This window comes from Trifolium pratense, linkage group LG1 (genome assembly GCF_020283565.1).
Source record: "Trifolium pratense cultivar HEN17-A07 linkage group LG1, ARS_RC_1.1, whole genome shotgun sequence".
NCBI lineage: Eukaryota > Viridiplantae > Streptophyta > Magnoliopsida > Fabales > Fabaceae > Trifolium > Trifolium pratense.
The window spans coordinates 32613680-32685768 of record NC_060059.1 but is presented as its reverse complement, the minus strand read 5'-3'; the positions used below and the strand labels follow the sequence as shown (position 1 = coordinate 32685768).

Genomic DNA, 72089 nt, shown 5'->3' with positions numbered 1-72089 from the left:
TTTAAGTAGTACCGTGAAACGTCTTAAAGAGAGCGTATTCACCCGCGACTCAGCCGATAATATTTTACAGCAGTAGCCTTTTTTCGAAATTTTTAAAATCAAAAACAACATTGGGTTTGAGCGGTGCGACTCCATTGAATTTGATTGGTGGCATCAAAGAGGTTTGCTTTGTGTATGTTTGGCTTACGTACAACGTTGAAATTGGTATGTGTTTGTGACGTTTCAATTTGGGCTTCAAATTAAAGGTGATTTTAAATTCTACCGAGAATTAGATTTGGCTTCCTTTTGTTATTGAAATTAGTATGTTGATTGTTTCACTCAAGTTGAATTATTTGAATGCTATAACTCTGCACTTGTGGCCGCATAAGATTCCGTGTTGGCATATGGATTAGTGGAGAAAGTATTTCAAGTTCAATTTGTTTTTTGGAAAAGCTGTAAGATCCACCGATTATTGATTCTTCCTAGTAATTTCTATCAATAGAGCTGATCAATATTTTTGGTTATATCAATCTCAATTTAAGACCCATTGTGCTTTCAAATCCATATCTGGCAAAAAACAATAACTTAGGAAATAGAAAAGCTATGGTTTTCTAATCGAGTAGATGCAAAAATGAAAATTGGAAACCGTTACAAAGGGGTTGGATTGTTAGATGCATGGTGACTGATTTTCTTTATTATTATTGTTAGGGTCTTGCTAACCAGTGCTCCCGGGGCACTAGTTAAGAAACCAACAGAATAAATAAAATAAAAGTTGTGCATGGAAAATATCAAAATATAGACTTTTGTTGTATTGACTACACAATTTCCAAGTAAAACTTTCTAAATTTGAATCCTTAACAAGTGCCCCTGGGGCACTATTTAGCATTTGTCTTATTGTTATAGTGATCGATAACATTTTTTGCCAATAAATCTTTGAAGTTAATGGTTTCCATATTATGAGGGGAGGCGAGAAACAAGAGTGGAAGAGAAGGAGACTCATAGCTACTAAAAGAATATACGAGAGTAATTAAATCTTAACCATATATTTTAATCCAATGGATATTAATTATTCCTCTTATCTCTCATTAAGAATACAAATATAGAAATATTTTCTCGAAACATGTGTATTATATCTTTTAAGCATTAAATTCGTTTATAATATTAAATACAAATTTCTAATTATAGAAACCTTAACATATGCCCTATATGCACATGTTAACAGCACCCATATATATATATATATATAGGGGTTTTCTAACTTAGACCCTAGTTAGGTCTAAGTTAGCAAGGTGCACCTTTTGAGTTGGACAAAAATACCCATTTTTTTTTTTTGAAACAATAGAGCAACTGGGACATGTATGTAATTTGCATCATAAAAATACCTTTTTTTTTTTTTTTGAAACAATAGAACAACTATTACATTTTTTAAATTTCTTCCAAATTTCGACCTCATTTTACGTGCGAATCGAACGCCGATTTCAAAAACTAATACCGGAAACCTTTGTAAAATTGAAAAACGATCAAAATCCTTATAAGGAACGTCGAGTTTCGTTGAGTATTGAGGGAGATCGAACCGGGTCAAAAACCGGGTCGCACGACCCGTTTCTGCATAAAACGGGTGGGAGGGACGATGAACAGTGCGCGTCGCCCACGCCCACTCTCACCGGCGGCGCGTGGGGGCGCGTGCGGCCTCAGGGAGGCTCTAGTTTTTTTTTATTTTTTCATAATAAAATAGTAGATAATATTCTGGAAATTTTGGTATATTGTATGAAATTTTTGGAGACCCGAAACTATTTTTATTTAATTAAATGAGTAAAAAGGTAATTAAAAATATTATAATTCCATAAAAAATTTCCAAAATTTTATGTAAAGTACTATGAATTATTTAGAACCCTCTTGTGTACCTCACTCTCCCTAGTTCAAGTCATGAAATTATTTTCACAAATTCCGCTGATTTTTTAAAACCATTTAACAAATAATAATAATAATTTCATAGATTTGTACTCTGAAACCAATTGTTTTTTTATTTGTTTCTAATAAAATATTAGATAATATTCTGGAACTTTTGGTATATTTTATGAAATTTTTTGAGACCTGAAACTATTTTTCGTTAATTAAATGAGATAAAACGGTAATTAAAAACTATTGTTTGCTTCTGAAACCATTTAGCTGGAAGAATGGTTTCAGAGAGTTATACTGTGAAACCATTCTAGCAGTAAAATGGTTTCAGAAGCAAACAATTAAAAATCAACTCCCCTGAAACCATTCTATCAGTGAAATGGTTTCAAAGTACAACGCTCTGAAACCATTGTACCAGCTAAATGGTTTCAGAATGGTTTCAGAAGCAAACAATTAAGAAATTACTCACTGAAATCATTCTACCAGTAAAATGGTTTCAGAGAGTTATACTGTGAAACCATTCTACCAGCTAAATGGTTTCACAGTATTATATAAAGATAATTAAAGGTAGTGAAAAATTGAGTTTTTTTTTTGTGTCCAAATCAAACGAACCAAGTCTCTATTTGTAGACAAAAAAAATTATGAATTTTGGTATAAAAATAAAAAAATAAAAAATTAATTTACAACGAAATAATTGAGTTTAAAGTATTAAATGAAAAAAAAAACACGCCAACCACCCAGCAGTTGACACGTGTCCTGCTTTTTTAAAATGAAAAGGGTATTTTTATGATGCAAATTACATACATGCCCCAGTTGCTCTATTGTTTCAAAAAAAAAAAAATGGTATTTTTGTCCAACTCAAAAGGTGCACCTTGCTAACTTAGACCTAACTAGGGTCTAAGTTAGAAAACCCCATATATATATATATATATATATATATATATATATATATATATATATATATATATATATATATATATATATATATATATATATAAAGGTTTGTCCTTCATTTTTTCAGTTTCCATCAACTTAGTATTTGGAAAGGTTTGGTGTTGGGTCCATGGTATTTAATCAAGTATTTGATACGTCAGGATTTTATTTCAAATTTAATTTATGAGGAGCAGAAATCTCTTCTTTTGATCACAACAAATACAAATCAAGTTTTAGTGTAACTGATTTCTTGTCAATTTTAAATTTTGGTCGCTTAAACATATAAATCATATTAGAAGTTTTCGGTTACCTAAGTCGGTTCAACATTATGTTTTTTCCTTGTTTTTTCTCCCTTACAATATTAATAACAAACAATAAAAAAATAAAAGAAAAAAACAAAGAAAACACATAATATTTATTTACCCAATTTTCCCAATTCGATATAAAGATAATCTACGTCTAGAGGAATCTCTCTATTCCACACATTGATATATATTAGGATTTTAATTTAAATTTAACGGATGAAATGCACAAATCTATCTTCCTTTTTGATAAAAATACAAATCGTTCGTAGGTGTAAACGGTTGTGTAAACTTTACACTAATGAGATTACATGGTGAGATTCTGCGTCAAATTTCCATTCCTTTTTAGTGTCGGTTGACTAGGATTTAACGTTCCTATTTAACTGTTGTTTTGGTATTTTAATACATTTTGTCAATTACTCTTATCTTTTTCAATGAAACTAATTAGTGTTATATATATATATATATATATATATATATATATATATATATATATATATATATATATATATATATATATATATATATATATATATATATATATATATATATATGGAAAAGACAGCAAAAAATGGCAAAAATGTAATAAAGCAGCGCATCCATCGTACCCACAATGAATCCTGGCGTGGCGCGATGAGAAGACGGTTAAATTGAAGAAAATCTGCAACAAATATTTTCCATCGCACCACGATGATGACTTCAAAAGCACGCAGAAAATCCCTAAGAAATCTTCCATCGTACCACGATAAGGCAAAAATACACGAAATCGTGACCACGATGGGTGCGATGGACGCGCAGAAAAAGCACAACCTAGCTGAAAAACTATAAATATAGTACTCTTCCTCCACTATTATTCATTCAAAAATCCCTCAACAACAGTGATATTCACTTTAGAGTTCGGAGAACTCTAAGGAGGAGGCAAGGAGGCCAAGGAACTTCAAGGCCAACAAGGTTCTTTTCTTTTTGTCTTTGTAATTTATTTTTCCTAGGTTAGGTGGAGTCGAGGAACTCCCTTACGAATGCTTGATTTTGTATTTTGTACAATTTGGGTATATATTCAATTGTGCTCTTATTGCAAACTCTTTTATTGTCCGGTTTTATATTTATTTTAATACTTATCACATTAGAATAAAATCTAAGGATCTAGTGGAAATCGCATAGGAAACGAAGCTAGTAATCCCGAACGAAGGACGATATGCTATGACCATTAAATTCAGTATATGATTAGAAAGAACGATGATTTCTACCTGAGGCAGAGTTAGGACTAGTTAGAGGCACACATAACGGCTTATGACACATGGAGCTACTAAGGTAATGATACCAACGTTTTTAACAAAAAAAGTGGAACCTGGGGCGATGATACTTAAATAGAGTAAGGGTAACCACTAACTAGGCTCTGAACAGTTTGTAATAGAAATAGGGAACGATATTGCTTCTGAACCTATTTTCAATAGTCTAATTCCTGATAGAGGGAAACAAGGGAATAACCACCAAGCAGGAGTAAGGAAGGGATCCGACCACACTTAACCACCCCGTGTGGTCTCACACACACCATTTATTTTTCTATCATTTAATTTCTGTCTTTAATTTCCTATCATTTACTATTACCCGCAAAGATACCTTTCAAACACCAAAGCGAACGCAAATCATTCCTAAGCGAAACTAGTAACTTTGGCACAATCGCTGTGGAGAATGATAAACTTATCACTTTATTACTTGGTACCGATTTTGTGCACTTGCAGAACCACAGTCAGTTACCAGAGACATTATTGAAATAGTCGGGGTTCGAACTCCGAATTTCATATTTCTCCATATTTAAATGTGTGAGTCTTGCCATTATTAATTTACTTAACCAAAAATAAATCAAGGTATAATAGGATTTAATTGAATTTTGTCTAAAAGTACCAGTAGATAATAATATAAGTTGGGTAGTATTTATTTATGGGTTAAATATATTTTTGGTCCCTATAGTTTCACAGAATTTTCGTTTTAGTCCCTGAAATTTGTTTTCACACTTTTTAGTCCTGAAGTTTCATTAGTCAATGGTTTTAGTCCCTGCTGTCCACATGGATTTTATGGAGGATGATGTGATCAGCGACGTGTATTTTTTATTTTTTTCTTCAATTTTTTTTTTATTTTTCAGTTTTCTATAAATGAAAGAATTTAGAAAAATAAATTTAGTTAATTAATAATTTAATTAAATTAAACCGAACGCGTTTTCGGTTTTGATTTCTGGGATTGAGAAGATTGGGAGGTTTATGGTACCATGAATTCTAGGTTCTGTTCTGCGTTAATCGCTTTTTGTTTTCTACTGGTTCTATTATGCGTTTATGGTCTTTTAACAATTTGTTTAATCTAATTTTTCTTTTTCTCAATTTAATTATTAATTAACTAAATTTTTTTTATTTATTTTTCTAAATTCTTTCCTTCATAGAAATTTGGTTATAACAAAACCAACTAATTAGAGAAGAAATTGCAAATAATTAGGAATTTTTTCCTTTTAATTGGGATTGGGGATGCCAAAAAAAACTGAAATTTTTTTAAAAAAAAATTTGAATTTTTTTTTTTAAAAAAAATTGATTGGTGACTTGGCAAAAAAAATAAAAAATACACGTCGTAGTGCCACGTCATCCTCCATTAAACCCATGTGGACAGCAAAGACTAAAACCATTGACTAATGAAACTTCAGGAACTAAAAAGTGTGACAACAAACTTTAGGGACTAAAACGAAAATTTTGTGAAACTATAGGGACAAAAAATATATTTAACCCTTTATTTATTTATTTTCACTATTTTTTTTTTACAAAATTTATTTTCACTACTTAACTATTACACTAATTATAATTGATAAAGTTATTTTAATAAGTAATTATCATTTTATATAGGCTTAAATGCAATTTTGATCCTCTATTTTCAATTTTTAGAAGTTTTAATCCCCTATTTTAAAAACCAATATTTTGATCCTCTATTTCAATTTTTCTTGAGTTTTGGTCCCCCACTCAATTTTAGAGTCAATTTTAATGATGTGTCAATGTTATTAATGATGTGGCACTACACATATGGCCAAACTATGATTGACGTGATTAAACTTTTCTTCTATTTCAATAACATATATTTTTTTAAAAAAATATTAAAAAAATATTTCAATAATATTTATTTTAATTTAATATACTATTATTTAAATAAGTAAAATATTTTTTATGAAAAGTATTATTGAAATAGCATAAAAGTTTAATGACATTTATATTGTTGGTGGTTATAACTTTATAAGCTACCTCCTTCCTCTCTTTTTCTCTCATCTTCTAACCCTAGCCGTCACCACTTCAAAATTATTTTTATTTCTCGTTATATTAAATAAATTAAATAAATGTGATTTTCACATATTTGTTTGTTTTTGTGTATTTTGTTGTTCCGTCTTTGTGCGGTGTTGTCCCGTCGTTGTGCGGTATATTTTGTCATATCGTCTTTGTGCGGTGTTCATTTGTTTCAGGTTGAAGGATTAGTTTCGATCAATTGCAAATCCATATTTCAATGTCGACTTTTGTGTTATCAACGCTACAGATCTGGAGACATGGGCATTCCAGACACTTCAATATAGTCATATTCGTAGGCTTATGTAATTCGCCGTTTTATGTTATTAACATGGATGATGTGAGTTTATTTGCATATTCAGCCCTTTTGTTTTTAGCGAATTTTAATTTGTATTGCATCGATATACTCTTTAAATTTGAATGGATGAATATCGTTTATTTTTAGTAAAAAAAAAAGTATATTGTTTTATCCAAGTGTGCAATGTCATGTTATTAATGTCTTTTATACATTATTAAAATCAACATTATTTTTTTGATAAATTAAGAACAATTAGACATTAAAGTTGGGACAGACATCCCAATTTTGTTGGCATCCCTATCCTTCCCCGTCCTCCACCTATACCTCATATTATTATTAAAATCAACATTATCAAATGTACCCAAAAAAAATAAATCAACATGATCAATCAGTTTTGAAAGAAAGACGCATAACGATATTTTTTATGAGACGGAGTTTAGACATTACTAATTGCATCCAGAACACTATACATCATAATTTTTCAGTTCAACGCCAACAACGTTGACGTCTCTAACTCAATAAATAAATTTCTCCCTGCTTCACTATTCAAGGAACATCAGCATTTACATTATCATTAATGTGGGTGCCCAAGTAGCAGTGTTCTTTTTGTTTAGTATGTTATTTTTATGTGGTTGGAGTTTGAATTGGTTTAGTTCTCTTTGAGAGCTTTCTTTGGGGTGGGTGTGGATAGGAGAGATAGGTCACAGTGGTTGTTAGAATGTTGGAAATTGTTATGTGGTCTATTTAGAACTCTCGTAATGACATTATTTTTTTTGCACGGGAAAATCTCATATGTTGAATCTTTGGTTAATAGGGTGAAACAAGTGGATGTTAGAGAAAGTGTGACACTTGATTGGTTTATATTTTATTAGTTTATGATATTTGCATATTTTCGATTGTTAAATGGGTATGATTCTATTTTCCTTAAACGTTAGTTTATGGTATTTGCAAGCTAGTTTCTTCACTAATGTGGATTTGTACAAAATTATAGTTATTGTTAGGAGCCCCAATGATGTTAGTTTTACAGTTTAATTGTGTGTATATGTGTGGCTTAGATTGTTGCTTGGGCCTTAAGTTAGACTGGCCTGCGCGCGCGTGCCTGGCTTGATGGCTTGCGAGCCTGTCTGCTGGCCTGCGTGCCTAGCTTGTGTCTAAGCCTGTTTGTATGTTGTGACATTGCCTATATAAGGCTTGTATTGTTGTTAGTGATCAATGAGAAGTACGAATTTATTTCAACAATTGGTATCAGTATACCTTTTGAAACGATCTAAACCCATCTTTGTATAATAACCGAAGTTAGTTACACAAAGAACCAAAGTTAGTTACACGCAAAAACCATAATCTGTTTCAAGAAACTTCTGATTCAAGCTTACATGGCTGAATCAAGCAACTATATGCAACCTTCTATACCAAGATTCGATGGCTTCTATGATCATTGGGCCATGCTTATGGAAAATTTGCTGCGTTCTAAAGAGTATTGGGATTTGATCGAGAATGGCGTGATTGTAGCACCTGCAAACGCAACACAGGAGCAATTGAAGTCTGCAGAAGAGAGTAGATTGAAAGATCTGAAAGCAAAGAACTATCTTTTTCAAGCAATTGATTGAACAATTCTTGAAACCATTCTTTCTAGGGATACAACCAAAGAAATTTGGGATTCTATGCGATTGAAGTATCAAGGATCGACCAAAGTTAAAAGAGCACAGTTGCAGGCACTGAGGAAAGAATATAAATCTCTGAATATGAAGATTGGAGAGTCAATTGATGATTACTTTTCACGCACTCTCACCATTGTTAACAAGATGAAGATGCATGGTGAAGCTATGACTCAAGGTACAGTAGAGAAATCTCACAATAGTGTTCAAGAATGACACTTGTAAAGTGTACCATGAAGAAAATGGATTGATTATGTTCACTCATATGTCAATGAATAGAATGTACATAATCAAAGCACCAGTATTGATTCCAAATTGCTTCAAAGCAGCATAAAGTAATGATGCTCAACTCTGGCATCAAAGATATGGACACTTGAGCTTCAAAGGGATCAACATCTTGGCTCAGAAGAAGATGGTACAAGGTCTGCCATATGTGAAGGAACCTGAACAAAAGTGTGTCAGCTGCATGAAGGGAAAGCAACAGAGATACTCAATGCCAAAGAAAAGTCTCTGGAGAGCTAGTGAAAAATTGCAGTTAGTACAATCTAACATCTGTGACCCTATCAATCCTGAATCTAATGGCAAGAAAAGATACTTTATCACCTTCATTGATGATCTAAGCAGAAAAACATGGATATACTTCTTGAGTGAAAAATTTGAAGCATTCATTGCCTTCCAGAAGTTCAAGGCTATGGTGGAAAATGAAACTAAGCTCAAGATACAGTGTTTAAGAACTGACAGAGGAGGTGAATATACATCTACTGCATTCAATGAATATTGTGATGTTCAAGGAATCAAAAGACAACTTATAGCTGCTTACACACCTCAATAGAATGGGGTCTTTAAGAGGAAGAATAGAACCATTATGAATATGGTAAGGAGCATGTTGAAAGATAAGAATGTGCCAAAGAGTTTTTGGCCTGAAGCAGTCAACTGGACAGTGCATATACTCAATAGATGTCCTACTTTTGTAGTAAAGGATGCCACACCAGAAGAGGCCTGGAGTGGAATTAAACCATCAGTAAGCCATTTCAAAGTTTTTGGATCTATTGCTTATGTTCATGTGCCTGATAATCTAAGAAAGAAACTTGATGACAAAAGCATAGTATGCATCTACTTGGGAATAAGTGATGAATCCAAGGCTTATAAGCTATATGATCCTATGAAAAGGAAGATAGTGGTGAGCAAAGATGTAAAATTTGATGAAACAAAACAATGGAATTGGGAAAGTAATGAAATTGAAACAGTCAAGGGAAGAGAAGTGATCCCTGACACAGATGCTTGCTCAACAAGTAAACATAGTGAAGAAGCAAATGAGGGTTATGATGATCACAGTGAGTCAATGAATGTAAATGAAGCACATGATGATGTGGCTGATCAAATAGTCCTTGATTCAGAAGACAGTGATGAAGAAGATAACCCTCCATTAGATAAAAGAGTTTCAAAAAGACTAGGATACCTTGATGATTTTGTCACGGATGAAGCTGAGATGCACAACCTTGCTATCTTCACACCAAGCACTGATCCCACCACTTATAAAGAGGCATGTAAACATGATACTTGGAGAAAGGCCATGGATGCTGAAATTGAAGCTATTGAAAGCAATAATACTTGGGAACTGACTACATTACCAGCTGGTGCAAAGAAAATTGGGGTAAAATGGATATACAAAACCAAGTACAATGAACAGGGCAAAATTGAAAAATACAAAGCAAGATTGGTGGCAAAAGGCTACTCTCAGCAACAGGGCATAGACTACAATGAAGTGTTTGCACCTGTTGCAAGGTGGGACACTATCAAAACAATTCTGGCTATAGCTGCCTTGAAAGACTGGTATGTGTTTCAACTTGATGTAAAAAGTGCATTTCTACATGGAGAACTCAATGAGGAAGTATATGTAGACCAGCCTCTAGGGTATCAAAAGAAAAACAAAGAATTGGTGTACAAGTTAAAGAAGTCATTGTATGGTTTGAGACAGGCACCAAGAGCTTGGTACAACAAGATAGAAGCTTACTTTAATCATGAAGGATTTGAAAAATGTCCTCATGAGCATACCCTATTTGTCAAAAGTGAAACAGATGGAAGAATCATAGTAGTAAGTCTCTATGTTGGTGACTTGATCTTCACAGGCAATGATCAAAAATTGTTTGCTGATTTCAAGAGCTCTATGGAAAGAAATTTTGCAATGACTGATTTGGGTAAAATGAGATACTTCCTTGGCGTGGAAGTAAAGCAAGATGGTAATGGAATATTTTTGTATCAACAAAAATATGCAGTTGAAATCTTCAGAGATTTGGAATGTATGATTGTAACAGTGTAAGCAACCCTATTGTGCCTGGAAGTAAATTGCAGAAAGATGAAACAGGACAAGCCAGCAATGCAACAATCTATAAGCAAATGGTAGGTTGTCTGATGTATTTGCTTGCCACCAGGCTTGATCTTGCATTTTCTGTGTGCTTAGTAGCAAGATATATGGAAAGACCTACTGAGATTCATATGGCTGCTGTGAAAAGAATACTCAGATATTTGAAAGGAACTGCTAACTATGGTCTATGGTATGAAAGAGGCAAAGGAGAAGAGTTGGTTGGTTGGTCTGACTCTGATTATGCTGGTGATGATGATGACAGAAGAAGCACATCTGGCTATGTGTTTATGATTAGTACCAAGGCAGTTTCATGGTCATCTAAGAAGCAACCATTTGTAACATTGTCCACCACTGAAGCTGAATTCATTGCTGCAGCTAGTAGTGCCTGTCAAGGAATTTGGTTGTCTAGAATTCCGACTCAAATTGCAAAATGCCTATAAATAATATGATAAATTTAAAGTTACCGAAATGTCAATGTTTTCGGATCTGCAACACTGATACTCAAATCATTGATTGAATTTGCAATTGATTGAAGACGACAAACACAAACGCCGCAATCGGACGGCGAAATCACAAATACAAAAGAAAACAACTAAAAGACAATGTGAAAATCACTTATTTAAATTAAAAACAAGAGAAAAAAATATGCAAAGGAGTGATTTTAGGCCAAAAATGACTAAAAACCACCCTAACCGATAGAGGAAGAAGAGAACTCAAAGAAAAATAAAATTCGACAAAAGTGTGTTGAGAGAGAGGAGTGTTTGATTATATGCACTTTATAGGAGATTGTGACTAAAGACGGATTTTATTTTATTTTTTTACCGGCAAAATATAATATTATATGTTTGTGACCAAGAAAAAATATAGAGTACATATAAATACTACCAAAAGTACACATAACTAGAAGAAAAATGTTATTTCAACATAAATTTTCCAACAAAATTACTAACAAAAACACAAACAGTTGAAAAAAAAAAAAAAAAACACACCTAAAATACACCAGGAACAATTCATAGAAATTTAATTCTTGAATCAAATGAATCTTTTGCTAACTGTGACCTTAAATCCATGTTTCATGCGAAAGAACTATAGAAACTGTTGGAGTAATAGATTGACCTTCCACAACACTGTAGTTGCAACCATTTTCATTTGAAGAAAGTTTATATCTTTACCAATACAACTTCTAGGACCTGCATTGAATGCAATGAACTTATAAGATGGTACTTTTATAATTTGTCCTCTATTTGATATCCATCTTTCAGGCTTAAATTTCAAACAATCTGCGCCCCATATTTTTTCCATCCTTCCCATTGCATACAAAGAATATATTCAGGGGCGTCTCCGAGTTTTAGGAGGCTCTGTGCAAAATATAAAAGTGGCCCCTTAATAAAAAAAAATTAAAAAAATTATCGATTTAAATTGCATATAATATAAAAAAAATATTCTTGTAAACATATAAATTATCAATATTAAATCTTACATTAAATTAAATGAAACAAGAAATACAAAATAATTATCTTTGAATATAACGTCAAAAAGGAACATCATAATCTAAGATTAAATTTTATGCAAAGATTAAAATGACTAGAACTATATTTACGAGTATAGATAACTAATACTCCCTCCGGTCCTTATTATAAGGAACAATTTGGAAAAAACACACATACCAAGAAACCTTATCTTTCTTAATAAAAATTCTAAAATTTTACAATCTATTCCAAAACTAACCTTGGTGTATTAATTTATCCTTAGGGAATATATCACTCTAATTAATGCATAACTTTGGAATGGATACAATTTAATAAGGGTAAAAATGGAATTGTAAGAATAAATTTAATGATTGTTTCTTATAAAAATGACCAAATTTTTTTTCCAAATTGTTCCTTATAAAAAGGACCGGAGGGAGTATATTGATACTCATGATATTTATGAACATTAACAATATATAACTATTATTTTAGGGCCTAAAAATTAATCTATTAATATATATCTGATATTTTATAGGTATAAATAATATATAAGTAATATTATAGGACCTCAAAATTTTGAGTTGAGGCCCTCAAAATTTTGAGGCCCTATGCCGTCGCACACCTCGCACATGCATGCGAGCCTCCTCTGAATATATTAACTTTGTATTTGGACTTACATGATCTCCACTAGGTAGTATATCCTCTTTGATTGCACATTTGTGTTGAAATGCTAAAGGAGGATAAAGCCTTAAGGCTTCACTTATAGCTCCATAAAGGTAAACTAGCTTTTCATGCACTTCCACACTTAAATTCGTGACAAAATTCTCGTCTTGTGTTAAACAATTATCTTTGATCTCTTGAATAATTTTACCTTCTACAATAGGATGTGTTGAAACAAGCCAAAAGACCAGAACTCGTTGTTCCATTTCCGGCAGTCAAGAGATTTGGTGTTGTGTCTCTTGTTTTTTATTTTGAAAATTTTTCGAAAAAGCTACTACTTAAAATATATGGGTAAAATTAATGTTTTTGAGCACTTATCACGAAATGTGTTTTTTCATAATATATTTATTTATGGGGGACATGAAGGGTGCAGACGTTGGGGTTGAGTAAAAAAAACATTGTCACCAACTTCATAAAGTGCGAACGGAATTTGCTACCTAAATAACGAGAGGTATTTTAGTCATTTTAGTCATCTCGACCTAATATAGATCCCAGTTGATATTTTTTTTTTTTTTGGGAACAGGCCAAAATAATTTTCTTAAGTAGGCATAAGTCATTTGTCAACACACAGCAAATCAACTCCAAAACAATAACCATCTCTACACATGGTTACAGACAAAAACAGCAAAACAGTTTTATCACTTTTATCACTATGACCCAGTTGATATTAATTATATCTAATACATTAATTGATGCACGCATTTGTATTTATTTTATTACAATTGATCGAGTATTTATACGCATGCATACTCTTCATCATGATATCATACAACACAGACCAAATTTGAATTACATCCACTTTTTTTCTAACTACAATAACCATGTTTGAGTATATTACATTATTTGTAGCCATTTTTTTCATGATATTCTACAATATTTGGAAACGCGACAAAAATAATGTAATTATAACAAATTGGCCAATAATTGGCATGCTACCATCAGTATTGCATAATCAATCCAATATTCATGATTATGCAACCTTTATTTTGAAACATTATGGTGGCACTTTTGTGTTCAAAGGACCTTGGTTCACAAACATTGCCAACTTTATCCTCACTAGTGATCCCATGAATGTGCACCACATCACTAGCAAGAATTTCACCAACTATGGGAAAGGGTCTGATTTCCATGAGATTTTTGAAGTTTTTGGTCTTGGTATTTTCAATTTGGATACCAATGAGTGGAAACAAGAGAGGACACTACTTCAATCATTGCTCAAAAGGAATAGTTTCAAGATATTCCTTGAACAAAACATTCAAAAGAAGCTAGAGAATTGCCTATTACCATTTCTTGATTATGCATCCAAAGGTGAACAAATACTTGATCTACAAGATATTCTTGAGAGGTTCACTTTCGATATTGCATTCACTTCTTTATTTGGATTTGATTCTAATATCCTTCCTAACAATCTCAATGAGCTCGAAGATATTGCTTATGTAAAAGCTATTTCTGTGCTTGAGGATATGATATTGTTGAGGCATCTCATTCCAAATTGTATTTGGAAGTTACAAAAATGGCTAAAAATTGGTCAAGAGAAGAAAGGAATGGTAGCTCAAGAAAAGCTTTATGAATTCTTGAACAACCGTATAGCTTATTATAAAGGCGATGAAGAGAAAAGAAGATTGAGAAGCAGTGAAGATGTGGATGAATCAAATTCTTGCTTGCTAAAAGAACTAATGAATGAAGGAATATTGGAAAAAGGGGAAATGGTTGAGACATACATTAGAGACACTGCAATCAATCTTTTGCTCGCAGGAAACGGATCAGTTAGTTCAAGTCTCAATTGGTTCTTTTGGCTTGTTTTGACTCATCCTATTGAAGAAGCTAAAATTATTCAAGAGATCAAAGATAATTGTTTAACACAAGAGGAGAAATTGATCGCAAATTTAAGTGTAGAAGAGCTTGATAAGCTAGTTTACCTTCATGGAGCTATTTGTGAAGCCTTAAGGCTTTATCCTCCTATAGCATTTGAACACAAGTGTGCAATTAAATATGATATACTACCTAGCGGAAATCATGTTAGTCCAAATACAAAGTTAATATATTCTTTGTATGCAATGGGAAGGATGGAACAAATATGGGGTGACGATTGTTTGGAATTTAAGCCAGAAAGATGGATATCAGACAGAGAACAAATTAAGCATGTACCATCTTACAAGTTCATAGCATTTAATGCAGGTCCTAGAAAGTGTATAGGGAAAGATATGAGCTTTGTTCAAATGAAAATGGTTGCAGTTGCATTGTTATTGAAGTTCAAGATACAAGTGGTGGAAGGTCACTCTATAACTCCAAGGGATTCTATTGTTATTCGTATGAAACATGGATTTAAGGTCAAAGTCAGTAAAAGATGCGTTTGATTAAAGAATTAATGTCTCTGTTTGTTCTAGTTAAATAACGTTCTGGTCAGATTATACTATTTTTCTAGTTGTGTTTGTTATTATCAAATGGATGTATATCCCTGAATGCATGTTAGGAATTGTGACTTTGTGAGATGTGAAATAAATACGCAATTGTGACTTCGTAAGTAGATTGTTTCATGTGTTAACTATTTTCTGGGGTAAATTACAACAACCTCCCCTTCCCCTAAGTTTGATCTAAATGCAACTAACCTCCCCTCTATTTTCACAAGCATTGTAAACCTCCCCTCTAGTTATACTCCAGTCAAATTGCCGTTAAAAAAGAGAAACTTTTTGTTTTCTCTTTCATAATACACTCTAAAAACTGAAACCCTTCCATTCTCTCAAGAAATTATCTTCCTACTGTTGTACTTGCTCGTTCTCGTCCGTTTTTGCACCACCGTTCTTGTTGTTCTCATCGAGGTTTACGTTGTTGTTGTTGTTCTTGTCATTCGTTTCAACCAGATTAATTGCTCCAGCCCAACCTCATCTCATCCCTTTAATTCTCACGAAGCTCCAATTAAAGCATGTACTACTTAATGGAAAAGTTGCAACCTGTACTAAATTATGAAACAAATTGTGATTGTCAGCAAAAGAAAACCATTTGATTGAGTATTTCTGACATTCTTATTGATTCATTTGCAATTTTATTATCACAATAACAATTGCTTCCTAAAGGCAACAAAAGTCTCGTGTTTCCAAATCTTAGTGTAGTTATATTATTAGAGGTGCAACGTACATTGATTTGCAGCTGCTGGTTGAGATTGAAATTCTGTGTTTTTTTCTTCGGCTTTTGTTATATAACGGAGAATCTAACGGTGTTAACCAAAAAGGGAGTTGTGTGTCTATTTAATAAAAACTAAAGGAAGGTTAGTGTATGTTTTAAAATTAGAGGAAGTGTTTGTGTTATTTAAAGTAACCTCTCGGGAGAGGTTAGTGTAATTTCCCCTATTTTCTAACTCACCCTTTGTCTTTCACGATATTTGTCGTATTTGATTGAGTTTTTGTTTATGAATTGATGGTGATAGGTTGTGTTATTCACTTAAACTTTGAGAGATTCTTGCCCTCAATGGTTTATAACTATATAATTGGGATTTGAGTATGGGCATGCAGTCAGCAAATTTGGCCTTAAAATTTACTTATGAAATCTGGTCTTAAAATTTGGATTGTCTGATCTATGATCAGACGATCTATATGTGGCCGACTGCACATCGAACCCCAATCCATATAATTGTCATCCATTAGACCGTTAACATATAGTGGAAACCAAAATCCTAGACACGAAAACAGCCATAAGGATAGTTCAGCCGCTCATCTTTGCTTTCTCTTTAGTTGTCTCTATAGATTTCTAAAAGTTACACTTCATGATCTATTTTAATATTAGACGTATATACTATAATGTGTATATGTATACATACTATAATAGACTTTCTAAAAGGCTTTTTTTTTTTTTTAACATGGCCGACCCCTTTCTTAAGGGATCATGGCACTGCCATGTCACACTCATCTTTACTCCTCTTTCTAGTAGAGTTTTTGTCTTTCGTGAAAATCAAACCACCACGTACCTTGGAGTTCAAGTACGTGTTCAATGTATTCCCATTACCAATTGGTTTTGATGGATAATTTTCGCAAGTGAACGAAATACCACGTAGTAATAAAATATCGATCCACAGGGATTGTGTGATTAAACTAGTCTAATAGAGTTTATAAACATTATGCAAGAAATACACATAAATTTGGGGGTATGTTGAGTGATGAATTGTTAGAAAACGTGCTTTGTAATAAGTGGAAAAGCGAGGTAGAATCATCGGAATCACCTAGTCTATAGCTAAATCACATGCAATCTACCTTATCATACGAATTTACTCAAGTGTTCACAACTGGATCAACAAATTAGTGAATCGCAATCTCTTGTCAAAATCCACTCTATTCGTTGTCGATACTCCCCCGATCTCTCGGGCGGAAGCTACCTACGACGAATGATATGAAAGCGCGTCGATCGTTCGCTACACTCTATGTTTCAATCTCTCGACCGGAAACACTCGAGTGCTCAATGCAATTCAGTTCAGACATTAAATCAATATTCTCATACGTGACTTAACTCAAAATCATTACAACACTAATGAAGGATCATAAAGCATTAAGAGAAGAATTGCATTAAGTAAACACTGTTAACAGAGTAAATCCTTACAATTAAGCAGATTACATGAGATTCAACTACATCCTAAGCTATCCTAGATCCTACCTCCACAAGGAATTTAGCTCCTCATGTTGCTTCGATCGCGTCCTAGCTTCAACGTCATGGCTTGAGATCCCATGCTATTGAGGAGCTTGAAGCTATCCTATGAAGGTCTGGATCTAACTGTGTAAGCTCCAAAACCAGATAGTAGATGAAATGTAGCAGATTTTCCAACCTCTTTTACAGAAAATGCAGAATCCTTATATAATAATCGCAACCACGCCGCGCGCCAGATCTATCACGCCGCGCGTGGTTGCAAATCCTTCAACTACGCCGCGCGTGTAACGGTATCACGCGGCGCGTGATCAAATCTGAGGTCTCTGATCTTCAACTCTGCAATCTTCACGCCACGCGTGATAGCTCCACGCCCCCGACGCAGTTGTCTTTCCTTTCATCACGCCGCGCGTGGTCAGTGCTACGCCGCGCGTGATCAAGTCAGAGAGCAATCCAATTCTGATCAAAGCTTCACGCCGCGCGTGGTCAGGCATCACGCCGCGCGTGATCATGGTGAAAAACTTGGCTCCCTGTGATCTCCATCACGCAGCGCGTGATGGGCTACGCCTCCAGCGTAGTGAAAATCAGCAATTTCCTGCAATTTTTCCTGTTTTCTTGCAAAACAAGTAATCATGCTTATGAATAGATTTCTCTTACATTTATTGCTTAAAACCTACTAAAATGCATTTAATGTTGCTAAAATAGGCATGGATTAGAGAGTGTGACGATCCGTCATCACAACCCCAAACTTAAACCTTTCCTTGTCCTCAAGGAAACAACTTTTACCTCAAGCTTTTGTGTCAAGACTTTGGCAATTTCCTTAGATTCATTCGAATCATACATACGTGAGAATCACCTGATGATTAATGATCCACCTGCAAACAATGCTCAATTGCACAATCGTTCCCGCAAGGCATTTTCAAGTAATTCACACTTTTCAACCAAGGCTCTATGATTCCATCACACTACTCACATACACTCTTCAATTTTGGTAATTCACTCAAATCAACACATCAATGCAAGTCAACAATAATTTTGCAAGTAGTCTAAGAATTCATTCGGTTCACTTTGTGCACACACTTTAGAGGTCTTTTACGGTTATAACGTGGCTTGGCTAGGGTGGATGGTGACATTTTGGGATAAGTAGTAGAAAAACTTGGAGTTAGATCCCCCTAAGGTCAAAGATTTTCATACACCAAACCCCTTCTTCTTTTGAACTATAGTGGACTAGAGAACTTTTTCAATTCATCAAATAAAGTTTTGTAATTCTTTTGAAATCAAGGCTATCACTTCTTTTCAATATTTCTTTTCTCTTTTCCATTTTCATGTCTTTTTTTCATTTTTCTCTTTTTCATACTTTTCTTCTAACTTTCTCTTGACTAAAACCTTGCAAATTTTTTGAAATTTTTCAATCAAAACTTTGTATAAGTTCTCTAGTACCCTCACCCCAAACTTTTTTTGTTGCTAATTCCAAAGAGCAACCCCAAACTTAGTGGTGAGCACTGCGCATCAACCACTAATTAGGTGCCTAACCTCCAAGAAAGTCATTCCTTTTTTACATCAAAAATTTCTTAAGGTTGTGCAAAATAACATTTTCTTTTTCAGCTCAAATTGGTTAAGCAAAGGATAATTCTATGTAAGGTTGGATAGAAAAGCTCAAAGGTACCAAGGAACATGCCTTGTGTGTGCAACAAAAGTACCAATCAAATAAAAAGACGACAAGCAAAATCGAGAGACAATACATGAGTGGATATCACACATAGAAGAATGAGAAGTGTTTGGCTCAATACCTCACGGTTGGGTCGAATCAAAGAGCCGGTCAAAAAGTGTGCATTCCCTTCCTTTGCCTCTTGATCACATGAGTGCAACAAGCTATTGCACTGCAAGTTTCACACATCACACACGGAGAAAATCATGCAATTGATACTCGAGTAAATAGAAAGAACATGCCAAGATATCGAAACAAATTCCAAAGGTAAAAGAAATTCCACAATCAAACATAAAAAGATTCAAATTCAGAGTTTAAAGTACATTCATCCAGCCAATTCAAAGGAACATCAAACAATTATTCATAAAGTAGCATAGGAGTGAAAGGGAAGAAAGGACCGTAAACTCATGGGTTGCCTCCCATGAAGCGCTTCTTTCTCGTCATTAGCTTGACGCTTCATCATCACAAGTTAGGGAGGATACTTCAACTTTGATTCAACCCGGCTCCTCTTGTTCTCTTCATTCAAAGGAGCAATATTAATATCAATAAGTAATGATTTCACACTTCCCGAATCACTCTTGAGATCTTCCCCTTTGGTCTTCAAATTGGTTCTTTCATTCTTACTAGACCGTGATGGAGATTCCTTAGAGTCTTTCTTCACCGAAGCTTTCAATGTTGAAGTGGAAGACTTTTGAGGATTAACAACCGGATTGGGCTCTTCTTCTTTGGCCACCTTGTACAAACAATAGATAGGAACCACACCATCCAAGTCCCATCCTAGGTCGTCATTCACTTTCTCCGCTTCTTTTAACAAGTCATTCTCTTCTAGTGGAGTGAGCAAATCACTTATGATCATGGGTTTCCTAGAGTCGCCACCCAAAAACACATACTTCCATTTAGGAGGAAGTTCTTTCAATTCCGGTGGCTTTTTTATCGCCTTTGGCTCTTTCTCCTCTTCTAGGGGGTTATCCAAGTTTTGAAGAAAAATTTCAATCTCATGATCCCACTCTTCTTCTTTCCCATCTTTTACCACTTCCTCTAGCACTTCCACTTTGAAACATTCGGATACCAATCCACAAAATTCAAGGTCTTGGTTCTTGACCCTCTTCATCCTAGGATAAGGCACTCTAGCATATGGTGAAGGAATTTGAAACTTATGGTCTTTCACAAGAGGTTTCTTGCCTTTCTTGGCACTAGACTCATTCTCCACTCTCTTTTCAACTTCACCCTCATAAGCTTTTTCTTCCTTATTTTTTTCTTCTTTCTTATTTTCTCTTCTATTTTCAACTACACCATCCATCATCTTTTCAACTACACCATTTTTACTCTCATCCTTCTTAGGATTCTCCACTACTTTTTGTGATGAAACTTCTCTACTCCTCAAATTAATGGAATTACAACTTTCATTACGAGGATTCGTGGTGCTTCCACAAAAACCACTTTGAGTTTGTAGAGAAGAGACTTGCCTTGCTAATTGACTCATTTGGTTTTCAAGATTTTTGATGGAGGCTTTATGACGTTCGCTTGACACTTCTTGGTTTGCCTTCATCACCTCAAAATTGTCTTGAGTCATCTTCATGGCTAAGATAAGAGTATCTTCAAAAGATTCAAGGTGGTCTTCAAAATGTTGATCTTGAGGAAATGCTTGATTCGGATTAGCTCCATAAGAATTATTTTGAAAGGTTGCTTGCACCATATATTTGGCTTCTAGTTGTTTGGTAATGATTTGTAGAAACACATTATTGAACTTGCAACTAGTTAAAAGTGCCTCTTGATTGTATGATTCAAACATGTCTTCCTTCCGCTTTACGATTTGCTCGTGCTGCTTTCTCAATTGCAGGATCGAAATCCAGCTCAATTGGACCTGTTCTCCGCATGCACAAGGAAACACACAAGTAGAACGCTCTCGACAGAAAAATGTAAAAACAGAAAAATCAAAGAAAACACAGAAAATATAAACACTATTGCCTTGTCGAATCAATCACAATCCCCGGCAACGGCGCCAAAAACTTGATGGATAATTTTCGCAAGTGAACGAAATACCACGTAGTAATAAAATATCGATCCACAGGGATTGTGTGATTAAACTAGTCTAATAGTGTTTATAAACATTATGCAAGAAATACACATAAATTTGGGGGTATGTTGAGTGATGAATTGTTAGAAAACGTGCTTTGTAATAAGTGGAAAAGCGAGGTAGAATCATCGGAATCACCTAGTCTATAGCTAAATCACATGCAATCTACCTTATCATACGAATTTACTCAAGTGTTCACAACTAGATCAACAAATTAGTGAATCGCAATCTCTTGTCAAAATCCACTCTATTCGTTGTCGATACTCCCCCGATCTCTCGGGCGGAAGCTACCTACGACGAATGATATGAAAGCGCGTCGATCGTTCGCTACACTCTATGTTTCAATCTCTCGACCGGAAACACTCTAGTGCTCAATGCAATTCAGTTCAGACATTAAATCAATATTCTCATACGTGACTTAACTCAAAATCATTACAACACTAATGAAGGATCATAAAGCATTAAGAGAAGAATTGCATTAAGTAAACACTGTTAATAGAGTAAATCCTTACAATTAAGCAGATTACATGAGATTCAACTACATCCTAAGCTATCCTAGATCCTACCTCCACAAGGAATTTAGCTCCTCATGTTGCTTCGATCGCGTCCTAGCTTCAACGTCATGGCTTGAGATCCCATGCTATTGAGGAGCTTGAAGCTATCCTATGAAGGTCTGGATCTAACTGTGTAAGCTCCAAAACCAGATAGTAGATGAAATGTAGCAGATTTTCCAACCTCTTTTACAGAAAATGCAGAATCCTTATATAATAATCGCAACCACGCCGCGCGCCAGATCTATCACGCCGCGCGTGGTTGCAAATCCTTCAAATACGCCGCGCGTGTAACGGTATCACGCGGCGCGTGATCAAATCTGAGGTCTCTGATCTTCAACTCTGCAATCTTCACGCTGCGCGTGATAGCTCCACGCCCCCGGCGCAGTTGTCTTTCCTTTCATCACGCCGCGCGTGGTCAGTGCTACGCCGCGCGTGATCAAGTCAGAGAGCAATCCAATTCTGATCAAAGCTTCACGCCGCGCGTGGTCAGGCATCACGCCGCGCGTAATCATGGTGAAAAACTTGGCTCCCTGTGATCTCCATCACGCAGCGCGTGATGGCCTACGCCCCCAGCGTAGTGAAAATCAGCAATTTCCTGCAATTTTTCCTGTTTTCTTGCAAAACACGTAATCATGCTTATGAATAGATTTCTCTTACATTTATTGCTTAAAACCTACTAAAATGCATTTAATGTTGCTAAAATAGGCATGGATTAGAGAGTGTGACGATCCGTCATCAGGTTTAGTAATTGGTAGTGAGAATGCATTGAACACGTACTTGAACCCAAGGGTACGTGATTTGATTCCCACAGAAGGCAAAAACTCTACAATAGGGGAATAGAGAAGATCGCGAGGTTGTAGTGCTTCATGGATCGCGCCCAAGAAGGACCATCGAATGCATGAACATAGTAAACATCACCAGGATTTTATGGACGATCACCGTAAACAATGGTGGTGGCATTGCTACCGGCGGTGCTGGAACCATCTCAAGCCATAACAGAAAGAGAAGCGATGCGCATCAGAACTCAGAAGAGCTATGATACCATCATGAACTTCCGCAACATGATGGTGGAGAAGCATAAAAACTGTGAAGGAAGCACAAAATATTACTAGTCGTTTCAAACTGTCGCAGCCTTTTTTTTTTTTTTTAAACAAAATATTTCAAACTACGGCAACCTTTTTTTAAAAGGTGGTTCAATTTGAAACCATATCAGATGGTTCAATTTAAAATATGGTTCAATGTAATTTAATTCACAATTTAGTTCAGTTAATTGTATTTTTTAACACCCATATATTGTTATTTATGAATTGACCGATCAAAATGGCATTATATGATATACAGGAAAGGAGACTGATAGAGTACCAAAATTATTCAATTCAAAACTGGTAAATTCTAATATGGAACACTTCATCAAGTGGTCCATGGTAGACCAATCATGAATAACATTATAACGAAAACAAATTTTATAAAATCCATGGTTGGATTGAAAATTTATATCATATAGATCATTCGTAGAAAAATTTAGAAAAATTGAAAATCATTTGATATGTTATTGAGACACATCAAGATTAACGGTTTATTAAATAACGTAAATTTTTATGAGTCTCAATAACATATCAAATGATTTTCAAAAAAATTTATGGATGATCTATACGAAATAAACTTTCAATCCAACAGTGAATTTCGTAAAATTCATATTCGGTAGATCACTTGTTCATGGTGGACCACTTATGAAGGTGGTCCACCATAACATTAGCCCATATTTCTATAATTATTCAATCCAAAACTGACATATTTCTCCTCAGTCACAAATTGAGTCCTACCTACTTCAACAACTTATTTAAATGCAACCCATCCAAAATCAAAAGCTTGGATAGTATGGTTAAAAGGGTGGTTGATGTTGCTGAACTCATCATAAATATACACGTTTAAATTTGAATATATATTAGTGTACTAGTACAGTTATACCCTTCTTCATGTATGATATCATTCACAAAGACATAACTTGAATCACATATCCACTTTAGCCTTAAAGCAATGACTTTGTTTCAGTATATTACATTATTTGTAGCCACTCTCTTCATCATATTCTACTATATGTGGCGAAACCATAGAGATGTACTAATATCAAATATTCCAATACTTGGCATACTACCATCAGTTTTACATAATCAATCCAATATTCATGATTATGTAACCTTAGGATTTAAACATTATGGAAGCACTTATCGTATTAAAGGACCTTGGTTCATAAATATTGCTAACTTTATCCTCACTAGTGATCCTATGAATGTGAACCACATCACTAGCAAGAATTTTAGCAACTATGGGAAAGGATCTGATTTTCAACAAATATTTGAAGCTCTCGGTGTTGGTATTTTCAATTTAGATTTCAATGAATGGAAACAAGAGAGGACAATGCTCCATACATTACTGAAAATCAAAAGCTTTGAGATAATCTTTCAACAAATTATTCAAAAGAAGCTGGAGAATTGCCTCATTCCATTTCTTGATCATCATGCTTCTAAAGGTGTACCAGTACTTGATTTACAAGATATTCTTGAGAGGCTCACCTTTGATATTACATGCACTTCGTTATTTGGATTTGATCCTAATTGTCTTCCTTACAAGTTTGACGAGTTCTCATCAGAGATAGATTATCTAAAAGCCATTTCCGTGATTGAGGATACGCAATTTAAAAGGTACTATATTCCAAAATATATTTGGAAGATACAAAAATGGCTACAAATTGGTCAAGAGAAGACGATATTTAAAAGGCGATGAAGAGAAAACAAGATTGAGAAGCAGCGAAGATGTGTATGAAAATCATTCTTGCTTGCTCAAGGCGCTAATAAAAACGGAAGGTTTAGTCGAGAATGAGAAGTATATTAGAGACACTGCGGTCAATCTCCTGGGTGCAGGAAATGGAACAATTAGTTCAGCTCTCAGTTGGTTCTTTTGGCTTGTTTCAACTCATCCTATTGTGGAAGCCAAAATCATTCAAGAGATCAAAGATAATTGTCTAACACAAGAGAATTTGATAAATGATTTAAGCATAGAAAAACTTGATAAGCTAGTGTACCTTCATGGAGCCATATGTGAAACCTTGAGGCTTTATCCTCCTGTACCATTTCAACACAAGTGTGCAATCAAATCTGATATATTACCTAGTGGAGAACATGTTAGTCCAAATACAAAGTTGGTATTCTCGTTGTACGCAATGGGAAGGTTGAAACGAATATGGGGTAAGGATTCGTTGGAATTTAAGCCGGAGAGATGGATATCAGAGAGAGGACAAATTAAACATGAACCATCTTACAAGTTCATAGCATTCAATGCAGGTCCTAGAAGTTGTCTTGGGAAAGATATTAGCTTTGTTCAAATGAAAATGGTTGCTGCTGCTATGTTATGGAACTTTTGCCTACAAGTTGTGGACGGTCATTCTGTAACTCCAAGGATTTCTATTCTTCTTCGCATGAAACATGGCTTGAATGTCAAAGTTAGTAAAAGAATCATTTGATATGAGCATCATAAGTTATGTGAAATATATTAAGATTGGTGTATTTTTTCCTTCAACCTTTTTGCAAGTGTTTAACTGTCCTAGTTAAATAATGTTATGGTGTGAGATTATGTTATTTTCTAGTGGTGCTTGTTATATTAGCAAATGGATGGATGTCTTTGATGTTTGTGTTAGTTTATTTTACCTTGTATCAGATAATTCATCAATGAAATTTAGTAGTTTTTATTTATAAATTAAGGCTTAACTACACATTTGGTCCCTTACGTTTATTTTATAGGTTTCAATTTGGCCTCTTACGTTTAAAAAGTATCAATTTGGTCCCTTATGTTTCAATTAGGTTTCAATTTAGTCTTTTCCGTTAATTTTGTCACTAACACCATTTGAACTATACACGTGTCAGTGTGTCCAAGTGTCCACGTGTCAGTCCACATATGCAAACTAGTTGCCACATGTGACAAAACTGACAGAAAGGACTAACTTACACAATTACAAACGGTAAAAACGTAAGGGACCAAATTGAAACCTAAAATAAACGTAAAGGAATAGACCAAGACTAAAGGTGTAAGAAACACTCTTATTAAAAACCTTATTAAGGAAAATTCAATGGTTTAAAACGTTGATGAAGGAAAAAAGTGTGGAGATTAAGTATGGATTTAAACATAGACCACTATAAAAAAATGCGCTATTTAGAGGGGGTTTTAAAGCCATTTTACGGGGGGTTTTAACCTCCCCGAAATATTTTGCGACAGTAAAATCTAGCTGGGGTTTTAACTGCCACTTAAATCTGATTCTTCTAATCTCACTGATTACAAACATTTTACTACAAAATCAAATCAATCAAAATTTCATAACCAAACGCGCAACATCGAAATATTTCAAGTAATTACCTCAACTCATGTGTTAGTCGAAGTTCAAGCTTCAATAGAGGCGATCCCAACATTCATTGTCCACGTCTCAATCTGAACCATTCGACCAAATAGATCTAATATAATAAGTAACAGTAAATCAAAAACCCTAAAAATTTGTTCCGATGCAAATTGTATTGGTTAGTGAGAGAGAGTAGCAGGTTACCTTTGAAAGTGTGAATAACTAGCGGCTTCTACTTCTCAGAAGTAAAAAACCCTAAAAATTTGTTCCGAGCAAGAATCTCAGATCTACCAACGAAAGAGAAGGATTTGAGATTACTGTTTATTAATTACATAATCATACCTTAGAAGTTCCATCGGGATTTCATGGCTGCAGGTTCACGTTCACACAATTCAATTCTCGTTGGTGACGGTTTGGTGAGGTTGAGACGGAATTGGGAGTTGCGACGATTACACTATAACCCTAAAGAGAAGTTTTTCTCCCTGCCGTATACTCACATATCCTTCTGAATTGGAGAGGTTGAGACTTCATACATGAGGTAATACAAAATGAATAAAAGTAACAACTTCAAAACAAAATAACCACAGCTTTAACTACATTAAAACTGTTTACCTTTAACTAAATAACAAAATAAACTATACTAATCTACTCAGACATGTGCGCATTTGTTTCAAAGTCACCAACCATATGGTTTGTAGCCAATTCCACATACACATCATCAATGCAATTAAAATCCAAGACTTATCAATATTCATGATAGCTGAACAAGTTTGCAATGATAATTCATAAAATTAGACTTCATACATTCTGATACAAAAGTCTATAACAGATCTAAAACTGTTAAAACGTTGAAACTAAGCCTAACACTATAAAGTACAAAATTCGGAACAGAACAAGGCAATTAGTGAGAACACTAATTGACAATTTAGGGACTGAGTTTTCTAGATATAGAAATAAGACTAAATTGAAACACTAATAGAGACTCTAACTCTTATCATGAGTTTGACTCACAAAGAATCTATTATGTTACTGTTATCATTTTAAAACACAATATGCAGGATATCAAAATCAATAAGATATCAAAGTGAAGGAATACAAAAATAAACATTAACAAACCGACAAATATACATATATACTGAGGTACATATATTTTAAGTAAACATCATTCACATGATCAAACTCAAGAAATGTTACTTTCATATTATGCTTCACTTTTATTGTATTAGCTTCTAATTATTGTATGCACTTACCAATTATATGCACTTACTAATTATTGTATGCCCTTACCAATTGACATCATAATAGTTCAATGCGCTTAGGATTAAAAAGGTCTTGGAAGAAATAATGTTTTACAAAGTCTTGTCAAAAAACGCAATTTATATAGTATGTGCTAAGTCATATACATATGATTGGTCACTACAACAACAGTGGACAACCTTAGAGTCACAAATTAACATAAGAGAGTAAAAGCATGAACGATGGAGCTAAATTATTAAATCATATATTCAAAATGTAACTAAAAACAAATCATATATTCAGAATGTCGACTTGTCAGAAATAAATTAACGACCCTATCATATGATCATGTCCAAATGTTTATCCACTTTGTGTACTACTTTATCATAAAACTTCTCCTTCAATCAAATTCTATATTCATATTTCTATGTCACAAAACTCAATGTCTCTAGATTCTTTGTTAAAAATCTGAAAAACTCTTGTATCTCTAGATTAATAAGGAAAACCAACCGTAGAGAACTTTTATCAAACAGTTTAAGTGCACTCAATAAAACTCAAAAATAAGTGAGAAAGCTTACCTCAAATGATTTTTGCTTCTTGTTACTCCTATCTTCTAACAATCAACCAGCACTACATGCACTTAATCATCTAACCAGTCCTACAAAAAGCACAGAAAATGAACGCCGAATGCTACATTTCAAAATATTTTCACTGACAAATCAGGTCACTCATAAGAGAAGGAAACCTAACCAGAGAAATTGATTGAAACCCTAAGTTGAAATTGAAATGGAAAATGGAGTTCGAAATTTATTGAAACTGAATAGAAATCAGAAACTGAATAGAAAGTCTGAATAGGCCCCTTAAAACATCTTCGTTAATCAGTTTGGTCCTTTCCGTTCATTTTTTCGAGGACCAAACTGATTATCGGAGATGTGTTTAAGGGACCAAACTTATTAATGAAGATGTTTTTAAGGGACCTATTCGGACTTTTTTTCTTTAAGGGACCTATTTGGTCTTTTTTCTTTAAGGGACCAATGTGAAACCAAAAATATCTTTAAGGACCATTTTACTAATTAAGCCTTTAAATTTTTATTTTTTATTTAAAACGATAAAATAAACGTGGGAAATTGAAAATATATAAAATGAAAATATAAAGGCACGACTGCGATCGGGAAGGCCTGCATTAAACTGACCCCGAACAAAATTAAACTCGGGTGGAAAAAAAAAATATATATATATATATATAAAGGCGCGAGAGGGAAAAGTAGAGCGGGCTGCGAAAATCTTACATCAGGTTGCTGGAGTTTATAAATTACAACCTCTTATGGAGAAAATTTCCTAAAGCCTTATTAAGCGGGTGTGATATTTTAATATAGTGGGGGTTTCTAAAACACCCCACCTATATTTGATTTGATGAAGCACCCATCACTGAAGCAATTTTTTTTTGTAGTGAGCTTTCGAACTTGCTGTTCCGAGTTGCTTATCTCTGTTTGTGTGGTTAGTTATGGAGTTGGAGCAGTTATTCATTCTTAATAACCGCCGCCTATGATAATCCGGGTGCTCCATTTGAGGGAGAGTATCAATATTGGGTAGAGCTGTCAAACTTGGCTAGCCCGAATGGGCCGGACCGTCCCGTTTTGACAGCTCTAGTATCGGGTACGTACTCGTACTGGTACTGAGTACATACATGTACCTTGATTTATATTCATACACGTACATTAGTTTTTCTAAAAATATTATATCCTAGGTACCGGTACCGTACCCGCACCTAAGCAATGTAGACCGCCGCTAAATGGTGAATTTTTTAAACAAAATCAACAAAACTATATAAAGGTAAACTTAGTATATTTGATCATTCCAAATAGAGTTAAGCAAACTATTCTACTATTCTACCAAGTGAAGCTATTTGTAGTAAACCAATGTTCGTCACTATATCAGTCACTATATCAGGACAACAATTTCCTTCTATGAAAATATAAGTGACTTTAAAATGCATTTGAGCAAGAACTTGCTTGCAATTCCTCCATTTGTTATGAAGAGTTCCAGGAATAATGTGAGGTTGCTTTAAAGCAAAAGTAAAAAGTTGAGAGTTGGTTTTTAGCCAAAGATGATGTCAACCTTTATCAAAAACAATTCCATTGGTCAAAATAGCTCCCGTCAATTAATTAGAATGGAGAGCAAAAGAAACACAATATTGAAAGTATAACAACCTAAAAAATTAGATTGATACTCAATGAACACACCACCCATTGATACTCAATGAACACACCACCCCATTTTGCATTTTCAGGTCTACCATGAGCATCTCTCCATCTGAATTCATGATATTAAAGGAAAATGTCACTGGTTAGACCAAGACTTGTCCCAAGAAGTGAGGATACACCGCATAGATCCAGTGTCAATATGAATACCAATGATATGCTACAACCAATTCCAAATTTAATTGCAAAAGTACATAGGCAAAAGAGATGCAAAGAGGATTCTAGGCTAGCACAACAAAGATCACATTTGAAAACAATAACACATCCTCTAGAACACATGTTTTCATTGAGGACAAAGCTACAATCATTAGAAAGAGCCATTGATCATTGAGAAGAAATCTCTCACCTTAACATTGAGGACAAAGCTACAATCATTAGAAAGAGCAAATCCTGGCCAATTATCAAACCAAAAGTACCAAAAGTTAATAGAGCTTCCATCACCAACAAGCGGGGGGCGGGCCTGTGTAAGGCTTGCTGTGGCTATAGCCACACCAGCCCAGCCAAGCCCAAATATATATATATATATATATATATATGGGGTTTTCTAACTTAGACCCTAGTTAGGTCTAAGTTAGCAAGGTGCACCTTTTCAATTGGACCAAAATACACATTCTTTTAATTTTTGAAAGAATAGAGCAACATGGGCATTTCTGTAATTTTCCCCAACAATACACGCGCCCCCACCTTCTTTTCCCAAAATACCCATTAATAGACGCGGATCCAGTGTCGCGCGCGTACCGAAGGACCATGGTTACAGACCGTTGATTTCCATCAGACAGCCAAGATCTGATCTCATCAAGACTGTCTGATCAATCAGACAGCCCAGATCATCCTGATCCATCAGATTCCAGCGCCTGCGCCACACTGGATTACAACCTGGAGAGAGAAAAATTTGCTTTTTAAAAGTAGGACACGTGTCACACAATGGTTGGCTGGGCGTGATTTTTGTTCATTTAATACTTTGAACTCAATTATTTCGTTGTAAATTAATTTTTTATTTTTTTATTTTTATTCCAAAATTCATAATTTTTTTTTGTCTACAAATAGAGACTTGGTTTGTTTGATTTGGACACCGAAAAAAAAACGCAATTTTTCACTACCTTAATCTCATTTTTTGTCTACTAAATACGTTACTTGTGTGTTGTAATTTAACACGCACCACTCAACCAACTCACTGAAACCATTATACCAGGAAAATAGTAGATAATATTCTGGAACTTTTGGTATATTTTATGAAATTTTTGGAGATCTGAAACTATTTTTAGTTAATTAAATGAGATAAAACGGTAATTAAAAACTAATGTTTGCTTCTGAAACCATTTTACTGGTAGAATGGTTGCACATAGTTGTATTCTGAAACCATTTTACTGGTAGAATGGTTTCAATGAGTAATTTATTAATTGTGTTTGCTTCTGAAACCATTTATCTGGTACAATGGTTTCAGAGAGTTGTAATCTGAAACCATTTTGCTGGTAGAATGGTTTCAGTAAGTTGATTATTAGTTATTTGCTTCTGAAACCATTTAGCTTATAGAATGGTTGCACATAGTTGTATTCTGAAACCATTTTACTGGTAGAATGGTTTCAGTGAATAATTTATTAATTGTGTTTGCTTCTAAAACCATTTATCTGGTACAATGGTTTCAGAGAGTTGTAATCTGAAACCATTTTGCTGGTAGAATGGTTTCAGTAAGTTGATTATTAGTTATTTGCTTCTGAAACCATTTAGCTTGTAGAATGGTTTCAGAGATTTGTACTCTGAAACCATTTTCCTGGTAGAATGGTTTCAGTGAGTTGATGTAAGGTAGTGAAAAATGAGATTAAGGTAGTGAAAAATTGGGTTTTTTTTTCTGTGTCCAAATCAAACGAACCAAGTCTCTATTTGTAGAGAAAAAAAAAATTATGAATTTTGGTATAAAAAATAAAAAATAAAAAATTAATTTACGACGAAATAATCAAGTTTAAAGTATTAAATGGAAAAAAATTAACGCAGCCAATAATAGCGTGACACATGGCCTGCCTTTTCAAAAAGTTTTCTCTCTCCGCGTCATCCTTCCACCCACGCGCGCCTGTCGGCGCGTGTGATGCACGCGCGCGGATTTTGTGCAATCACACGCTGCCACGCATCCTGGGGGGGGGGGGAAAGAAGTTGGGGGCGCGTGTATTGTTGGGTAAAATTACAGAAATGCCCCTGTTGCTCTATTCTTTCAAAAATTAAAAAAATGGGTATTTTTGTCCAACTGAAAAGGTGCACCTTGCTAACTTAGACCCAACTGGGTCTAAGTTAGCAGCCCCCTATATATATATATATATATATATATATATATATATATATATATATATATATATATATATATATATATATATATATATATATATATATATATATATATATATATATATATTTAAAAATAAATATGTTTTTTAAAAAATATATATAATATTGTTAAATTATAAGTGGAATTATTATGTTAATTATGTCCTGTAAACTTATTTATTCAATTTTTTATGTTTTAGTAACAAATAATGGTCCTGTATATATTTTTAATCAAAAGTTAGAAATTTTATTACGAATATTTACGGTAATTTAGTAAGTTTTATATTAATTGACTTATATTATATATATATATATATATATATATATATATACTATATATAATGAGAATTCATGAGTTTTGGTGTGGACTTTTCATAATACCAACAATACCCTTGATTTTTTTGGTAGCAACAAAAATCTTTTATTAACAAACTCACCATAACATAAGACATATAATATTTTTTTTGGACATAAGTTAGACAAAGACAGACGCGGGTCTGGCCCGCTAGTTAATTATTGTTTTTTTCCATATTTTTATGTATAGATTGTTATGTTTTGTTTTTATCTATTTTGTTCCTATTTTTAAGCATACTATCTTTCTATATATTTTGTTAATATTTATTTTAGTGAAATTACAATGAAAGATATAAAACTTGCAACGTGGTTATAAGTAACAAGGATAAATTAGGAAATTTGCTGGTAATCGATTTTAATATATTAATAATAGACTAGAGAAGAATCCACCTTGTGTGCCCCACAGGTTCCTCGACGAATATTATAATATATATTTAGGTATCCCAAATAAAATTCTTTATTAAACACTAATAGAAAAGACAAAAAATTATTACTTTGATATAATTTTTTTTTTTTTTTGACGATGATATAAATTGTTTCCGTCTCTATTGTGATCACACTGAAAATTTTATCAACTATAAAAATTGTCAAAATAAAATTCATTTGTGGTAAAGTAAAAAGTTCATTTTTTTATAGATAAAAGTTTCATTTCTTTTGATCAGTTATATGACATGCATACTTAAAATACACAATTCCAAACATTGAGGATATTCATCCATGTATAGGAGTAGGACATACAAAGCACACAAATAGATTTAAAGGAGACACACACATACTCTTTCGTCTCAAAATATAAGGAAAAATTAGTCAAAGAAAATTGATGTATTTGGTTAAAAATTTGTACTAGATACATCAATTTTGTTTGGCCAATTTTCCCTTATATTTTGGGACAGAGGGAGTACAACATTACACTTATCAATATATATGAACTTTTAATTAATGCTTATATATATATATATATATATATATATATATATATATATCAAATGCTCCTTTTATTGACTTTGACTTTAAGGCCAAGTTTCATGCTAAGACCCACAGCAACTCTTGGAGTAACAGAGTGACCTTCCACTACCTGTATTTGAAACTTCCATAACATAGCAATTGCAATCATTTTGATTTGAACTAAGCTGATATCTTTCCCTACACACTTTCTAGGACCTGCATTAAATGCTATGAACTTGTAAGACGGTACATGTATAATCTGTCCTCTATCTGATATCCATCTCTCCGGCTTAAATTCCAAACAATCTTCTCCCCATATTTGTTCCATCCTTCCCATTGCATACAAAGAGTATATTAACTTTGTATTTGGCTTAACATGGTCTCCACTAGGTAGTATATCTGATTTAATTGCACACTTGTGTTCATATGGTAGAGGAGGATAAAGCCTTAAGGCTTCACATATAGCTCCATGAAGGTAAACTAGCTTATCAAGCTTTTCTACATTTAAATTATTGATCAAGTTCTCCTCTTGTGTTGGAAAATTATCTTTAATCTCTTGAATAATTTTAGCTTCCACGATAGGATGAGTTGAAACAAGCCAAAAGAACCAATTGAGACCTGAAGTAACTGCTCCATTTCCTGCAAACATGATGTTGACTACAGTGTCTCTAGTGTATCTCTCAACCATTTTCCCCTTTCTCAATCCTTCCTTCATTACTTCTTTTAGTAAGGAAGAATCAGAATCGACCACATCGTCAGCGCCTTTGTAATAAGTTGCTGTACAATATTTGTACAAGAATTGGTAAAGATTCTCTTGAGCTACCTTGCCCTTCTTCTCTAAACCAATATTTAGCCATTTTTGTAGCTTCCAAATACATTTTGGAATATAGTGTCGCGAAAATAGCATATCCTCGATCTCAGAAATAGCTTTTACATAAGAAATTTCAGGTAACTCGTTGAAGTTGTAAGGAAGGCAATTTGAATCAAATCCAAATATAGAATTGAAAGCAATATCAAAAGTGAACCTCCCAAGAATATCTTGTAAATCAATTATCAGTACATCTTTGGATGCATGATCAAGAAATGGTAATAGGCAATTCTCAAGTTTCTTTTGAATGTTTTGTTGAAGGAATATCTTAAAGCCTTTTCTTTTGAGCATTGAATGAAACATTTCTCTCTCTTGTTTCCATTCATTGGATTCCAAATTGAAAATACCATCACCAAAAACTTCGAAAATCTCACGGAAATCAGATCCCTTACCATAGTTGCTGAAATTCTTGCTCGTGATGTGATGCACATTCATCGGATCACTGGTGATGATAAAGCTGGCAATGTTTGTGAACCAAGGTCCTTTAAAATCAAAAGTGCCTCCATAACGTTTTAATCGTAAGGTTAGAAGATCATGAATATTGGATTGGTTGAGCAAAACTGATGGTAGCATGCCAATTATTGGCCAATTTTGTAGTACATTTTTGTTGTGTCTCCATATATTGTAGAATATCACAAAGAGAATGGCTACTAAGGATAATGTAATATACTCAAACAAGCTCATTGTTATGTGCTTCAAATAATGTAATATTAACAAACAAGGCTATATTGTATAAATACTATCTAGTATTGTTAAGGGCTTGATCCCTATATATTTCTGTAATTTCGTTTTTAGTCCTTGAAGATTTTTCTGTTAGAGTTTTTTTTCGCACTTTTTAACAAGAGATGAATTAAATATGAATTTTTTTTGTTTTTTGCACATAAAAATTCATAAATAATTCATCTTATGTTAAAAAATTCTAAATTTTTATCAGAGATTTTTTATATTATTATAAACATGAATAAAAAAACATTCAAAAATGCGAAAGTATACAAGAGTTTGATTGAAAGTAGGGACTAAAAACACTTACGGAAGAAACTTCAAGGATTATTAAAAAGTGCGAAGAAAAATTTCATGAACTAAAAACAAAATTCTCAAAAAACTATATATATATATATATGGACCAAAAACATATTTAACCCTATTATTAATACTGTGTACCCAAAGATGAATCTAATATTCAAAATGTATGTGTACCACTCAAATTAAATATGGCCATACATCAATCTCACTTTCAGCCATGACATTACTTGTTGATAAAAATCATAAAATTTTAATAAAAAATTTAACCAACAATACATTGGTACAAATGGTAAGGTATTAATCTCTTCAAATAATTGATTAGGTGTTCGATCTCTGATTCTTACGTGTGGATAAAATTCGGTCGAGAGCAGAGAATCCATCTTGTATCCCATAAGTTTCGTGACAGAGATTAATCATACTTAAACTGAACTGAAAAGTTTGTACCAATGACATGGTGCTCAGTTACTTTTTATATAAAGAATGATAAATCATAAATAAAATGGTTATATATATATATATATATATATATATATATATATATATATATATATATATATATATATATATATATATATAGGTTTGTCCTTCATTTTTTCAGTTTCCATCAACTTAGTATTTAGATGGATAGGTTTGGTGTTGGGTCCATGGTATTAAATCAAGTGTTTGATACGTCAGGATTTTACTTCAAATTTAATTTATGAGGAGCAGAAATCTATTTCTTCTTTTGATCACAACAAATACAAATCAAGTTTTAGTGTAACTGATTTCTTGTCAATTTTAAATTTTGGTCGCTTAAACATATAAATCATATTAGAAGTTTTCGGTTACATTTTCTCATATTTTTAGAGAGGTAAACAATTTTGTTAATTAGTTAATCCTGGTTTTGAAATCTTGGTAAATAAAATGCAATAAATTAAAGTGAAAAGAAATCATCACCCCACCAATCGTAAGAAGGCCAATGTAACCGACTGAGAATCAACATATAAGAGGGAAGACTGTTACAAAGATAAATCTTTGAAATCAATTGCCTTTATCAATTCAATAATACGTAAATTGCAGCAAATGTGGCAAGTAACCCAAACAGCAAGGTAAATCCGAAATTAGCTTTAACTCTAGCCACTATGCTAACTGCTACATGACAACAACAAAAATTGGTGGTTTCAATAATATTTTGATGTGTTGAGTAAAATTAATATCAGCTAATGATCAAGTCAGCGATGATCAAGACCTTGTGTTCAAATGTTTAATAAGTTTTTTATAGGATGAATTTTTTGGGAAAATCCGAGTTTGATTTTTAGTGGGAACAATTTTTTGTCGGACATTATTTTGATAAAAATAAATAAGAGCTAAAGGAGAAGGCACAAGAAAAAACACGATATTTATTTACCTAATTAAGTCGGTTCAACATTATGTTTTTTGCTTGTTTTTTCTCTGTTACAGTAACAAACAATAAAAGAATAAAAGAGAAAAAACAAAGAAAACACATAATATTTTTTTTTTTTTTGACTAATGAAAACACATAATATTTATTTACCCAATTTTCCCAATTCGACCTAAAGATAATCTACGTTTAGAGGAGAGAAAAACTCTCTATTCCACACATTGATATATGTTAGGATTTTAATTTAAATTTAACGGATGAAATGCACAAATCTATCTTCCTTTTTGATAAAAATACAAATCGTTTGTAGGTGTAAACGGTTGTGTAAACCTTAAACTAAGGGCCTGTTTGGTGCACAGAATAAGAGACAAGATAGGATAACTGTATCATATCCTGCCGCAATTCAGTGTTTGGTGATACAGCAGGATATGATAAGTTAATCCTGAAACTTATCCTATCATGTCTCTCTAGTTATAATTCTTATCCTGAATTTGAGCTGGGTTACCAGCAGGATAGGATAAGAAGAAAAAAAAAATACTGATTTATTTTATAAAATATATTTTAAAATACATAAAATAAAATTAATAAAATATAAATAATAAAAATAATTAATTTTTAAATATATATGTGATTTTCTCATAGGGGTAATTTTTTAATTTATATATTCTAAAAAATCAAAATTTTACTAAAATTACAATATTTTAAAGTAAAATAATTATTAAAAAATTGACAAATAGGGATATTAATTTAAATTTTATAAAAAATTAAATATAATTCTTTTGCAATAGTAGTTTTATTATTTACGTATGAGATATATCATATATTTATTTGGCTTCTCTAACATGTATATATTATTGAGTTATTTATTTGATCATGATTCATATAAAAAATTAAACTTGATTATTTTCTCATGATTTTTATTTGAAATTATATAGTTATTTGATTACTTATTTATATTTTTTATTTATAAAATTCAAAGTATTACAAAATAATTTTAAAAAAATAACAATTGTTTTACAAGAGTAATTTTGTCAATTAAATATGTTATATATCTTATCATATTATTATGAGCAAGTATGTATTAAAAACAAAATATAATAGTTATCATGTTTGTTATCCTGTGTGCACCAAACATAGGATATGATAACTGAGTATAACTATTATCCTGCAGTTATCCTATCCTATCCTTATCCTGTTTTATATCCTATCCTGTCACTATGCTATCCTGCGCACCAAACGGGCCCTAATGAGATTACATGGTGAGATTCTGCGTCAAATTTCCATTCCTTTTTAGTGTCGTTTGACTAGGATTTAACGTTCCTATTTAACTGTCGTTTTGGTATTTTAATACATTCTGTCAATTACTCTTATTTTTTTCAATAAAACTAATTAGTGTTATATATGGAAAACATTTATTGGTGGATTAAAATCAGGGAATAATAGTCCTATAAGTGTAGCTCAAATGATAGTTACTGATAACAGTCAATTATATGTTGTTTTTATCAGTAATTTAGGTAGTTTTAATAGCAGTTGAAGCCCAAAAGCAAGCAAATACCTGGAAAAGTGAAGTTACTTGGCCCAGAAGCAAGAAAATTGGAAAAAGCAGCAAAAAGGGCAAAAATGTAATAAATCAGCGCATCCATCGTACCCATGATGAATCCTGGCGTGGCGCGATGAGAATGCAGTTAAATTGAAGAAAATCTGCAACAAATATTTTTCATCGTACCACGATGACATGTCATCGTGGCACGATGATGACTTCAAAAGCACGCAGAAAATCCCGAAGAAATATTCCATCGTACCACGATATGATCTATCGTGGACATGATAAGGCAAAAATACACGCCATCGTGGCCACGATAGGTGCGATGGACGCGCAGAAAAAGCCCAAACCCAGCTGAAAAACTATAAATAGAGTCTTCTTTCTCCACTATTATTTATTTAGAAATCACTCAACAACGGTGATATTCACTCTAGAGTTAGGAGCAGGCAAGGAGGCCAAGGAACTCCAAGGCCGTTCTTTTCTTTCTGTCTTTGTAATTTATTTTTCCTAGGTTAGGTGGAGTCGAGGAACTCCCTTACGAATGCTTGATTTTGTATTTTGTACAATTTAGGTATATATTCAATTGTGTTCTAATTTCAAACTCTTTTATTGTCCGGTTTTATATTTATTTTAATACTTATCACATTAGAATAAAATCTAAGGACCTAGTGGAAATCGCATAGGAAACGAAGCTAGTAATCCCTAAAGAAGGACGGTATGTTATGACCATTAAATTCAGTATCTGAGGTCTTAGTATAGGATTAGAAAGAACGATAATTTCTACCTGAGGCAGGGTTATGACTAGTTAGCGGCACACATGGAGCTACTAAGGTAATGATACCAACGTTTTTAACAAAAAAAGTGGAACCTGGGGCGATGATACTTAAATAGAGTAAGGGTAACCACTAACTAGGCTTTGAACAGTTAGTAAAAGAATTAGGGAACGATATTGCTTCTGAACCTATTTTCAATAGTCTAATTCCTGATAGAGGGAAACAAGGGAATAACCACCAAGCAGGAGTAAGGGAGGGATCCGACCACACTTAACCACCATGTGTGGTCTCACACACACCATTTATTTTTCTGTCATTTAATTTCTGTCTTTAATTTCCTATCATTTACTGTTAACCGCAAAGATACATTTCAAACACCAAAGCGAACACAAATCATTCTTAAGCGAAACTAGTAACTTTGGCACAATCCCCGTGGAGAACGATAAACTTAACATTTTATTATTTGGTAGCAATTCTGTGCACTTGCAAAACCACCGTCAGTTACCAGAGACATTATTGAAATGGTCGGGGTTCGAACTCCAGATTCCATGTTTCCCCATATTTAAATGTGTGAGTCTTGCCATTATTAAACTACGTACTTAACCAAAAATAAATCAAGGTATAATAGGATTTAATTGAATATTGTCTAAAAGTACCGGTAGATAATAATATAAGTTGGGTAGTGTTTATTTATTTATTTATTAGTTAAATGTATTTTTGGTCCCTATAGTTTCACAGAATTTTCGTTTTAATCCCTGAAGTATGTTTTCACACTTTTTAATCCTGAAGTTTTATTAGTCAACGGTTTTAGTCCCTGCTATACATTTTTATTCGATATTTGAGTTTGTCACTATATTAATGTAGAAAATTAATTTAAAATTAAATATTTAAAAATTTGTTATATAATATTGTTGAAATATAAATGAAATTATTGTGTTATTTATTTCTTGTAAACTTATTTATTCAATTTTTTATGTTTCAGTGACAAATAATGGTCCCGTGTATATTCTTAATAAAAAATTAGAAATTTTATTAGGAATATTTAGCGTAATTTAATAAGTTTGATACTAATTAACTTAATTATATTATTATTAATGGTCAGTAATAAACTTTGTAGTAATATTGTTTATGTTTTGTTTATAAAAAAAGTTGTTTATGTTTCTTTTTATTAAAAAGTATTTTTTTATTTCTATATTCCTATTTTAATGCGGTTTCTCCTTATTTTTTCTATATTCTTTTTATAATTTTTTTATTGATTAAAATTTCTATATTTTTTATTGCTTTTTTTTTCTTCGTATTTTTATGTATAGATTTTTTTTCCCAATCTATAATCTTTTGTTCCTATTTTTAAGCATATCATATTTTTAATTTTTAATTTTTTAGTGAAATTACAATGAAGATATAAAATCTTTATTGATTTTCTTTTCTTCGCAAAATCTCTATTGACGTTTTTTATTATTATTAACTTTTTTTTTTTTTACTTTGATCATCCAGTACGATAAAATTTATGCTACTTAGAGAAATGATTTGGTGTCAAGGATAAAAAAATGGTTGAAGAAAAAAAATGTGTTTATACATTTCAAAAAATTACATGTTAGCATAAATCTTTTACGTAGCTAATAGACCTTACTTTAGGTGGTTTTTGGAGTAAGTTAATTAGCATTTAGAATTTTCTATGCATGCATGCTAAAATATTTATATTGGCACACATTGACGCCAATTATATATTTTTCGTAGACACAATAGGATCGTACTTTTTTGGAGAATTTTGATGAGAGAGTGAATATATATATTTTTTTTGAAATCATGATTCATCACGTCAAATGTCGTGTATAGAAAAAGTTTTCTAAATTTATAAACACATATTTTATATTTATATTATATTTAGATGATTTTTTTATTATTGTTGTTATTATTATTATAGTTTCGTTAATACTTATCATTGTTTCAATTAATACAAATAACTTTTTCATGTTATATAATATAAAATAGTACATAATACCCGTGCATCGCACTGGTAAAAGTCTAGTACTATTTAATATTTGGATAGGCTTAGGTGTTGGGTCCATGGTGTTTGATACGTCAGGATTTTATCTCATGAATGAATGCATTCTAAGGGATATACACAATGAAAGAAAAAAGTGCAATTTAAAAAAACTACGTAACTTCTTTTAGTTATAGTTTTGTACTATTATAGGTGATGAACTTACTGATTAAACATGACCAGTGTTGTTTTTTCTGTTTATGTTTTGTTAGTTTAGCCGTTAGTTTTGATTTTCCTTTTTTTTTTTAAATAAAAATAAAGGCAAATTACTTAACTATCAAACAATATTTAATTATTTAAAGAAAAGATAGTGTTTTTTTTTTTCAAAAAACATAGTAGGAGTAGGCTTGCCAACTTATTCCCACATGGTTTTAGGTGGGAGTAAGTTAGCAACTCATATTAACGTCTTACGAACTTTCAAAAAATAGGTTAATTTTAATGTATTTGATTGACATATCAAATGATTTTCGATTAATGTCATATTTTATAAATATGATCTATGATATAGTATATTTTGATCAAACGGTCGATTTTGTAATACGATCATTCAGTAAAGAATTATTGAAGGTGTCATATAAAAAGTTTGACACCTTAGTGTCTCATTTGATCGTGACTTTTATGTATATATATATATATATATATATATATAGGTTTGTCCTTCAGTTTTTCAGTTTTCCATCAACTTAGTATTTGGACAGGTTTGGTGTTGGGTCCATGGTATTTAATCAAGTGTTTGATACGTCAGGATTTTACTTCAAATTTAATTTATGAGGAGCAGGAATCTATTTCTTCTTTTGACAACAAATACAAATCAAGTTTTAGTGTAACTGATTTCAAGTCAAGTTCAAATTTTTGGTCCTTTAAACATTTAAATCATATTAGAAATTTTTGTTTTAGATTTTCTCATATATTTAGAGAGGTAAAGAATTTTGTTAATTAGTAACTCCGGCTTTAAAATCATCCTTGATCAAATTAGGCATATATTGAAAGAATATGCTAATGTAACCGACTGAGAATCAATATATAAGAGAGAAGACTCTGTACAATATTATTAATAAACTCAACATTTCAATTTAAATCTATTGAAATCAATTGCTTTTATCAATTCAATAATACGTAGCACTGTAAATTGCAGCAAATTAAATGGCAAGTAACCCAAACAGCAAGTGAATTAACAAACTAATTCACTTAGTAATGAAACAAATTTAAAGTTTGACCAAGTAAATAGAAAAAAGAGAATCACTACTACAATCCAACAAAACTGATTATTATACAAGATGTGAATCAATGTCAGCTAGCTAATTAATGATACAATGACAACAGGGAAACTAATTCTAACAAACTAAACTAACTTCTAACAGTCTAGTGGATAATACAGTTATGACAACTAGATTGCTTAGGAAGCAAGTAACCGATTACAAGTTAGTCATTGCTGATTTTCTTCATCTTTCACATATCCCCCCTCATGCTAGAGAAGATGTTAATCATTCCTAGCTTGGCCTGCAACTGTTGAATGGGCCAGGATGAAGAGGTTTTGTTAAAATGTCTGCAACTTGCCCTTTAGACGGAACTGATAGCAAGTGTATGAACCCTGGCCATATTTTTTCTCTAACCACATGACAATCCATTTCTATATGTTTGGTTCTCTCATGAAATATAGCGCTTGTAGCTATATGCAATGCAGATTTGTTGTCACAGTAGACGACGATTGGTGAAGAATGTTGATGACATGAATTTAATTATATGATGTTTTTTTGTTAGTTTTAGGATTTATTTCATGTGATTTTAGTAGTTTTAGGTAGCCAATCATGGAAAATACCTAAGGTTTTAACTTTTAACTTAATTGGAGAAAAAGCAAGAGTTAGATGAAATTACACAAAAACAATAAATAAATAAATAAATAAATAATAATTTTGATATCTCTCAATAACATATCAAATGATTTTAGATTTGTCTGACGTTTTACATAAATGATCTACATGGTATAAACTTCAGACAAATCTAAAATCATTTGATATGTTATTGAGAGATATCAAAATTAACGGTTTGTGTCTTATTTTATATGTTGTTAATTTTTATGTGTCGCAATAGCATAGCAAAAATGATTTTGGATTTGTCTGAAATTTTACACAAATGATCTATATGATATAAACTTTCAATCCAACAGTGGATTTTATAAAATTTATATCGGTTAAAATATTATTTAGAGGTGTAACGTTTGGTGTCGAAATAGTTGGTGTCATTTGATCCTGACCCTTAAATTAAATATTAAAAATCCAACGCACCCTTAATAGAAATCAATTTCTTTATTATTTATGAATTGAAAAATCAATTGAAGAAATTCTATGGATAGCTAGGGATCTTGAAGGGGGGAGCAGCACAGTTTCCCCTAAACTTTTAAATTTTTAATATTTTTTTTTTTAATTTTAGATTGTTGTTTTATTATTGGTTTCATTTTAGTTTTATTCCTCCTATTTTATTAAACTCACAAAATAGCAAGGTTGTCAGAACCGGACCGGTCATCAAACCGGTGAACTTATCGGTTCAAGGTTCAATTGGTCGGACCGGGGTTCAATCGGGTCGGACCGTTTTTAATTAAATATATATATTTTTATATTTATATTAAAAAATAATACATAAAAAATATTATTAATAAATATTTCACACCATGAAAATGATAGATTAATTATTTTTTTAGTAATAATTATGTGAGAAATAATACATATGAAACATACTTTTTGTATTTTTGTAATACATATAATAATTATATAATGCTATTTTTTTATGATTGAGTATATATATATCGGGGTTAGTAAAAAATTGAATATTAGAAGAAAAAAAAAAAAAGCTTTGATTTTTATGATTGGCCCAAGCCCACTTATTCACCGAACCCTAAATTTACTAAAGTGAAATGAAGCAGCCGTATCCAAATTCCAATAGACAAAACAGCAGCCATCTTTCAACTTACATATTCATTCCCTCATTTTTTTTGTTTAATTGGAAAAAGTTGCAGCCATCTTTCAACTTTCACATATTGTTGTAATCTAACTCTCAACCTTCTTCATCTTCTGTTTATTTTATTTTATGAAGAAATCATCTTCTTGTTATTATGAATTGATGGATTTTATCTTCCCTTCATTCTTCTTTCTTCTGATTTTTTTCTTCTTTCTTTTCTACATATCTGGTAGTTTGAAACTTAAACGAATCTGGAAACCAAACGAATCTATTTTGGTGTTGAATCTTGCTGCTGATTTCAGTTTTTTTTAGAAAATAAAAATAAAAAATTCCAGAACCGCCGAACCGCCCCGGCCGGTTCACCGGTTTGACCCGGTTCCGATCCGGTTCGAACATTTTTTTGCCGGTTCTTTTGCTGTCCGTTTTTCAGACATAACCGAACCGTTGCAACCTCCGGTTCGCGGTCCGACCGGCCGGTCCGGTTCGGTTCTGACAACCTTGCAAAATAGTCTTCCTTTTTTTTTGACTTAAAATAGTTTTCCTTTTATAATTCAATTTTTTGGCTTTATTTTTATATTTGTTATAAATTTGATCCAGCTAGAGCTGTTAAAATGGGTGGTCCGGCCAATTTTGGCCCAGTCCGATCGGGCTTCGGGCTTCATCGGGTCAATTTACCCATTGATCAGTGCATTTTAATGCACATTCTTTTACTATTGTACTAGTGTATTCCTATGGTTTAATTTACTATTTTTACTATTTTAATGTGTTTTTATATTTAAGTTTATTTCTAACTTTATTTTATTTTCGCACTTAATTTATGAATAAATAGCACTTTGACACACTTCCAGTCCGCAGGTCATAACTGGAGCTACGAATATCGGATTGAGGCGCCGGAAGATGCGTTGGAAAGCTGAGATCAAGAGCTACAACTTTCATGTTGAGGAAAAAAAACCCAGTTCGGAGCGCAAGTGTGTCAAATATTTACGTTTATGTTCCAGACTTTATGAAAATAATGTAATTTCGGGTCAAACTTATGTTTTTCGACCCGTAGCTTTTTAAGCCCAATTTTCTCTGAGTACTTAAGCAAAAACACAGCTAGGGTTTCAAGGAAATTCTGATTGACGCAAAAAAATAGAAAAGAAAGGCTGCTACATTCTCATGGAGAACTAGCAACCCTAGGTTGATCCATTGGTATACGGGAACATCGTTCATGACTTCTTGAGGTTCAATTCTTAATAGTAATTCAGTTTATTTATTTATTGTCTTCTCTTATCAATTCATGCTCTTTATTAATTTATGAAACTCGAATATAGTGATGCTTAATCTCTATTTTGAGTTATATATTGTGAGACTTTTCGGATTGATTCATCGCTTGTATGACTAGTTCGAATAGGAATTGATATAGGTTTTTTCGCGCTTAGCAAAAAAGGGTTGGTCGAAATCTGTCATGATACAAACCGTGTTCTAAGTGACGCTTGTTCACTACTCATGGTTAGTTGAACACATTCTTTGCTTAATCGAATGAATTCGTATAAACTGTTTATCGCTTGTATAATCGGTCTTATAAACCAACCAAGGCATGAATATATAAACAATATTTTATGTGAACCGAGGATAGAATCATAACGAAGTTTTCCTAAAACCAATGGATTGATCGTCTTTTTATCAATTGAATTTCTAATACTACTCTTTCGATCTAAACAAACCCAAAACCCCATATTTAATTGTGTTATTCATTGTTCTTATTTTTACTAATTATTAAATTAGAGGTCCTTGTGAGACGACCAAGGTTAACTACCTTGTTACTACTTTTCTTAATTAAAACTTATTTTGATCACGAAACGACAGTGATCAAATTGGCGCCGTTGCCGGGGATCTCTGATTAGACTGATTAGAATTAGTAAAATTGAGAATCAACTAACATTACTAACAATTTTTGTTTTGTGAGTTTCTGCTGTGTTACAGGTTCTGACGTTGAATTTTGCATTGAAGCTGAAAAAAATAATCGATTTTCGGCCAACAGCTCAGATTGGTCCGAAATTTGGTCACAAAATCAGAAATAAATCAGAGAATAATACTTTTGTATCAAAGATACAAAATTTCAGGCTGAAAATCCGAAATTCCTTCGTTTAGACCACTTTTTATTTTGTTTTAATTTTCGATATATTTAAAAAAATATGGAAAAATTATATTTAGATCTTCTTAGATTTTAGAGATTTTAGGTGGTATATTTATTTTTTTTTAGATTTTGTTTGACACGATTTTTTATTTTTCTATTCATTTTTGTTTAGACCCCAAAAAAAAAAAAAAAAAAGAGAACACTTAGAAAAAATGGGTACCTCATTGGATGAATTAGCTTATCTTATTAATTTGTTGGAAGCAAGAGAACAACAAGCATGCTTTCAAAATCATATTCCACTTTTGTTTTGTAATTTTTGTGGATCAAACTATCATAGTATGGATGCATGTCCTATATTGTTCGATACTAGTTTTATTGGTATGAACCAATTTGTAGGGGTTGAAGATAATTCGCAATTTCAACAACATATGCAATCTCTTCAAGTTATGAAAGTCCAGCCTGATCATGTTGAACAAATAGTCTCCATCGACCATCAAATTCAAGAGAACAAGATGTCTCATGATAATGTACAACCTGTTGCACCACTGGAGGTAATGCAATGTGATACAAGTCTTAATGACTCTCCAGGTGAGCCCATTGAAACAATACTTGTTTCTGTTGATGAACACAAAATAAGCAACATAAATTCAAGTGAATGCATGGAAGAGATCACACCACAAAATTCCTTTGAATATGATATAGATGAATTACATACTTCGCTTGAAGTAGATAAATCTTTTGAAATTTTTTCTTGTGAATGTGGTGTTTGTAATATTTGTCATGAGATCAATGCAGCTATTTTAGGTGAAGACATTTTGATTCCGGCAACCAGTTGTGCAGAAATTCAAGCAAATACAATAACTCTTGTAGTTGACAGCAAAAATGTGGATTTTAGTCGGAAGAAACCATTGACTATAGAAAAAAAATTGTTGGTGGAACCTTTGATTAAGCCAAGAAACATGCAGTTGTCCTTCACCATTTGTGCATCTCGTCCACCCAATTTATCTGACTCACAAACTAACTGTGGATTGTCTGATTTCCATGCTTTTGTTATTGCAGGTGTACCATATGTGCTGGCTATTCCTCCCAAGCCACCAGATTTTTTACTAATATCTAAGTTCATCTGCTATTTGCTTTTTCCCGTTTCATGTATTCGAAGTGCAGAAAGGCCTCCTCCAAAACCACCAGACATGAAAGCTACACCTTAGCCCTCGGGTGTGTTCCTTCCTTTTCTTTATGCTTAATGTTATACATTGCGGACAATGTCTGTTTTAAGTGTGGGTGGGACATTTATTTATTTTACTTTCCTGTCAATTAAAAAAATATAATAATAATAAATAAATAAATTTAGCATGCATGCAATTGTTATGAGTAGTTACATGTTTTAGGACTAGAGTAATATAGTTGTAGGATTGGTGAAATTTTTGGAAATTCTTGTTTTCATGCTTGATATGATGATCTTTGCACCTTAATGCACAACTGCTGAAAAACATGCAAACTTAGTAGTGGCTTGATAAATCTTTAAAATACACAGTCATTATCCTAAGTTGTCTGAGTATAGAATATGATAAAGAGGTATGATTAGGACTAAGTTTGAGGGAAAGCTGGATTACTTGATTGTAGGATCATGGCTAGATTAAATGATGGGATACTACACAATAAAAAAAAAAAATTAAAAAATTAATTATAGAATAAGTTCCTGTGCCCGAAACTGGAGGAACAATAATGAATATGTTGAGTTCCTGTGCCCGAAACTGGAGGAACAAATGCTGTGTAGGGTGCTCTATTCGGAGTAACAGGTTGGACTCATTACAAGTGAGATCCCGTCAGGTGAAAAGGTAGAGTAGCACCTAAAGCATAACTAAAATGAACTTAAGTAGTATCCTTGCGTATAAAAATCAAAAAGCCTGTGAGAACAAGAAAAGCGTAGCTTCCCCTCAAGCTGAAATCTAAACTCAAACTCTGAGTTGTAGGAAAGAAAAGGTAGCTTAGTATCCTGACTGTGTAGTTTATGAGAAGGATCATGTCATGACTCTGGTTGACAGTAATAGGCAGTTCACACACACACGCATGATTATCATTGATAGTTGACATACAAGAGTTATGCCAATCTTTGAAAAACAATCCAAGGCTTGTAGCTTGAATCTTAGAATGTGTTGGTACTTCTGACGTTGTAGCATGCTTGTTTGTGTTTTAAATTTTTAGTTTAAGTCTTTAATCCTAAGTTTTGCTCGGAGTGCAAAAGTTCAAGTGTGGGGGAATTTGATCAGTGCATTTTAATGCACATTCTTTTACTATTGTACTAGTGTATTCCTATGGTTTAATTTACTATTTTTACTATTTTAATGTGTTTTTATATTTAAGTTTATTTCTAACTTTATTTTATTTTCGCACTTAATTTATGAATAAATAGCACTTTGACACACTTCCAGTCCGCAGGTCATAACTGGAGCTACGAATATCGGATTGAGGCGCCGGAAGATGCGTTGGAAAGCTGAGATCAAGAGCTACAACTTTCATGTTGAGGAAAAAAAACCCAGTTCGGAGCGCAAGTGTGTCAAATATTTACGTTTATGTTCCAGACTTTATGAAAATAATGTAATTTCGGGTCAAACTTATGTTTTTCGACCCGTAGCTTTTTAAGCCCAATTTTCTCTGAGTACTTAAGCAAAAACACAGCTAGGGTTTCAAGGAAATTCTGATTGACGCAAAAAAATAGAAAAGAAAGGCTGCTACATTCTCATGGAGAACTAGCAACCCTAGGTTGATCCATTGGTATACGGGAACATCGTTCATGACTTCTTGAGGTTCAATTCTTAATAGTAATTCAGTTTATTTATTTATTGTCTTCTCTTATCAATTCATGCTCTTTATTAATTTATGAAACTCGAATATAGTGATGCTTAATCTCTATTTTGAGTTATATATTGTGAGACTTTTCGGATTGATTCATCGCTTGTATGACTAGTTCGAATAGGAATTGATATAGGTTTTTTCGCGCTTAGCAAAAAAGGGTTGGTCGAAATCTGTCATGATACAAACCGTGTTCTAAGTGACGCTTGTTCACTACTCATGGTTAGTTGAACACATTCTTTGCTTAATCGAATGAATTCGTATAAACTGTTTATCGCTTGTATAATCGGTCTTATAAACCAACCAAGGCATGAATATATAAACAATATTTTATGTGAACCGAGGATAGAATCATAACGAAGTTTTCCTAAAACCAATGGATTGATCGTCTTTTTATCAATTGAATTTCTAATACTACTCTTTCGATCTAAACAAACCCAAAACCCCATATTTAATTGTGTTATTCATTGTTCTTATTTTTACTAATTATTAAATTAGAGGTCCTTGTGAGACGACCAAGGTTAACTACCTTGTTACTACTTTTCTTAATTAAAACTTATTTTGATCACGAAACGACAGTGATCACCCATCGTGTGTTTTTTGCCTGTACCAAATAGCAAGGCTCAAGATATAATTAATGTTTGTAGAGTAACTTTTTATATTTTTAAGGTGTTGAATGCACAAGTTCCTAGACATAATTTCTTTATGGCTTAATTAGTCTATTGGTCCCTTAAAGACATTTTAGGTTTTACAATGGTCCCTTAAAGAAAAAAAAGGTAAATATAACAAAAAATTCCAATGGTTAAAATTTTAAAAATTAATAAGGTTTTTGGTGGACCACTTACACTTAATGACATCCACAATTCAGTCTACTAAAACTAACGTTTTTTTGTAAAAAATTGACGGAAAGGATCAATTAAAAAACAGATGTGTCTTTAAGGGACCAATCCTGACCTTTTTTTTCTTTAAGGGACCATTGTGAAACCTAAAATATCTTTAAGGTACCAAAAAACTAATTAAGTCTTTCTTTATTACTCCCTCCGGTCCTATATATAAGTGGGGCTGTCAAAATGGGCCGGGCTACCGGGCCGGCCCATTAGGCCTATATATTTTCACGTGCCGGGCTTCATAAATAGCGGGTCGGGCCTTATCGGGTCAGGCCTTATCGGACCAGGCTTTTTCATGGGCCGTCATGGGCCGGCCCACAAGCTTTTGGGCCGACCCCTTAAAGAATCCTTTTGACTATATATTATAGCTAGCTAGGAACATGTTTTAATTAATTTTACAAATAGCCACATTTGAATTGAACCTTTCATGCATATCATTTGTCATGTGTTGATTTATAATTTGTGCTTTTTTACTTTTAAATTGATGATGCAAAACGAACTTGGGACGTGTAACTATATGTTAGTGGCATGTATGAAGTTAAGCAAGTATAGTCAAGCCTAATCCTTTAAAAAGTCAAATGTGACTCTTGCCAAAAAGATACCTAAGCTAGCTAAGTCATGTATTCAAAGTAAAGCTGTTAATCTTTGGATGTAATGAATAAAGTGGACTCTAAGACGAACCGATAAAATTCAAATCTCAAGAGCATGGATTCTAATGAACCTGTTGTTTCTTTCTTGTGTATAACTTATAAGTACTTCTCGTTCTTTCCTTTTATAATATAATAATCTTAATGATCAATTTATTTTTATTGTGTTTGTAATGTAGTCATGGATGATTTTGATACAACTTTCCAAGCTATTGACGAAGATGATTTGGTAATGTTAGAATCTCCTCTAGTTGCTAATACGAAAAATGTTATTGAGGGAGACTCTGTTGAAATAAAAAATAAGAAAAAAAGGGCAAGGCGATCTCTAGTTTGGAAACATTTTACAAGGATCGGTAAAGTTGATGGGGAGAAAAATGTACATGTAATAGTTGTCATGGTATGTATACATGTGGTGGTGGCACTGGTCACTTAAAGCGCCATATTCTTGCTTGTCATAAAGTTCCAGACAATCATGATGAGGGACTCAAGTTGGATGACGAAGAAACATTATTGAAGAAGTGGCAATTTGATAATAAGGCTTACAGAGATTCACTTGCTAGAAGCATCATAAGACATGATCTTCCATTTAGCTACGCCGAGTATGATGCGGTTTTGGTTACAAACAAGATATTGAATCCTGATTTTGTTCCCATTTGTAGAAACACTGCAAAAACCGATTGCATGAGTGTGTTTTCAAGTGAAAAGGAAAGGCTAAAGAGTGTGTTAGCATCCATTCCAGGTAGAGTTTGTCTAACTTCTGATGTATGGACAGCTGTAACAACACAAGGTTATATGACTGTCACTGCTCATTATGTTGATCAAGATTGGAAGTTAAATAGTAAATTGCTTTCATTTTGTCACTTGGATAGTGCACATACAGGGGTTGAATTATCTAGAAAATTGCTTGGTGCTCTTAAGGATTGGGGAATAGATCGTAAAATATTTTCACTCACATTGGACAATGCATCTTCAAATGATAGCATGATAAAAATTTTGAAACAGAGGCTTAATTTGCAAGATGCATTGTTATGTAAAGGAAAATATTTTCATGTTCGTTGTTGCGCCCACATCTTGAATCTCATTGTTCAAGATGGTTTGAAGGCGGTGGGTGATGCTTTGCATAAAATTCGAGAGTGTGTCAAATATGTGAAGGCCTCAGAGGGGAGATTGAGGGAGTTTAGAAAATGCATTCGAGATGTGCATCTAGATAATGTAAGAGGTGGATTCTTAAGGTTGGATGTTTGCACAAGATGGAATGCCACATATATGATGCTTGAAAGTGCTATTAGGTATCGACGTGCATTCATTAGCTTGAGCTATGATGATAAGAACTACAAGATTTGTCCAAGCATTGAGGAGTGGGAAAGAGCAGAGACCATTTGTAATATCTTGGCTCCATTTTATAATATTACTTGCTTAATTTCTGGTTCATCTTACACAACCTCAAACTTATACTTCATGCAAGTTGCACTTATAGAGATGGAATTGAATAAAAATTTTAATTGTAACACCCCGTTTTTCAAAGCATAAAAAGGGGTATTATTTTTTTTTTTAAAATCAACACGCTTAAATAAAATGGCGCGCGTGAACGCCCGCAGCTATCTCGGCAATTCGTCATTCAATAGAAAATAAATATAACATCAACACATTATATTACAGGGCTTCCTCGAAGCAAAATGTGTACCTGAATAATTTACATATGGCGGATACATTAAGTTCATCAACCAAAAGATACAAGTTATGAACCGAATATATCACAAGGCCAAAAGGCACTAAACATGTCTGAGTATAAATGTATAAGACATACAGTCATCCAAAATACAAACTAGGCCCTAAGCCTAACCAAAAATGTAGCCTAACAAGCGCTACTCTCTACACTCCGGGATAGTCCACGAAGTCCTCGCCGTCCTCACGGCCTACGGTCTCAGATGGCGCTCCATCGTCTGGGGGTGGGAGGAGCCCGCGATATGGCATGCAAAATAAGGGTCACCAACTGGAAACAAGAAATACAAATACCAAGTACCAAATAGAAAGCGGCTAAACACTTATCATTTTCCTCAACACATGCATAATAAATAAAATGCGCACATAGCCTAATGCAAACCTCTAATGAATGAGTGTGGCACCCCGTCACAGGATCGCCACGGTAACACCCCGTCACAGGATCGTTACATGCATGATTTCCGGAAATATTCTCTCAAAAAAAGGAGAGTCGTAGGTTTCTAGCAACACCCCGTCACAGGATCGTTACCTCTACTATCATCAACACAATCTCAAGGATTAGAGTGGACACCCCGTCACAGGATCGTCACACTCCGTGACACCCCGTCACAGGATCGTCACGTATTGGGACTCAATAAAGATCCCGAAGGATTAAGGTGGACACCCCGTCACAGGATCGTCACACCCCGCGGCCCACTCGCGCGGCCACGTACTATGAGTGCATGAGCATACGATACCCCTATCTATGCCATTTCAACACATTACATATATTCCAAACCAAATTATATGTAATAAAGCACAACTAGCAAAACAACCAAGCACAACAATAAGCAACCAAGCACAACAAGAAAGCATAGCCTAATGCTATCGACGAAATTTAAATACGGAAATAAAAACGGTGCCCTTACCTCGGCAATGCTTCCAACCAAAACCACAATGTTTCACACTATCTACCGTTTCGCATTTCCTAAAAATAACGAGCGGACAATGAATAAGTTTCTCCCAAATTATCTTATCGAAACTAAACCTATCTACAAAGGTCTAGAGGTGTCTAAGGCACTTCCTAACACTCTCGGATATTATTTCCGAGTCCTCCCCATAGTGATTAAAAATTCCCGAAGTTAAATACACTATTTTTCACAAAACAAACACATTTTCGACAAAATAGTTTTCAAACTAAAATGACCATAACTAATTCAACTCTTGTCCACTCGAGACGAACCATACGCCAAACTCTTCGTCTCGAAAAGACGGATCAAATGGTTAAGTTTTGAGGGAACTGAAACAATTTTAAATGGACGAAAATGCCCCTGCACAGTTCGTCCAGAATTGAGAAATCAAGGCATTCTCCCACAAATTTTCATTTTCAAAGCATACCATTGCTCTCTATGGTTTTAAACTTCAAAGGACACTTTCATACACTACCAAAACACTTGAAAACAACCTAAAAATTTTACGAAAATATCTCGACAAAATAATCGAGTTTTTCTTGCGTCGCAAGTTTCAAGTTTTTCTTTCCAAATACAATCCTATAATCAAACTTTGACCCACCTATGATCATTTCATCAAAGCATGCTCATTTTTCACAAAATTGTGGACTTAGAAAAATTTCACAATTTTTCCCCCCCCACACAAGCTCTAGGTTCTGCCCTTGAAAAACAAAGTGGCCCTTCCGCTCAAAATTTTTCGCTTCCGAGGGCATGGTAATATCCCATAATACCCCCGAGTTACTAATCCAAGCCCCAAAAAATTTTCCGGGCAAAGCCTCAAATTTCGAAAATTCAATTTTAGGTTCTTTAACACACATACAACACTAAAACCATTTTTTTCCCAAAAATTTTTGCATGGTAATTCGCCCTAGGCCACCATTGTGCCTCCCTCAAAGCCCTGACAAATTTTGAAACCTCTCCCACACTTTTCCGAAATTTCTCATGACCAAAAGTTTTGAAAATAAGGACCACACTCAAAATTTTCCAATGCAAAGTCCTAGCTAGCATCTATTAGTTCACATGGCCATGGAATTGATCAACCAAACCACTTTGAGCATCAAAACAAAAGTTTCTAAAAATATGTTCATAAAATCCTCAAGAACACACTCAAAATTATTTTTCCTTGTTTCACAAAATTAAAGCCATAATCTAACATCCATTTCTCTACTAAGCTCATAAACAACACCAAAAAGAAAAGCACAAAACAATTTTTCAAAGTTATGATCATTTCAAATAAGTTTTTCAAACCCTAACAAAATATTTTATGAAAATCTTAATCACCATGGAAATCACAACATGCCAAGCTTAAACAAGCTTAAATACTACTCCTAAACACTTCCCTAGAACCACAAACAACCAAAACTAATTTCTAGAAAACTAATTCTCAAGAACATAACCCAAAAATTCCTAGAATCATGAGTTTTAACCAAGCAAAAGAAAGGAGAAGACTAGTTACCTTAAGTGAAGTGATTCCCTTAGCAAGTCTAGGTTCCAAAGAGCTTCCAAGCTTGAAATGGAATGATTTGATGGAGGATTGAAATTTTGTGATGGTTAGGGAATGGAAGAGATGAAGCACGGCCAAGAGAGAAGGAAGAGTGAGTGATTTTCTGATTTTTGCTAAGTCCACAAGTGGCCTAAACCTCCTTACTATACATTGGTCATAGCCATTTCCAACCATTGGATCAAAGGTGCACCATAAGCCATGAAAAACCCTAGCCATTGGATCACTCAATCTCATCCACTCAAGATATTTATTTCCCTCATGAGAAACTCACGCCTCATCGACGAGTCGCACTACGCATACGAGCCAAACTCGCGAAACTAGAAAATTTAGAAACTAAATGTTCGCCTTAAACGATTTCCAAAAATTATCGCGAAACATTTTTCCTCGACTGTAATTTTCTTCCCTGACTCTTAAAAATATTCTCAGGACATATCCTAACTCGCGCAGATATATAAAACTTCTATCTAAAATTTTACTGAATTCCGAAACCGTAAAATTTTACGACAGCGGGTAAACTATTGCCCGTTTTCTCAAAAACTAGCATAACGCGAAAAATGAAATTCTAAAGACACGGGATCATCCTCGTTCCTATAAGAAGACTAGGAAAACAAACCCCGTGTCATTCTGACACTCGAACACAAAACAGGCACGATCTCAGCAAAATATATCGTAATAACGACGATACTCGAACTAATAACTCTCGAACTCTAATCAACCTATCTATAACTAATGGTCTTCCATAAGACAAATCCAAATAGCATTCCTTAGCCCAACAACAAACCTCGGAAACGAAATCTACGCGAAAAACTAAGCAACAAAGGTCCCGGGTGCATAAACCCCTAAAGTCAACTAAAAGTCACAAAAGTCCACCTGTGAACAGTACCATGCGCCTATGCTCAGCCCCCATGGTCAGGTTTTGGCCTAAAATTCCAGGTAGAGTTTGTCTAACTTCTGATGTATGGACAGCTGTAACAACACAAGGTTATATGACTGTCACTGCTCATTATGTTGATCAAGATTGGAAGTTAAATAGTAAATTGCTTTCATTTTGTCACTTGGATAGTGCACATACAGGGGTTGAATTATCTAGAAAATTGCTTGGTGCTCTTAAGGATTGGGGAATAGATCGTAAAATATTTTCACTCACATTGGACAATGCATCTTCAAATGATAGCATGATAAAAATTTTGAAACAGAGGCTTAATTTGCAAGATGCATTGTTATGTAAAGGAAAATATTTTCATGTTCGTTGTTGCGCCCACATCTTGAATCTCATTGTTCAAGATGGTTTGAAGGCGGTGGGTGATGCTTTGCATAAAATTCGAGAGAGTGTCAAATATGTGAAGGCCTCAGAGGGGAGATTGAGGGAGTTTAGAAAATGCATTCGAGATGTGCATCTAGATAATGTAAGAGGTGGATTCTTAAGGTTGGATGTTTGCACAAGATGGAATGCCACATATATGATGCTTGAAAGTGCTATTAGGTATCGACGTGCATTCATTAGCTTGAGCTATGATGATAAGAACTACAAGATTTGTCCAAGCATTGAGGAGTGGGAAAGAGCAGAGACCATTTGTAATATCTTGGCTCCATTTTATAATATTACTTGCTTAATTTCTGGTTCATCTTACACAACCTCAAACTTATACTTCATGCAAGTTGCACTTATAGAGATGGAATTGAATAAAAATTTTAATAGTCAAGATGAAGTGATCAAAGATATGATCAAGAGGATGAAGGAGAAGTTTGACAAGTATTGGAGTGAATATTCAGTTACTCTTTCACTTGGAAATGTTCTTGATCCAACATCAAAGTTGAACTTTTTGACATTTTGCTTTAAGAAACTTTACCCAAGTAATTATGAAGACAAGATTAAAAAAGTGAAGGATGGTTTGCTTGATCTCTTTGATGCATATAAACAAGACATTGTTGGAACAAAATTGATTTAAAAAATGTTTGCCCCTAAATCTATTAAGGTTTTGATGATAACAAAGTATTAATGTACAATCGGAAGGACTAAAAATTTATTTTAAGTGTGCAGAACTTAGCTTCAGACAAGCTCTGAAGAAAGCTCAGAAGACAAGTCTTCAGAAGTTCGCAAGAACTCAGAAGATAAGAATCTTCAGAAGTTACTTACATCAGAGGATGAAGACATCAGAACTTGCTAAAGTCTGAAGTGAATCAACTCTGAGGTATATCTTGAATGGAGTGAAGATTCGAATTTGAAGGTCAACTCTCCTACCAATGAAGAAAAGGACCTCTCAACCTTGATCAGAACAGCTACCTGCATTTTGTCTGTCCACAATGGAGAACGTGGGTTATCAGGCTTATTAGCTGAATAAGGAAAGTCTTCTCTGCACATGGTCAAAGTGTCTGAAACTCTTACTCTGTTTTGGAAACGACCAAACTGTATCAGACAAGTTGCTTGAAGACAAAAGTTTATCTTCATCAACGGTCATCTTTGCAACGACTCTTTCTCAGTCCTATATATACTAGAAGAATCAAGTTGCATAGAAATCAATAAACTTACACGCGCTCGAACAAACTCTGATTTGCGAATACAAGCTCTGAACCTCTGAACTAGTGTTTTTAACTCTTAGTCCAAATACTTGTACTCATTGTATTTGCTCATTAAGGTTCTCTAAAGAGCAGTTGTATTCTTTCAACACTTTATTATCTCTGTTATTTGAGAAGTCTTAAGCTTGTGTGCTTAAGGGAGAAGTCTTAAGCTTGTGTGCTTGAGCATTGTTGTGAAGTCTCTTGCTTTTCTGCTTGAGCATTTATAATCTTGTGTGATTATAGTGAAATCCCTTGGAAGTGCAAGGGGACTGGACTACTCACGTTTTGTGAGAGGAACCAGTATAAATTGCTTGTGTGATTTCTCTCTCTCTTATCTCGTTATATTTGTGTTACTTATCCGCTGCTGTTGTAGTTAAGTTAAGAACTTTGAAAAAGTTTTAACTTGGCTAAAACACAATTCAACCCCCCCCCCCCCCCCCCTTCTTGTGTTTTCACACCTTCAGACATGGTTCCAGCAAGCTCATCTTTAGCTAGTTCATCAAGAAACACTCATTCTCACTCAATTGACCAACCATTGAAGAATACATCGTTTATGAAGGTAAGGTTTATAAATTGTTTCAAATCCTTATGAAAGTACTTATTTCTACTATTGTAAGTCAGATAGTTAAAAGTTTAAATAATAGTTTATATCAAAACAAAAAATTAAATAATAGTAAATGTGTTAATTCTATAATTAAAGTCTAATTAGTAGTAAATGTATCAAATAAGTGTTGTGTTGGTGTCATTAATATGTTAATATGTTTCCCTTAGAAAATTCAAAATAAAAGTTACTATAAGTTAATTCTCATGTACCAAAAAAAAAGAAGAGTTAATTCTACTGTTGTATTTATTTCTATTGTTGTTGTTAAATAATTGTTGTGTTGCCTTCTTAGTACTTCTTGCATTTTTTTTCTTCATGAATGAGGCTGATTATATTCTATTTAATTTTAATTTAAATATTTTTCGTATGTCTAATTCTAGGAATACCGTCAAGAAAAGATACAACAGATCTCAAATGATGGTAAGTCTGAACTTGAAATATACTTGGATGAAAAGTGTCTTCTGGATGATGATGTGGATATTCTTCAATATTGGAAGTCAAATAGTATTCGATTTCCTCAACTTGCAATAATGGCGTGTGACATTTTAAGCATTCCAATCACAACGGTGGCTTCTGAATCTTCTTTTAGTATCGGAGGTTGTATCTTAAATAAGTATAGGAATTGCTTACTCCCAAAAACTGTGCAAGCTCTCATTTGTACACGTAATTGGTTGCATGATTTTAAGGAAATCAGACCTTCTGGTAAGTTTAATTAATAATCTTTTTGTTTTATTTGCAATTTGCTTTTTAGTTGTTGACTTATCAAGTTATCGTGTATTATGAATTGCAGATATACCAGAAGTCGAGGAGATACCATTATATGAAAAATCAAGTGTTCAAGAAGAGACTCAGGCCGAGAAGTTATTTAATTTATAATTTACGTTATGCATTTTAAATTGTTAGGTTAAAAGTTTAGTTTGTGATGTAAGTTTGAAATTTATTAGCTTTGAGGGTGCACTTTGTGAATTTATTATCTCTTGACTTTTGCGTGGATATTTTGCATTATTTATTATCTCATAAAATCATGATACCCATTTTATTTTATGGATACTAATTTGTGTGTCATTCATACATTTTTTTAAAAAAATTCTGCTTTTGTCAAAAAAAAAAACTGCTAAAAAATAAAATAAAATTAATGGGCCGGTCCATCGGGCCATGTAGGCTTTTGTTTATCGGGCCGAACATAACGGGCCGGGCCATAATGTTAACGGGCCGGGTCAGGCCAGACCCTTTAAATGTTCGAGCCCCCCGGGCCGGGCCAGACCAGGCCGGCCCATTTGACAGCTCTAGTCATTGTCATTTGTGATGCCATTGAATCAAATATGTCTAAAAAACCATAAACATAAAGGACATGTCATTGACATAATTCATAATCTATAACAAACCATAAACATAAAAAATATCTCATTGTAATAATTCATAAACTAGTTAAACATAAACAAGTGATGGTCATATTACAAAATGTCTCCCAAAAAGTTAAAATCAAAATATATACTTAGACATTAAATGTCTAAAAGAAGTTGTGAAATTGGCTTGATTGTGTCCCTTGTATTGTAACTTGATGTTGAGTTCCACCGTCAACTTGGCATGATTGTGTCCTTTAAATTGTAACTTGATGTTGAATTTCATTGTCAACTTGGCTTGATTGTGTCCCTTAAATTGTAACTTGATGTTGAGTTCCATTGATCCGGCGGGGAGTGAAAGTGAAGATTTTTTTTTCCACATGGCACACTCACCAATTTAATCTATGGGCTAAATGGAGGCATCCTCAAATGGAGGGAACCTGGTATGAAGTATGGACTGATCCAAGTATTTTTTACTAACGCCGTTAGATGTGGACACGTGGCAAATGGAAAACGAAATTTGACTTATACCACCGGCAATCGTCCATAGGTAAAAGTCACAAAGCTTCAAAATTTATTTACCTTCTGTCGTTTTGCCTGATCGCCGCTGTAAAGACCCAACACTCCACAGCAGCCGTGAAAACCCATCGCTCCAACGTGGTAAGGGTCATTCCGGCCACCTCGGTTTGTTTTTCTCTTTCGTCTTTACCTCCGTCTGAATTTGTTGTTCTCGCCTCCGTCTGACCGCCATTACGGAGATTATATAGCTGTAGCAGTGCCGCTCTCCTCCTTTTCCTTTATTTAGTAAGTCGACACACTAATTACTTTACCAATTCCTTTCGCTCATATTCCATCAAACCTTATGATTTCAATTTTTATTAGATAACATAGCAACCCAGGTTCGATTGCCGGCGTGAATGAATGTATTCTGCAATCATGTGTTTACATATAAGTTAGGGAGTAGTCTTTACGGCGGCGAAATGCAGAACGATGGAATTTTTTTTTTCTGTGACTTTTACCTACGGAATTGTGCTGTTGGTATAAGTCAAATTTCGTTTTCCGTTCGCCACGTGTCCACGTCTAACGACGTTAGTCAAAAAATTGACCGGAGGGACCAATTTAAAACTTTTAAAAGATAAGCAACCAACTTAAAACCTAAAATAAAGATAAGTGACAAAATATGTAATTAAACCTTTATTTTTCCTAGGTTAGGTGGAGTCGACGAACTCCCTTACGAATGCTTGGTTTTGTATAATTTGGGTATAAATTCAATTGTTTCTACTTTCAAACTCTTTTATCGTCTGGTTTTATATTTATTTTAATACTGATCACATTAGAATAAAATTTAAGAACCTAGTGGATATCGCATAGGAAACGAACCTAGTAATCCCGAACGACGGACGGTGTTCTATGGCCAAGATGAGACCATTAAATTCAGTATATGAGGTCTTAGTATAGGGTTAGAATGAACAATAATTTCTACCTGAGACAGAGTTAAGAGTAGTTAGAGGCACACGACGTGACAACTTGAGACACATGGAGTCACTAAGGTAATGATATCAACGTTTGTAACAAAAGAGTGGAACCTGGGGCAAGGATATTTAAACAGAGTAAGGGTAACCACTAACTAGACTCTGAATAGTTTGTAATAGAAATAGGGAACGAGTGCTTCTGAACTTATTTTTAATAGTCTAATTCCTGATAGAGGGAAACAGAGGAATAACCACCAAGAAGGAGTAAGGGAGGGATCCGAGCACACTTAACCATCCCGTGTGGTCACACACACAACATTTATTTTTCTGTCATTTACTTTCTGTTCTTTAATTTCCTGTCATTTACTATTACCCGCAAAGATATCTTTCAAACAAACAAAGCGAAGACAACTATCTATATTCCTAAGCGAGACTAGTAATTTTGGCACAATCCATGTGGAGAACGATAAAATTATCACTTTATTACTTGGTAGCGATTCTGTAGACTTGCAGAACCATCGTCAGAGACAAATTAGAAAACTTAGTAGTAATTAATTTTTAACTAATGGAGACAAATAGTATTATATTTATATTTCTATTTTTATAGTATTCATCTCATTCTTTCTATAATTTTTAACCGTTTTGTTTCTAATTTTATGCATATATTCTTTTTTTTTTCTTCCTATTTTTATCCATATATTTTTATTAGAGTAAAATTACATAGAAGATAAAAAAGTTGTAATATTATTAAAACTAGGGGTGTACGTGGGCCGGATTGGGTTGGGTTTGGCCAAAACCAAAACCCAAACCACATATGGTACTCCGGGTTGGGTTTAGTAAAATAACCACTCGTTATAACATTAGACCGGGTTGGGTAAATCCACTAATTTCCGGGTTGGATTGGGTTGGGTTGTGGGTTACCCAAATTATTTTTCTATTTTTTTATATTAAATATCTAAATGTTAAATCATCATATTTTTTCATAAAAAATAACTCAATCAATGTATTTTCTTGAAAAATAGTGTAACTTTTTTTCACTATAAAAAATAATCACTCATTTTTTGTGTGTAAATCTACTAATTTACGGGTTGGATAGCGTGTTATCCAAATGATTTTTTTGCTTTTTTTAATATCGAATGACTAAACCATGAATCACTATATTTGTTACGAAAATTATTCAATTTTTAAAAATTTTTGTACAATAATGCGAAAAATTATCATATTTGTTCATAAAAATTATTCAATCTTTTTGATTTTCGTAAAAAATAGTATAACTGTTTACGTGGAAATTTGGTAAACAACCGCTAGTTTGAGTGTTTAAACTCGCGAGATCAACTAGAAATCTCAGGACAATTTTGTGTTTTGTTTACTTGGAAAAATGTTTAAATGTTCGTTTTCAGAGAAAAACAAACACTTAAGAATTAAATCGTTTTCAAATAATCAGAGAAAGTGCTAGTTCGAATCGCCTCGAAAACAACAGTTTCTTAAGAAAAACACTTAAATTAAACTAAAGAACATTGCTGAAAAGTAAATTGCATTGAAAGTAAAGCAATTACAAGTAAATGGTTCACAAAACATACATTTCTCCTCAACTATTCCTTTCGTTCGAACGCTGAGTACTCAGAATTTCAGAGAGAGTTTTGTATAAAATTTTGTGACCTTTGTTCTGAATGAAAAACTGCTATAAATACTAAGACAAAGTGGTAACTGCTTCTTGATCATCTGGACGGTCTTCGATTTGCCACGTCGACCCACGTTCTCCACTTTCGATCTTCATTCCTTCAGCGCGCGCCAATTTTCATTGGGCCTTTACCACTCCTTTTGGGCCTGGCCCAACTAGCCTTTGACTCCATTTGCCCTTTCGACAAGTATTTTACAAAGCTTTTCTCAACCATGTCCTTCTAAGCCTTCGAGACTCTCTTCCGTTTCGACATGATCGAAACTTCGACGCGATACTTGAAAGCCACATTTTACTAATATAACCTTCAAATAAATAATGGACCTCTAATTAATTTTTAATTAATAAGCACCAAATTTATGCCCAACAATAACTCATTTTCAGTATAAAAATATTTAATAATCAAATGAAAAAATCTTTAGTATTTTCATAAAAAAAATTCAAGAAACATAGCACTAGTGGGTTTTTTGGGTTGAGTCCGGTTTTACCCGAAACCCGACTTTTTTAATGAGTTTTTCATTTTTGAAATCCATATCCACCCACTTGCCCGACCCAACCCACTTTTTTGGGTTGGATTGGGTGGGTTTGACCGGGTCGACCGGATTTGCCCAACCTATGTACACCCCTAGAAGAAATCCCATCTAGGTTGGCACCCTTGTATACTCTAATCATATGCCAATTGCTCGTTGGTATATATAAAAAAAGAAAAAAGTAATTACACAGTGGGGGGCCAAACCGTACCCAAAAAAAAAAAAAAAAACAAGGAAAAAAGAAAACAGAACATGAAAAACATTAAGAGAAACATTAATATATATTTAATAATATTTAAAATAAAAAAAAATTGTTTACGAATTTTATGGCCCGTTTGATTAAAGGTAAAATAAGTGAGAGTGAAGGAAAATATGAAAATTGAGGAATAAATTTAAACTAACTTTTAGTCTAAGTTCATTTTTCTATTTTCGTATTTTTCTTCCTTCTCACTTTTTTTCCCTTTCAACCAAACAAATCCTTATATTCTTTATACAAGTATATTCCTTTAAAACATTGAGTAATTTGCAAAACACCAAATGTAGTTCATTGAATTCATGCAGCATGTTTTTATTGTCTTGTTTTCAGACATTTTTATTGTATTCTTGAATTATTCGATTTGAGAATTGAGACTATTTTACAAGTAGATTTCTTTAAAATAATGACTAATTTAAACATAGTAGTGATTAATTTAAAACTGATGAGGACGTAAACTTAGTAGTGATTAATTTCATTTTGTGACGAGGACAAATCAAAAGTAAATATGATATTCTAATTTATTTAAAAATTATATTATCTTTAAATTTGGGAATCGCCAAACAATATCGATAATTGTTAGTTCAACATAACAATATCGACATTGTTAGTTCAACTAAGATTTATGTGTTGGTAGTTGATTCTTATCTCTGTGTGTTGTTTCGTTGAAGCTTCCCACGAGTTGGACTCATCCAGACCCAATTCGGCCCGTTTTGCTCGAAAGGGTTAGGTCTGTAGTTGATTCTTGTGCTTGTGGGGCTCGATCGTGTTGACTGACCATCCCTCGATCTAGCTTTCGATTGGTTTTGGGTTGCTTTAACATAATTTGATTCGTCAGAGGTTGATTGTGAGGTCTCGTGTTGTCGGATCTATTTCAATATTCTTATCATTCATTAATTTTGGACTGTTTAACTTGAAAAAAACCATCATCGCTTGCTACTTACTGCAGGGAGTAGGGGGTACATGGACCGTTGTCTGTTGACTGTCGATTCATTCGCCTCAAGTTCTAGGGACTGCTATTTTTTCTTAGGATTAATAAGAAGTTGGTGTATTTTTTGTCCTACACGCTTTTGTGTGGACTCACCGGGTTAGGTTTATGCCCTCCAGTTTTTTTCCTTCTTTTTTTTTAATATAATAAAGAGATATAGGTAAAGGATGAAGGCAAAACGTGTTTTATCCCTTGATGTCTAGATGGTCTTCGCCTTATTAAAAAAAAAAAACTAAAATTTATGGACTATTACTCTCTTTTATAAAACTAGTCGGCTCCCCGTGCGTTGCACGGGGTTTTGTGGAACGTCATTTACTACTAAAATTCTCGAAAAATTATCGACTACATTCCATAGTCACTTCTAATGGTGTGTGTAAGGGTCATGTTAACTTGTGCCCTAAGGGCACATGTTAAGCTACCTAAAAATAGAAATATAGTATTTAATGATACTAAAAATTTAATGTTTAGATAATTAAATACACCACAAGTTCAATAAATTTTTTCTCATTTATCTTCTTAACATGTGCCCTTAAGGGCACAAGTTAACATTCTCCTAAGTTACAATACAAAAGTAAACCACCATATTGTTGGATCGCTCAGACAATTATAAATTTTAATCGGTAATAATTCATAATAGTGATTTTAAAACTTTTATCAGCAAACAAAATTGTCATCTCCCCATGAATTATAAATTTTTATAAGTAATAACTTATAATATTGATTTAAAAACTTTTATCAATGATAAAAAAATGTCATCTCCCCATGAATAATAATTTTTATTATTAATAACTTGTAATAGTGATTTTTAAATTTATAATTTAGCAATAAAAATTGTCATATCTCTGTGATTTATAATTTTTTTTAGATATCGTTAATTATAAATTTTTATCAATAATATTTAATTGTCATCTCTCCGTGTATTATAATTTTTTAGCAGTAATTATTTGTAATAGTGATTTTAGATATGTCTTTCTTTTTTGTGAGAAACAAAATTGTTTCCACAAAAAAAATAACATGATCTCACCATTTTTCTAACCTTGTTTTCTAGCCAATTGTGAACGATGCTATTGTTGGATTACTTAGTTACATTAATTTTTACCTTTTTTTGTGCAATTAATATGATTCTAAAGGACAAATATCAATGGATTAAAAAGAAAATAAACTGAAATTAATGGATTAAAAAGACTTTGGATCTAGTAACACTAAAAATTGTCATCTCCCCGATACTTATAGAGAAGTTTTTAATTTTTTTTGCGCTAGGTCAAACACGAAATATCAATATAGAAGTTTATAATTTTTACGCGCCACTTATAAGAAGGTTTTAATCTTTGCGTGATACTTCGACCTCCGAGTATTGATAAAGAGATTTGTAATTTTTTCGTTTTAAGGTGTATATATTATAGTAGAGTTTGTTAGCCCTAATAATTTTGCACACACCATTACAAGTGACTATGGAATGTAGTCGATAATGTTTCGAGAATTTTAGTAGTAAATTTTGCTAATAATATAGTGAACGATTTATAATATAAGATGGTGGATATGAAAATATTATGGTGCATATGTAGTGCATAAAAAAAAAACCACATGTACAAAATTAGAACCATAGTTCTTCTTTTGATTTGGGTACATTGAACACTAAAGATGAGAAGTAGTAGGGTGCTTATGCTCAAGGGAAACATACATAACATAATTATAGGAAGGTTCGGGAACACAAAAGATAACATTATCGTCGAGACTCACGCCATGAACGATGCACAAATCAACCCAACCACCAGATACCTTGCATGTGAGTTTACCATCAGGATCAACACCAAAAGTCAACTTGCAAGGATAGCGTTCGCCTCCACAATCGACCAAAACTATATTTGAATGAGTAAAGGCAAAAACAAATTCACCAAATCCATACCAATGTAAGATATGAAAAAAAAAAAAAAAAAGATGGAATTTGTAAATAAAAAGGAACTATAAAGGCCATTAAGATAAATTGCAAAAAAAATAAAATTAAAAGCATATGAATACCAAAGTTCCAGAATAAATATCATAAACCGACATATTCTTGATGAAAGATAAATCACTTGGTAGTGAGGAATTGTTCTTAGCCATTACATAGGAGTAGTATCAGTGCTATTCGCTTACAACAATCTAGCAAGGAAAAAATAATTAAGCAAAACTTAAATAATTTAGTTTATGGCCAGAAATTAACAGGGAACAAACAAACTATACAGGTAGAGCTAAGCAAAATTTAAATACTTTAGTTTACGGTGCATACTATTCCTTAAACTTAAGTACATATCTAGTGCATAAACATAATAACAACACCTTAACTTTCGCAATTTAATTAAAATATCAAACAATATTAAGTTTGAGTAAACGACCACTCGTTGGAAAACTTAGGATGTCAAGATTACGGATATAATTTTTGTTTTGAGGGTTAACCATTAAATTGGTCCAGTTTAACAAAAGATTGGGTATTGGTACAGAAACAGTTTCTGCACAAACATAGCAATAACACCTTAAATTTTGCAATTTAATTAAAATACCAAATGATATCCGTTTTGAGTAAACGGCCACTCGTTGAAAAGCTTAGGATGTCAAGATTACAGATATAATTTTTGTTTTTAGGTTTAACAATTCAATTAGTCCAGTTTAACAAAAGATTGAGTTTTGGTACAAAAACAGGACTGAAACTTTTCTCAAACTTGTAGGTAGTTTTTCTCCTACTATAATTAATGGGATTTAACATTTTCGGTGACTAAACTGTAGGAAAGTTTGTCTTCTTTGCAGTGGATTAAAAATAATTAGCATATGACTTATATTCAGAGAGTTATGTTAAATTTACCACATGTATGTCTACACGAATTTCACATAAATATTTCTTACATATATTTCTTTTTTTAACTTATAAAATCCCTTTTTTCCATATTCTAGGGTCTTAGGGTTTGATATAAAAGAGAAAGAATAAACAAAATCTAAATACCTTAGTTTATGGCAAAAATTAATAGGGAAGAAACAAAATTACATATGCAAAACAAAATAAACAACTTTTGAAGAACGAAGGAGAGTTGGGTGTGATGTGTGAGGAGAGTTAGTAACAATATGAATGATTATGCCTACAAAATAGGAACCATAAATATACCTAAAATGAGCAAAATGATCAGTGCATTTTAATGCACATTCTTCTACTATTGTACTAGTGTATTCCTATGGTTTAATTTACTATTTTCACTATTTTAATGTCTTTTTATGTTTAAGTTCATTTCTAACTTTATTTTATTTTCACACTTAATTTATGAATAAATAGCACTTTGACACCCTTCCAGTCCGCAGGTCATTACTGGAGTTACAAATATCGGATTGAGGCGCGGGAAGATGCGTTGGAAAGCTGAGATCAAGAGCTACAACTTTTATGATGAGGCCAAAACCCAGTTCGGAACGCAAGTGTGTCAAATAACTGCATCTATGTTCCAGACGAATTTAATTTCAGCACAACTTTATGTTTTTTCGGCCCAATTATTTTATGGCCCATTTTGCTTGCTGTATTAAAACGAAAACCTGACCTAGGTCAGAGATTACTCACTGTTCACGAGAAAATAAAAAAAAACCCTAGCAGCCACCGCTTGAATGGAGAACTAAACTTATTTTCGATCCATTGGTGTGAGGAATTCTTGTTCTTGATTCTTGAGGTTCGGTTTAATAACAATTCATATGTTTATGCTTATCATATATCAATTCAATTTTCGTGTTCCTAATTTATGTATGAGTTTGATTCAATTGATGCTTAATATTCTGTTTCAAATTCATATATTCATGCTATTGAAACTATTCGAATTCGTTTATTGCTTGTTGAATTGATTTGAATAGGGAATTGATATATGCTTTTTCGCTTATAAAAAGGGCTGAATGAGTTATTGTTATGATCTTATCTATGTTATTGTTGACGCTTGATCATCCCCATAGTTAATTGAACACGTTGATGCTTAATCAACGATTCTTTATAGAATTGAATTACGCTTGTTAAATTAGTTCTATAATCAGCCAAGCATAAACTAACGAACAATCTTTTGAGAACCTAGGATAGATGATAAACAAGATTTCCCTAAAACCAATGGATTGATTGCCCCTTATATTGATTAATTTCGTCATCTCTTTACTGCTTTCAAATCGAAAACCCCCAATTTGCAACCTTTAAATTCATTCTAATATTGTTAAACCGATCGTGAGTCCTTGCGAAACGACCAAGGTTACTACCTTGTACTACTTTTAATTTAATTTATTATTTGACCACGAAACGACCGTGATCACAAAACATGAAACAGAGAGAAATAGCAACGACCAAACCAAGAGATAGTGCGTGAAGAGTGATAGTGACGGTGATGTTATGCGGCTGTGGTGATTAATATTGGCCGGCGATGGCGGCGGCGGCAATCAGCTTCCCCCTCCTTGAATTCTATTTTGTTATTTTTTTTGTGGCTATTGTTATTGTTTCTTTTGATGGTGGATGGTTGTCTATAGAGGTGAAGGTGGTTTCTCTTCTGTTCGTTGCTTTGATCTGGAATAGAGATGATGATGATTTGGTTTATGGAAAAATAGGATTTATATAGAATACAATGGCCAATGCATGCCAAAGGTTGTCAGCCCACTTGTAATTCGCTCAAGAACTCAATATATTGATCAAAGGATGAGAGAGCATTTTAATGAGCAAAACAATGGTTAGAAGACACATGGAATATTGCATGTGTTTTGAGTAATTAATGAGGAAGAACAAAACATAAGATACAGGGAGAAATTAGAATTAGAAGACACATGGATTATTGCAGGGCTTTTGAGCATCTTATCTTATCTTATTATACTAAAGACAAGGCAGATTTGTAAACCCTAAATCAATGGAAATCTGAAGTCCTAATCTTCATCCAATTGTGCTTTGCCATATTTCTCTATCATCCAATAAGATTTTGACACACCTAGGTTACAAGGCTGTCTTGGAAGCCCTAAATCTTTGCTTATTAGAAGCAATATGTAACACATGCATTGGGTCCAATGACATATGTATTTCTCTTTTCCCAAATTTTTTTCATTTGTAATGTTTTTTTCTCTCTCTTCTCTCCCTCTCTCTCTCGTACGCTCTCTCTTTTCTCACCATCACTTTCATCTCTCCTCCCTGCCTCATCTCCTCCTCCACCACCGCATCCACCACAACCTCCACCACCACCTACAAATCGATCTCCAAATCAGAACGTCCTCTCCGCTTCCGGTGATGCCGCCGTCATCAGAATCACGTTATTCTTCCTCTCAGGTAGGCCGAAAATCATCAACCCTAACCCCCAAATTTCAATTCCTCAAATTTAGATCTTGCATGTTTGAAATCCTCCATGAAATTGGATCTTTGGATGTCAATAAACTCAATTGACTAGAAAAATCTCTTTTCTCTTTCAAACTGTTTTCGTTTTTTTTTTTAATTTTAATTGTTTGTTGTTACAACAGGTTCCTCGTGTCAATTTGCTCATAAACTTTGTAGAAATCATAACTCTTATTGCTGCAGCTGCAACAGGTACTTTGTTAATCTTTCTATGAACTGACAATATCTATAGTTTGGTTATTTCTGATCTTTGGTTAATACTATTGATTTTTATGGTTTTGTTTTATGATTTCTACAAAGATCCAGTTCTGCCATTGATTTCCCTATATGGGTTTTCAAACTCACAAGTGATTTTGTGGTATAATAGAAATTGGGAATTGGAGGAAGTATGTGAAACCCGTATTCTGGACAGGGGCTCACTAAAACGGTAACTGCTCTTTCTCTATAACTCCGAATTTAGTGTGGTTTGTCTCTATGGTTAGCTAACGAAATTCCGGTCGTTCCGACGCCAATATTATGAATTATGGAGCTGTAATGAATCCTGCAGACGCGTTTGAAGTTCAGGGTCAGATGCAGAATTTTGGGTTTGAGGTTAGCATCATGATCATCATCTTGAGCTACTGGGAATTCTATGGAGTAGCTCATTTCTTAAAGTTTCTGAGTTAATCTCATTCAGGTGGGTTCCTTTAGGAAAAACTCACTTTAATAGAGTAGCTTTAATAGTTTTCCCCAAATTCAATTATGCATGTTAACTTAGGGATTTAGGATTAATTAGGAAAACTCTTGAATTGAATTAATTAATGACTTAAACAATACATAAGCTAAATTGAACTCTGCAATATTTTCGATTATTTTGTAGTTTTTTTTTGTGTGTAGGTTTTGATATGTGATTTCTTGAATCCATCATGGGACAAGAGTGAGTAACATGAAATTTGAGTTTATTCTGGACAGGGGCTCACTAAAACGGTAACTGCTCTTTCTCTATAACTCCGAATTTAGTGTGGTTTGTCTCTATGGTTAGCTAACGAAATTCCGGTCGTTCCGACACCAATATTATGAATTATGGAGCTGTAATGAATCCTGCAGACGCGTTTGAAGTTCAGGGTCAGGTGCAGAATTTTGAGTTTGAGGTTAGCATCATGATCATCATCTTGAGCTACTGGGAATTCTATGGAGTATGTGTTTCCTATACTACTGTCAGCTTCCTCAGCATAATCTTGCTACCAATAGTTGGCAATGCAGCTGAACATGCAGGAGCAATCATTTTTGCTTTCAAGAACAAGCTGGTAAGAATTTAGAGAGTGTTATCAATTCCATTCTTAATCCTTTGATCTAAGTCTAACATATAAATTCATGTTGAAGTCAAGGTTTCTGATTTTGTTTTGTGTGCAATTTTCAATTGTTTCAGATCAGAAGAGAGTTTTTTATTGCTGTCAAAGTTTTTTAGCTGCTTATTTCTCAAGGATACAAAAAATGTTTGTGGTAGGCCTGGTATTCAAATGCGGATAAACTCGTGGCAAGACGGAGTTCTTGGTACTAATTGTCTGATTCCTCCTAAATGGAATTGGACATATCAGTTTCAAGTCAAGGATCAAATTGGGAGTTTCTTTTGAAATTAATTCTAATCTGTCTTTTGAAATTCATATATTTAAAGTTAACTCTGACCTACTGTACAGGCATTATCATGATTTTTTTTTCCACAAGGTGAGGCTTGGCGATAAAGGGTGAGGCAGCAAGCGTTTGTGATTACGAGTAAAGTTAGAAGATAATGAATCTGACTCTATGAGCATGAGAGAGGAGACTTGGGACGCTGCACTATAGCTGGATAATGGTGGTGATGTGAAATGTGGTTCTCTGTTATTTTATATGATTCGGTATTTAAGTTTGTTTGCTCTTTTAGATGTAATCTTTCTATAAGTGAGATGGAGAGGAACTGGATTGGTGGTCCAACAATAATACAATGTCATGTTTTTCACATTTTAACCCTTTTTTCTTTCCTTTCCTGGCAGGTTGCTCCAAGGGATTAATTTGATTCTTTAGTTACCTGCTACAATGGTTTAGTTTGAGCACTTACAAGTAATTAATTTTTTTGGATTGTGTCCCTTTTAAAATTTCATGTATATGATTTAGTGCAATGCTAATTCTTCAATTGATTCTACAATTTTTTTTAAAAAAATTAAGTACTATACATATTACTATATATTAATTTTGTTTTGATTCATGGAATGTGGATTAAACTGTTTTGCCCTTAGAGTTATGCATATAATTTGTGTAGGGATTTTCAATTGATTTTTCAAATTTGGTTGTTTTGTATGTTGATTGATCCAGCTGATTTTATGAAAATTGGAATTTTTTATGTTATATATTTTAATTGTATTTTGTGTCTTTGATATAGGCAAGGGGCAGGCTGAGGAAGGAGTGAAGGCAGTGAGAAAAATAGGAAGATAAGTAAGGTTATGGATGCAACCCTTGAAGATTTAGAGTGAGTTTATATGTGTTACAAGGTTTTGTGCATCTTTATTCCATAATTATTTGCATATACTTATCCACCTTCATCGTTCTTAGTGTAGAGGTAATAGGGTGCATTGCACTTTGTGGGATGA

At 33.4% G+C, this 72089-nt stretch overlaps 2 protein-coding genes, 1 non-coding gene and 1 pseudogene across 52 annotated transcripts in view; 3 read left to right on the top strand and 1 right to left on the bottom strand.

The window, feature by feature from the left end:
- The first annotated feature begins 13685 nt into the window (after positions 1 to 13685).
- LOC123899145 (alkane hydroxylase MAH1-like) lies at positions 13686 to 15455 on the top strand. The gene has a single exon (XM_045950210.1). The coding sequence runs from the start codon at positions 13753 to 13755 to the stop codon at positions 15286 to 15288; it is 1536 nt and encodes a 511-aa protein (XP_045806166.1). The 5' UTR covers positions 13686 to 13752; the 3' UTR covers positions 15289 to 15455.
- An 8439-nt stretch (positions 15456 to 23894) lies between these two features.
- On the top strand, positions 23895 to 25662 carry LOC123899135 (annotated as a pseudogene).
- A 7773-nt stretch (positions 25663 to 33435) lies between these two features.
- Positions 33436 to 34953, bottom strand: LOC123897319 (alkane hydroxylase MAH1-like). The gene has a single exon (XM_045947913.1). The coding sequence runs from the start codon at positions 34948 to 34950 to the stop codon at positions 33436 to 33438; it is 1515 nt and encodes a 504-aa protein (XP_045803869.1). The 5' UTR covers positions 34951 to 34953.
- A 33954-nt stretch (positions 34954 to 68907) lies between these two features.
- LOC123907610 overlaps positions 68908 to 72089 on the top strand; it is a 5144-nt gene continuing 1962 nt past the window's right edge. For 2 of the 50 annotated variants that reach the window (XR_006809329.1, XR_006809289.1), the window contains exons 1-9: positions 69102 to 69423; positions 69612 to 69678; positions 69854 to 69913; positions 70034 to 70162; positions 70346 to 70772; positions 70895 to 71360; positions 71496 to 71562; positions 71882 to 71968; positions 72057 to 72089. The exon at positions 72057 to 72089 is cut by the window's right edge and continues 57 nt beyond it. This is a non-coding gene — a transcript (uncharacterized LOC123907610). Of the gene's footprint in view, positions 69424 to 69611; positions 69679 to 69786; positions 70773 to 70894; positions 71563 to 71881 lie in introns of all 50 variants that reach the window. The other 48 variants (XR_006809353.1, XR_006809344.1, XR_006809348.1 and 45 more) reach the window with 45 other exon arrangements.

What these genes read in the sequence shown, in the direction of transcription:
- LOC123897319 (XM_045947913.1), bottom strand. Translation starts at nt 34,950, where the DNA reads ATGAGCTTGTTTGAGTATATTACATTATCCTTAGTAGCCATTCTCTTT.
- LOC123899145 (XM_045950210.1), top strand. Translation starts at nt 13,753, where the DNA reads ATGTTTGAGTATATTACATTATTTGTAGCCATTTTTTTCATGATATTC.